The following is a 72,089-nucleotide window of genomic DNA, read 5'->3' on the forward strand; positions in this document are numbered from 1 at the left end:
TTTAAGGTGTGTAAAGTGTTGATTTGATACACATATATAGCAAAATGATTACCACAGTGGCATTAGTTAATAATTCCATAACCTCACATAAAACTGGTATGTCATTATTGTTTAAATTGCATTTTCCTCATCACCGATGAATATTTATTTATTTATTTATTTATTTATTTATCTGTGTTTATGGATTTTTATATATATATGGATTTAAAATCTCAGTCTTGACCTGAATTGATGCTATAAGAGGAAGAGAAAGTTAAAATTTACTATAGAATGAATCCACAAAGTTAGTATACCACCATTTATCCTCATAACATTTAAGTTTCTCAATTTGATAGATGGTAAGTTTTATTAAGTCAAACTCTTACAGCCAGGATTTATCACAGCAGTAGTATTTCAGAGCTCAGCTTGGGGCAGAGAACCTGTATTTAAGGCAGAGGATTATTTGGTTATGAAACAGCAAAATCATAATCAAATTTAAAGGCAATGGAGAGAAGGTAAAGGCATATAAGGAGATTAAGTTCTTTCCAGCAATTTGTTTGAATTTATATAAGTTTTTGATCCATCATACCTTCCAAATTTGAGTAACTCTTGGTGTGGTTATAAAGCAGAATTAAAACAAGAATGCAAAATACCAGTCTCAGGTGGTAACTGAGCACATCTGCACGAAGCCTTTGCTTTCCTGCTTACCATACAACTGACTGAAATGTGGACTGGAAAAAAGTGACCATTTTACAAATAGTCTATATTCTGTGTAGAGTCCCTTGGTTATAAAGAAATAGGGTACGATTTGAAATGGCATTTAAACTGCCCCTTAAATAATGGTTAATTTTTCTTTTAAATGAAGCTTTTGTTTTAAGAGAAAAAAGTTTTTGCTCCCATGAAATACAAAGAGGCTGGAGAGAATATAGGAAGTGCAGGGTGGTCCATATAAAATCATGGATCACTATAATACGAAATGGGACCCGTTTTTCATGTAACCAGCACAATAGTTGCAGATTTCCAAGACAGAGTATTTCTTCCATAACCTTGGTGGTGAGACTGTTGATTTCTTTTATTGATTCTGAATTTTAGAGAGCATTAGAGAGGCATCATGAAGAGAAAGAAGGGACAGAAGGATGGAAGGGAAGAAGGGAGGGAGGAAGGGAGGAAGGAATCAGTTGATTAGTCCTGGGATTTTTGGCAATGGAATGACCTGGTTCAGACTCTCCTACCATTAATTTTTTTTTTTTAGTAAGTCAATTAAACACCCTAAATTTTGTTTTCTTCATATAAAAAGGAGAGATAACAATACCTGTAGAGTTCCTATGAAAATGAAGTGAGGGACTTTATAAATTGAATAATTTATGCCTGCCACACATAGAAGCCCATTCCCTTCCAAATTTCCCATCTTTGGGAGTTTAAAAATACTTTTTCCACACCTATAGAATTAAAATGAACTATTTTTCATTGAATACAGTATTTTGTACAAATTCCGGTGCCATATCTAACTGGCCCAAAACACTAGTGTTCACTCAAGTCATTAATAAAACTTTCTTGCAGAAAGTTTAGAAACTTTCTACACAGTTAAACTTGGCAGCATTCCCCCAGTGTATTCCCAGAATTTTAATCTAATGAAGTCTCCCTAATGAAAACTCCCAAAGACAGTTTTCCTAATCCTATACATTTGGGAAATGCTGCACTCTATCCTGTTTCCTCTTTGAGAAGTCCTCCAGTCAAGGAAGTTGTTTAAATGTTTTTAAGCCTGTGTTTTCCTACTTTATTTGGCCATGGAAATTCTTTTTAGGTAGCTTCCATTTATAGTCCATGGAATACATTTTGTGACATGTTCAAGTCATTGATCCGATTTGCTCCACCAACCCTATCTGCAAATATAGTCATACTTCTTTTTATTTTCAAAAAAAATTTTGAAGCCTTGATCTGCCATTATTAGCAGGAACTCTCTTGTGTTGGGCCAACATCTCCATCACTCCCCATCCTATCCACAGTCTCTTGAAGTGTCTAAGAACTCTGATATTTACTGAGTCCTAAAGGAGGTTTTTCTTTTTCCAAATATAGAGCAGAGAGTGAACTGTAATCCTGATTTTCCTCTGCTGAAGGCTGGTTTTGCACAGACCAACAGAAGCTGATCCATACGCCTCTCTTTGCTAGCACCAGCACTGATCACTGGTGCCCTGACTGAAGCGCTAATGTTAGAATGCCATTTTATAATAATTTCTCAGTCACTGATTCACCAAGCACAACACAATTCAGTGCGTCTGACTCCAGATGCTTCCTAAGCACATAGGCTCTATGTCGAATCTGAATGTCCAGCTTAGACTCCCCTTGCCCTCTTAGTGAGTTCCTGCTTGGGCACTTGGTGTTCTTTTGGACAAGGAGACCATGGGCAGAATCAGCTTAGTCTCTTTAAACAGTGTTTCTAACCTCAAATTTGGGGAATAGGTGGTAGAGTCTTTGTAGCTTTCTTCCCTGAAGGCCTGTGGTCTCCCTATTCAAATTGATTGAACCCATCCCTAGGGCTCTGAATGACAAAGAATGTCAGTGAGAAGCAGACTCATTAAGTCTGACCAAGGTCATAGTATAACTTTACGTGGGACAACAGTTTCTTCTTACCCTATGTTTTCATAATTAAGAGGGGTCATTCAGCTGATTCTATAGAGATCTATTAAGTGTCAACCACATACCAGGAACTGTCCCAAGACTGGAATATGGCAATTCACACAAAAGATAATGTTTCTGTTCTCTTGGAGCTTATATTCTAAAGTAGAAAAAAAAAGACAACAAATAAATAATGTACATTAGTTAGTGATGAATCCTATGAAGGAAGGATAAGGGAATACAGACTGATGGCGGTAGGACATTATTTTGTATAGATTGGCCAAATTGGGCTTCTCAGCCAGAGTCCCATTTGAGCATAGAACTTGAGGAAGTGATGGAGCAGCCGTGGAAATATTTTGAGGGAGCTTCTCCTAGGCAGAGGAAAATAAATGCAGTGAGGGGAGGGTGCTTGGAATATCTGAGAAATAGCTAGAAGTCTAGTATTATTGGTCAGAATCAATAAAAGAATGATAGGGGATGAAGTCAGAGGATCTGGAGGGTGGGTCAGAGGAGATGATTTAGAGTCTTGTATTTAGAGTCTTTTTTTAGTGTAAAATAGGCCCCCCATGGGGCAGAGCTATGCAATCATTAAAAAAAAAGAGAGAAATCAGACACCACCCCCACCCCCACCCCCCCACCCCCACCCCCAGGGCAGCCTGGCTGTGATCTAAATTGCCCAGGGCCAGGACATGTGCCAAGGCTGCTGCTGCGGCGGCTGGGTCCATTTTCTCCTTCGATTGTGCTTTCTTTCCCGAGTCCTTAACGCTCTGGGATTGTAGCCATCAGAGGGGCTGGACGCAGTCCTCAGCGGCAAGGAGGCCCGGCTGGCAGTGCGGTTTGAGGGTGACCTCTCTCACACATGGAGACACCCCCAAACACGTGCTCCCCCACTGACCTTAGCCCTACCAGAAAACTCAGGGCTTCCCTGGTCCCTCATTTAGAGCCTTTGGTCTCATTCTGAGTGATATGGGAAGCCAATGGATGGTTGTCAACAAAGTTTTGACATGATTCAATTTATATTTTATAAAGATTATTGGATACTATATGGAGAATAGACTGCAAGAGTGGCATGGTTAGAAACAGACACATTTAGGAGGCCTTGGCAATAGAATAGGTGACAGATGACAATGATTTCAACTAGCGTGTTAGAAGTATTAAGAAGTAGTTGGTTAGGAATAAGTATCGAAGGTAGAGCTTATGGGATTTATTGATGGATTAAATGTGGGATATGCAAGGAAGGGAACTTATTATGACAATAAATTTTGTAGCATAAACAACCGAAATCATGAACATGCCATTTATTGAAATGAAGAAGGCTGGAGGAAGTCATAGGTTTTGAGGGTAGAAGAGGAATCAAGAGTTTGCATTTGGGCAGGCTAAATTTGAGATGCCTTTCAGATATCAGGGTGAACATATTAAATAGGTATTGTGTGTATGACTCTGGGGTTCAGGGGGGAGATTAGTGATAGTGATTAAAATTTGAGTAATTGTACATAGATGGTATTTAAAGCCATGGCATTGGATGAGATTACCTAGATGGTGAGTGTTAATAGAGAATAGATGCAAAGAGCCTTGAAGAACACCCTAGAACCTTCCAATGATTCAAGTTTCAAAATCTAAGTAGGTACCAGTGAGAAAGGAAGAGAATAACAGATAAATGGTATCCCAAGAGTCGTACAAAGAAAATGTTTCAAAACCATGTTGACCACTGACTTTGAAAACATGGAGATCATTGGTAATAGTGACAAAAGCAATTACAGCTTTAGAGGTGTATATCAAGAAATATTGGAAAGGGAGGAAGTGGAGACTACTTTTTCAAGAAGATTCATGTTAAAGGAAGCAGACAAATGAGAATAGAGCTGGAGGGAGCTATGGGGTCAAGGTATTTCTTTCAAGTTGATAGATATTAATGCATAATTGTATGTGGATGGGAAGGATTTAGTGTAAATGGATGATGTAGGGGAAAGAAGGGAAATTTGTACCTTAAACAGGTGAGAACCTCACATTAAGTAGATGAGAAAAGATGATACAATGCAAAAATGGTTGGGTTGGCATTAGATGGAATTTACACCCCCATTTAGGGTATGGGTGGAAGTCAGAGTACAAGAGTACAAAAAGATAGGGGGATGTATTATATTGAGGGATGCATTCATTTACTCATTCATTCATTTATTCATTTATTTATCTAACAAATATTTAATAGATGTTTATGCCTTAGGCACTTTTTCCAGGTTTTGGGGATGTAGTATTATAATAATCGTTACAAATTCTGCATTCTGTTTCTCTTGAGTGGGGGCATAATAAAGGAAATAAATACATAAATTACATAGTATGGTATATTGTACAAATGACATGGATAAATTCTAACTTAAAAACCTTTTTGATTGAATGTGTGAATAAATTAATTTGTAGGCATATGTTTGGTTATGACCATTATTGTAATCTGTTTTTGAGATAATCATGTTAATAGGGAAAAAATTATAGTACGCTTGTGGCAACCAAGGCAGTGCCGAGGCAATATTCAATCCATGGATAACATACCTACAAATGGCCTCCTTCGTCCTGTATTTCCTTGTATCACAGGACACTATTGGAGTCTCCAAGAGAATCTGAAGTTTTATATTTTTTTAGTTCAGAAGTGAAATAAAGGAAGAATCTGTGACTAGTAGGAATGGTTTAGGAGAACTGAGGACAGACTTTCAAAATAGCAGGTATGAGGTTTTTGACCTGTTTGTTGTTTTGATTTTTATTTTACTTTTTTTTTTTTTTTTTTTTTTTTGCGGTACGCGGGCCTCTCACCGTCGTGGCCTCTCCCGCTGCGGAGCACAGGCTCCGGACGCGCAGGCCCAGCGGCCATGGCTCACGGGCCCAGCCGCTCCGCGGCATGTGGGATCCTCCCGGACCGGGGCACGAACCCGCGTCCCCTGCATCGGCAGGCGGACTCCCAACCACTGCGCCACCAGGGAAGCCCTATTTTACTTTTTAATATGCCCGAATCTAATAAAGATTTGTTTGGATTAAAAATGAAAATAGGGCTTCCCTGGTGGCGCAGTGGTTGGGAGTCCGCCTGCCGATGCAGGGGACGCGGGTTCGTGCCCCGGTCCGGGAGGATCCCACATGCCGCGGAGCGGCTGGGCCCGTGAGCCATGGCCGCTGAGCCTGCGCGTCCGGAGCCTGTGCTCCGCAATGGGAGAGGCCACGACGGTGAGAGGCCCGCGTACCGCTAAAAAAAAAATAAAATAAAATAAAAATAAAAAAATAAAAAAAATGAAAATAACTCATGTGTACATTAGTGAGGTCAGAACACCCAGTGAAAATTAGGCAAATCGAGAATCCTGCATATTGGAACAGAAATATCTTTATGTCAGGAGCCATAAATCCTGGAATCTGTATCCAGTTCTGCTGTTATCTATCTATGTAACATTGCACAAATCCCTTCAATTCATTGAGCTTTACTTTCCCTATCTAAACAACGTAAGTAAAGGTGTCTGCCTTGTTTAACTCAAAAGGCCGTTAACTTCTTTTAACCACAAAGATCAGTATATTATGCACATTTAAAAATATATGAGGAAATTGAGTCTTAGGTCAAACAACTTGTCTAAGATCACATAGCTCATACGTTAAGACAAATATTGAACCCAGCCTTCTCTGATTCTAAAACCTAAGCTATTAACATTTTCTGCGGTATCCAGCCAGCACAGACAGTCAACTGAAATCAAGAGGCTTTGAAAATGCTTGGTAAATAGCTTTATTCTCATGTCTGCTTTAGCATTCACTGTTGGTTGGTTTCAGAAGAGGGGTAAAAAAAAATCTCTTCAAACAATTTAACCAGGCGGCCAATATTTCCTTCTCCTCTGGAAGCTGCCTTGCCTTGCTTTGAATTGCTTCATTCGCCTGCTTTGCAGGCCACATGTAACGGGGGACTAACATCCAGTGGTTGATTACTAATTTCCTGTAAGTTAAACGGGAAAGCTGAGTAATAAGTATTTTTTCTTTTCTGATTATACAAACATGTATGGGTTTATGCTGGGTATAAGTTAGGGCATAGCAGTGCACTTAAAGTTTGCAAATATGCATTTACAAATTAGCTTGCTGCCAAAGTTGCTTGTATTTGTAACACATCTAATGCTCTTCTCCTCAGCAGCAATGTTACAGATGAACTTGAAAGACAGCAGTGGTATTTTTATGCAGATGTGCCATGAAATGTCTTTGCTAAATAAGCAATTCCTTCCGTAGCAAGGTTTATTTGCAGTGATATAATTTAGAAGTGTCCCCGATGACAACCTTTTGAGCCATATTAGTTAAATGATAGAACATCTACAGTGTTAAATCTACAGCAATATATTATAATGGGAAAAATGCCTGAGCAGCAGGGAGCCTTTAATACAGAACTCCATAGGCCACTTAAATAGTGTAATCTGGCTTTCAAGTGGAGCATTCTAAAGAATCTCTATGAACCTTGCTTTGGGGTTTCAGAGGATTGGAATGATGTTGAGGACAAAGCTCTGTTCTGGATCTACCTGTCATTGAAACGCTCATGCTGCTCTTCTACAAAGCCAGGTGGGATCATTTTTCTAGGAAACATCAATTACTTCTGCTTTTGCTCAGAAATGGCACAGTTATTTTTAGATATATTTTCCACTGGTCTACAAAGTATTACAATTGCCATGAAATATTGGGTAGTATCATAATGGTGTAAGGATCCCTGAGCAAATATGCCTCCCCATGATATTATCTTACTTATCTTTGAAAAACAGCAGGATTATATGTTTTATAACTCCCTGTGCAACTAGCAAGGCATCAATATGGATGGCAAATGAATGAGTTAGAACTTTACAGATTTCCAATGTACTTAATTCAAAGATATTTTCTTCTCTGAGGGTCAGTTTGTGGAATTTATGATTTGAAATAGACTTATTTGAATAAAATGAACCAGGTTCTTCTAGGGGCTAATCAAATTCTGGATAGTAAATGAGCTACCTTCAGAAGTTGCATTAACACAGCAGTAGCTTAATAAATTATACTCTGCTGATTTGACTTCCACTGGTACTTAATTTACAAGTGGAGATGATTCTGGTGTATGGAGAATCTAGCTTATCATGAACTAGTTACTTGTTCTGATGCACAGCATATATCCAGCCAAGAGATTTGAAATCTAGTTTTGTAAAAAATATAAACAGAGTTTTGTGAGGGTAAACTCTTGACTGAGGAATTAATACCTAGAATCATGACATCTTTTCTTTCTTGGAATTTCTTCAGTTTACCTTCCATGATAATGTCTATGATATACAGAAAATGAATTGTTGTGTCATTATAGCCTCTTTTTTAAAAAAAATTTATTTTTATTTATTTATTTTTGGCCACGTTGGGTCTTCGTTGCTGCGTGTGGGCTTTCTCTGGTTGCGGCCAGCGGGGGCTACTCTTTGTTGCGGGGCGCAGGTTTCTTATTGCAGTGGCTTCTCTTGTTGCGGAGCACAGGCTGTAGACGTGTGGGCTTCAGTTGTTGTGGCACACGGGCTCAGTAGTTGTGGCTCATGGGCTTAGTTGCTCCGCGGCATGTGGGATCTTCCCGGGCCAGGGCTCGAACCCATGTCCCCTGCACTGGCAGGCAGATTCTTAACCACTGCACCACTGGGGAAGTCCCATGTCATTATAGCCTCTTAAGGAAAAGTTTCCCCAGTTTCTCCCTCAGCCGTCTTCCATATACTGGGTACAGTTTAAGACTATATACTATAATAAGGAGTAAAACATTTTGGTCTTTTATTTAAATAAGAGCTATATTATAAATTACAGTCTTTGAAAGTTCATCAATTCATCCATCTATACATTCAGTCTCCACCAATCTATTAATCAATTTATTGTTTTATTCATTAAATCAATAAAGAACTCTCACTTTAATATTTTTGTAGTCTCCTAGGCTTTGAAAATATTCAAACCAAAAGAGACATAGACCATAAAAACTACTAAATCTCATCTTCAACAGACATATTTGCTAATAGTAACTTGCCTCAGTCATCTAGACTTGGCCAGCTGTCCCTGCTGAATGCCTAGCTAAGGTGGGTTACTATTCTTCCCTAAAGATTCCTGTTGGCAAGCTCATGTAGGTACTCTACATTTGTATGGTGGCTGAGTGCACTGTTCCTAACCTTTGGATAAACAGAGGATTTTGGTTTCCAAGGCTGTCAGTGTTTCGTCTGTTAAGTACACACATATCCTCTCTTTCTGAAAACTGTAGAATTTATGTTTAGAATTCAACACCAACAAACAAGGACAGAGTTCTCATGTCAAACTGACAATATCGCTAACATACTTTGGCAGAGAGATGGTGACATTTAAGTCACTTTTTATTAGTCTTTTTAATAGGGCCTTCTAACCTCTATCCCTAAATCACTCTGACTCTCTTGGTGTCTCCATTTTTAATAGGAAAAGACATTGCAAGAAATGTAAAATTAATTCTAATTCTCCAACTTAAGTTTTGAATTGCATTTAATTAAGTGTATGGATGCAATTTACTGTATCAATTCACTTACATACTTCAGTTCACTGAGTGGGGGATTTTAAAGTCCTTTTAGTTTTATTTAAGTGCACCAGGATACATGAGTCAAAAGTCTGAATCCAAGATTCTAAAGATGGTACTAGGAGAAAGCAAATGTTGATTATCAATTGCTCTTTAATTTCAGGAGACAGTTTTCCTGTCAGCTGATGTGAAGCAGCTCATGTTCACTAATGGGTCTGGTTTAGACCCTTCAAGAGATGTTTATTATCATTGTCTGGGCTTAGGAAATGATTTGAGACAGTTGATTTCAAAGCTCCATCAAGTTCTCATGCTGCTGAGTAACGTCTGATCATTTGATGTGGTCCTTTCAGGCAAAGGACAAATGAAGTGAAAAAAGAGATTTTATTTCATCTACCCATATGATGTGTGAACTTCAACTTGCTATCATACTGAATTGTGTTCCTTCAGTATGAAGGAACTGGACAAAAGCTTTTAAATTCAGGTGACCTGAGTGGGGATATGCCTTAATTTGCAAATTGGTTGAACAGATAGTGAATGAGAATCATGGAAGTGTTTTGGATATTTTATATGTTTTTAATTAAGGGGAATTCTTCATAGATGTAGATGTTACAAGCCAGCTGGTATAGTGTAGAATGGTAGATTTCTGTATTCGGCCTGGAACTTCATGTGTCAGTTTGTGCAAAACTCCAGGATATCCACCAGAAATGTTTAGCAATTCACTGCTTCTGGAGGCCAAATAATTTTCCAGAGGATTAATACCTCAAACATCTTGAATTGATGACTTGGACTTTTTAGAGATGAAGATCTTATTTCTTTTAGCTGTTGATTTTCAAAGGCACGTTCTTTCTGGCTCTGGATAATTTTTCAATAACAAGGAAGACTTACATATATGGAAGTCTATAGAAGACTTACACATAATCTTTAAAAAGTTGGGCCATTTAGAAACATGATCATTTGCATTTTTTCTTTTTTGAATGCGTAACCCCTAAATTATTGTTCTTCACAGAGAAGGGCTTTGGGATTTATGATTTTTTTCTTTTCCTTCAAAACTGAAACACACTCTTGTTTTTAGCATATAGCTTCTAAGGTAATGAAGAACACACCAGTACATTAAAGCAAATGTGTGTCAAACCCCAGGGAAAACAGATGTCATGCATGCAGTATTTCCTTGAGACATCTGAAATCCAGCATAATTGTTCTTCAGTCTGTTTTCTAAGTAAATGAAACAATGGGGAGTATACGTAAATCCTTCTATATTAGAATTTAAGAAATATTTCAACTGGAGAAGTTCAAAGTTTGCATTTGATAAATCAAGATACCAAGAGTTTAAAATTAGGAAACCCACAATTGTAAATGTGTATATTCCCACTGGTTATTCCACAACTCTACATTTCCCCACTGATTTTCATAATCTATGATGAAGTATAAGCCTGAAGCTCATTTGTAAGTCAAGTCCATCATTTTGTGAACATTTTAAACAGTATGCTCAAATGTGAAAGATCATAAACTTAATGCAGCTTTTCTAATCTTAAGTAAAATTTATTAGTTGTTATCATAAATTAAGAAAGCTTGGCAGTCAGCAATAAATCTGGACCTCTGAAAGGTCCAAATATAAGAAAATCATTCATAGTATATTTACAAAAGTATGTTAGCATGTGTGCTTATGTGTCAGTCCTTCTGTGTGTGTGTAGAACTTAGCATGTGTTGGATAGAAAAAAATATAAATGACCACGTGGACATAGATTCACAACTTCTCTAGCCTCATTTAAATTTAGATATCGAAAACCTTTAACTTGTAGGCTCATTTCTGTCCAGGTTTGAGCAGAGAGTCTTAGTTAAGACTGAAAGAGAAATATGAGCTGACTCTCTGCCATTGGGGGAACTTGGCACTAGTCTTACTGTCCAGAGTCAGTCCCATGCACTACCTACCAAGCTGCAGTCACATCTCTTGATCTGGTTGTGCTGTTTCCATGACTGTGCTTACTTTCCCAGGTGTCACTCAGTTCTGTTTGCTGGAATAAGGTCCTGCCACAAACCCCAGGCCAATTGGCTGTAGGCTTACCTCTTGGATAGCTCTTACCATTCCTTTTCCTGTCTCTCCTGTTGAGCATAAGCTATGGCATGCTTCCCATGCATGCCCTCCTGTATATAAACACCAGTCCCGAATACATCTGAGATCGTGATGCTCTCCTAGGCACAACATTTTGGTTCCTCAAGGGCTTAAAGCTAAATGAATCTTCATAAGCTTGGCTCAACACAGTTCCCGTTTACATAACTTTTCATGTGAACCCATCATTGAGCTCCCAGCATGCCTTGTGGCAAGGCTACACAGGTGTGACAAAACCCACATTAAATAGGAAAGCTTACAAACTTTTGGCTTCCAAAGCAAAATTATTACTAGGGTTATTGGAATCAATATTCCTCTATCAAGCCTTTGTTTTGTATATAAAGTTTCGTTGAGGCATACTACTCAGAAAGCCTTTTAGTAATGAACATTTGCTCTCCACGCTTTGGGCCCTGAAAAGATCAGATAATGGGCGAGAAGCAGGTGTTTTTCTAGCAGCAGGAAAAAAAGCAAATAGTAAGTATTTCATGATGCAACGTCTCTAATTAAAACAGCAGAGATTTTAACAAGGTTTAGCTCTTTTTCTCTCTCAAGGTAAGTCAGGTGTTATCTAGTCTAAAATGCCTAGACCTGCATGTCTTCTACATGTCTCTTGTCTGGCCAGATACCAACTAGATAACTAATTATTTTTCATTATCAACCTGCTTACATAGTACCAGATTGACTTACATTTTAAGTTGCTAATAATGCTTAATACTTATAACTGGTTCATTTTTGTTTTGCATATATATATATGAAAGGATGAATCATCTGATGCTGTAAAATTATTTCCTTTTAATATAAGATGCTAGTAATCGGCACATTTATTTAAATGGAGACACATCCCTTTCACTGTAGACGTTTATGATATTTTATATGTAAAAATGAAAATCCAGTAAAAATGAAAAGCATATCCTATGGTATTATAAGTGAAAGATACTTTTTGAAACCCATTTATATGGTTCTTTACCAGAAAAAAAAAGGGAAATAAAAGTTTGAGGGATAATACTTTTATTTCAGTAAAACTGATCACTTTTTTTCTGGAAATAAAGCTGTAAAATAATTCTTCTAATTTAGGGTCATGTATTTGACACCTCTGAAAGAGTCTACTGGACAGTATTCAATTAACTTGGGTCCTCAAACTTGCTGTCTGATGAACGTTGAGAACAAGTAATTTAATACTTTTTTTTTTCCCTGCAGAGGTTTTAGAAATTTATCACTAATGCTGGAGAGTGGGAATATATGCTCTTCGAAAGCGATGTCTTCTTTTTAAGTGTGGACAAAATTGGCTCAGGTAACGTAAGAGCCCAAAGAGCAATACCCTAGAATTCAAAACTTGACCTGTGCTTGAAAAGACATAAGATTATGCTTCTTTTTACAAGAGTTCAGTGCTGGAATTTCGTTGTAACCTTGTGTATGTTCTCCCTGTCACTGACAGATGTTGAGGATCTGACTTACTGCAGAGAGATGCAATTTATGGATTCTCTTGGTATTCTGATGGTTTTCAATTCTTATTATTTGTGAATTTTATCTTCCTTTAACTTGTCTGTAATCTCTGTTACTCTCTGTATCGTCCTGTTGCCAGTGTAGGGTAGAGAACATCATGTGTGAGTTGGCATTATGATTCTCCACACTGATGGTGTAAGTGATATTCATATTCTAGGAGAATCGGATCAGAAAACGTGAATTCATTTGATCAAAGCAATAGACGTACTTTCTCCTAAGTGTCCATCCCCTCCTTACTCCCCTTTCCCACACCAGAAGTTGAATGGCCTTAAGCAAAGTGGCGAGGAAGGTGGGAAGAGTGCCTTCCCAGTATCCAGTTATTTCTCTCTTTTATGTGACCTCTAGTTCTACTCAGTTTTCAACAGTTCTTTACACAGAAGTATATTTTACTTTATTTAAAAATTTTTAAAACTGTCAACATTGCTTATCTTCATTCTTTCCTGAAGGACACCCTAGACAAATAGGACAATGGAACCCCCCTTTAATTTTCTTCTGAGGTTGCTATATTTGTATACAGTGACCTTGGAGGATGGCCCAGCTTGACTGAGGAAAGCTTTCTAAGAGGATTTTGTATGGAGGGGGGCTGGCATAAAGAGTGGGGAGGGCAAAAGCAACACCGAACTCCCTATTTTCCCTTTTCTCCATTCTTGCTCCCCCTTGATGATCTTTCCTGCCTGCAGAGCAGCCAGACACCCATCCCTACAGATGTGTTCATGTTTGGGATTGGGCTTGGAGGAGGATGGGAGGTATGAAATGAGAGAAGGTGAGTGAAAGGAGGACTTTTTAATATGCAGATTGCTTGAACGCCGTCATGCTAGCCTTTTTTACTGGCCTCTACCAAATTTTCTGGTCAGCAAGTATATCGAGGAAAGCAGTTTAACGAATTAATCTGCAGAACTTTTTTTTTTTTTTGGTCACTGCCTCTAGATCAAGCCACACTCTAGCCTAGAAGCAAGAACGTGGAGATACTTCTGATGAGGCCTGGAGATACCCTGGTGGGCTTTCTCTAGTTGCGGCGAGTGGGGGGCCACACTTCATTCCGGTGCGTGGGCTTCTCATTGCAGTGGCTTCTCTTGTTGTGGGGCACGGGCTCTAGGCACGCGGGCTTCAGTAGTTGCGGCATGTGGGCTCAGCAGTTGTGGCTTGCGGGCTCCAGAGTACAGGCTCAGCAGTTGTGGCGCACGGGCTTAGTTGCTCCACGGCCTGTAGGATCTTCCCAGACCAGGTCTCGAACCTGTGTCTCCCGCATTGGCAGGTGGATTCCTAACCGCTGCGCCACCAGGGAAGCCCCCCAGTGGTCTCTTAACTCAGGCTGAATCTACGTGAAGCCAGTGAATTAGCTATACAATGTGGTTGCCTTTCTTTCGTATTTGTTATTTAAACATAGTGCAAAAACCATCCTGGGTAACATATATTTTAGTATATGTGAAGAGCATATAGATATTTCAATCCATGCTCTAAAGAGACTCACTCTTAAAGTATTGCTGTCCTCTAAAATGAGGCCAAAAGGTACCCCAATAACAAGTTGCAGAGCACATATTCCTCTCATACTTATTCAGTTAGATTCTTGTTGGGGGGTCATTTAAGGCAACCACAAAATTAGGCAAAGAAGAAAGAGGACTGAGGACAGAACAAGTGTTAGGAATTTTACGGTGACTTCAAAAGCCAGAAATCTTGGATGTTTGATTTTTAATTTGTTGAACATTTTATCACTTGGATTTAATGTGCCAATGCTTTGTATTATTTTCATTTACGAGTTTAGTGTGATTTCATAGTATAATTCTCTCAATACATCTATTATAAGTTCTCATTCCTAATACAGAATTATGTCTTTGTCATTAGTGTGGCTGTACACTTGGAGAGGGTCTCCTGATTCACTCACTATGTAGGAAAGGCTTTGTTTTCAGTCTATTGGCTGCTTACAGGAACTGTCCAGGCTCATTGATATCCTAGCAAAACACACCCTGTTGGTTCTTATTGCTTAAATATTCCCACTTCTAAAATTACCACTACACCACTGGGGGGTGAATGAATACACGATTACAATTTCAATTTGACAGTTTTAAAGGAAATGGCATAGGGATTTAATTAGACCCTCTCCATGTGCTTCATTGATTCTCAGATGGGTTTTCATTCTAGCATAAGCAGATGTGGGTTCTAATGTAGAACTTAGATTCTCTCGTACCTTATGGGTTATTCAAACCAGTAAAACAGCCAACAGTTAGTTGCCTGAATATGCAAAATCCAAAAGCAAACTGGTTTGGGAATGTTGAGAGGTAGTTTTCTTTCACTTCCTTTCCTTTATGAAACAGGAAGATTGAAGTTATCAGGAAAATAATGATTTTTGTGGCTCCTGATCTTTATGCTATATAATGAAGAAGGAAATTAGGCTACGGTGAAATATTTTCACTTGGGCAATAACAGAAACTTCTTGACATTATTAGAAAAGAGATATTATAATTATTTCTTTTTTTTGAGCTAAACAAAATGCCCAACTGGAGAAAGATAAGAAAACCATTGTTAAATTAGTTACTGGAGATTTTAAGAGGGAAACTTATTATAACCCTTTGAAGATTTTCTTTGAAATGTATTTTTTCTTAAAATGAGTATAATATGCATTCTCAGTTTAGAAATCCCAATGTTTCTCCCAACAGATGCATTGTTAAAGTTTCTAAAAATTCAGTTTGGATAGAAATTTACGGTAGCAAGAAAATAATTGAAGTCGACCACAGATGTCTGAGAGGGCATGCCACCACCCATTGGCATGGCTGTATAGTAGAGAGTGCCATTATAGACTCCATGGTGTATCAGTTGAGAAATACATGTCAGTAACTGTCTAGTTTCCTATGTCATCAGGCACGTCATACCAGGACCCTCATAGAGGCAGGGCTGTGACTCCTTTGTGTAGTCTTGAACCTATTTTCACCGAGCCTTCCAGTCCTCATCCTTCCAGCCTCTGACCTTATGTTTGGTCTTCCTTATGTGGACCCCATTATCATTTTGTCTGCCTTTTCAAATCACTCCTCTTGCCTCAACTTTTCTTCTCCATTTCCTTTGGCCTCACTGTGTTAGGTAACCCTGGGTCCTGTCAAGCTCTAGGCTACTACCAACCATGTATAATTCCTCACCCATGGTACCCCAGAGAGTTTGTCCATTAGTTTTATTCCCTGAGGGGAACCTAGTGAGAAAGTGGTGTCATTTATTTTCATATAGAAAGTGTCATGTCATATTGTGCTGAGGTGGAAGACACAGAGAGGAGAGAGAAAATTATCAGGCAGAAATGATATATACCTACTAGAAAGTTGTATATGTAGATACATGTTATATTTATTTAAATGTTTACAGCAGTTAATGCTTAAACTTTTCTCTCTGTTTTTATTTTTTATTCATTTACTTTTTTAAGTCTCTATTGAATTTGTTACAATATTGCTTCTGTTTTATGTCTTGGTTTTTTGGCCGCAAGCCATGTGGGATCTTAGCTCCCCGACCAGAGGTCGAACCAGCACCCCCTGCATTGGAAGGTGAAGTCTTAACCACTGGACTGCCAGGGAAGTCCCTTCTCTCTCTTTTTTAATTTCACTGGCATGCATGCAGTAATTGAGTTTTATAGAAAAAGTTTAAAATTATAATACTTATAGTAAGATCTCCAAATTTTAACTATTGGCTTCTTAATCTATCCATTAGAGCTTATGGTGTGCTTTCTGAACTATTAAAGAAATTTTGTCTCTTTGTATTCTGTTTTCTAAAAAGTTGGACAACAATTAACAATTAAAAATGAAACTCTTGATTATAACTTGCAATCTGTGTTACATTTATTACCTTTAGATTAAATATATACATGTAAGGATGGGATAAAGTATATATGAATGAATATATGAAATGAATATGTGAAACATTTCATTTGTTATCTGCAAGTCCTGTTTTTCTTTTTCTTTTTTTTACGAGTATTGGTTTTTAATCACATCAAAAATGTTGACATGCAGGTCAGAGTTGTTTCCCGGTGTTTCCCGGTAGAAAGTGGAAAGCCATGTGTTAAAAGCCACAGAACTGGCTGCTCCTGCCAGGTGTCTCTGAAAAGGGGCTGCTGCATGACAACTCGTTTAAGTTAAAACAACCCTTCATGTATCAAAGAAATGTGTCAAAATAACCTCAAACAATTAAAATATAATATATATTTATAATTCCAGGCCCTCAGAAGCAATCATGGTAGTTAAGAACAAAATTTTGAGTCATTATTCTAGAGGCCAACTCAACACATCTCTAGTGAGATGAAATTCGGAAACTGGCATTACAGCCCTGAGTTAACTGCAGAATCTCTTCCACGCACTGGACTGACGGGTGAGCATCCTCCGTGTGGCCGGCGGGGCCAGGCGAGCGTCCTGGGAGGCGGCAGCTGGGCGTCCTGGCTCCTTCCGCGGGCCTGGCCCTGCCGACCCCGACTCCTCTCCCCACCTCCCCCGCCCCCCAGCCCACCCGGCTGTCCGCCCGGCCTGCGCCCTGCAAGGCCAGCGGCTGGACGCCTGACCGGCACTGGAAAATAAATCAACGCGATTCTGTTTGAATGTAAGTTTCTTCAAGAGCCTGATATCTCAGTTACAAATAATTGAAGCTCCTTTTTAAAAAGAAAATAACTCCCTTGTAATCAACTACTCTATGTGAGGAAAGAAGGCGCCGTCACAGCAACTCGTGGCCATCCAGGGCCCGCGGAGGGCGGCCGCGTCTAGCTGGCGAACGTCTTGCCCACGTCCTCCTTCCCCTTGTATGTCTTCTTGCTGTGCACGAACGGGATGTACTGGTACTTGATCATGTGCTTTATTTGCCTCTTCATCGTGATACAGAAGAGCATGATGAAGTACATCACCAGGACACCGGGACATTGAATGCCTCAAAGAAGGTGCAGTCCATGGCCACCAGGATGCCCTTGGTCACCACGTGCCAGGATTTAGACTCTGGGAGCCTTCGAATGGAGGACTGGAACTCCTCATTCTATTTGGTTGGTAACGAGGGGCCATCGTCTGAATCTTCCATTAAGGAAGGATCCACTTTTGGAGAAAGGAAAGCTATAAGGAGATTTAGATGGTGGATTCCCAAGGCATAGGTCACGATGTACCAACCTGGCAGCAGGTAAACTCAGATCATGTAGATGAAGCTCAGGCCCAGCGTCACCACCCATCACACAATCGTGTATGGGGTAGACTTGTCCAGCCAGGCCTGATAGACCTGTCCGAGACTTGTGAAAAATCTGTACACCACGGAAGGTTTCCCATGGATGGAATCTCCCACACTGTCACCTTCGGACCTGCTGGCAGTCCACTGCCGCCAAGCGTGGTCTCCCGAGGGCCGTAGGAAGGAGGATGCGGGTGGCGGCCACGTGGGCGCTTCGCTCGGTCCGGGAAGAGGCAGCCGAGTACCTGGAAGTCCTGTTTTTCTTTTTTTTTAAAATAAATTTATTTATTTTATTTATTTATTTTTGACTGTGCTGGGTCTTCGTTGCTGGGCGCGGGCTTTCTGTAGTTGTGGCGAGCGGGGGCTACTCTCCGTTGCGGTGCATGGGCTTCTCACTGCGGTGGCCTCTCCTGTTGCAGAGCATGGACTCTAGGCACGCGGGCTTCAGTAGTGGCACGCGGGCTCAGTAGTTGTGGCTCGCGGACTTTAGAGTGCAGGCCCAGTAGTTGTGGCGCACGGGCTTAGTTGCTCTGTGGCATGTGGGATCTTCCCGGACCAGGGCTCGAACCCGTGTCCCCCACATTGGCAGGCAGATTCTTAACCACTGTGCCACCAAGGAAGCCCCTGTTTTTCTTAATCCTTGATCTGTCTTATATATTGAGTAGTTCTAAGGTAGAAATTGCTGACATTATGTGTTCTACTGTTTTAAACTTTTTTTCCTAGAAAATATTTTATTAAAAAATATATGTTATGTCCTATTGTGAGGTTTTGAAACTTATGCATTCATGTGTAGGTATGTTCTACCTTTGTTTGATGGCATCTACTTGAAGTAGGTAGAAGGTATGATTCTATTTATATAGCAGTGGTCTTTGCAACTAATGTTACACATAAGGAGGCATTGGGATATGTCATTGGGATAAGCCACTCTGACTTGTCACTTGTAAGGTGTGCCCTTCAAGTATCACAGTTTAGGGAAAATAAAGGAAGGAAGTAACAAAGGCCCAACAGTACAGTAGCACATTCATATTATAAAGCAATGATAACAATCACAGCTACAGAATATTTTACAATATAAAAGGCTTTTTTTTCTTTGCATCCATCAAGTGAGGTGGGTCACACAACTATTCATCATCATCAGTGTAAGTGAGAAGTTGAGGTACAAATATAGTGATTTGTCCAAGACCATTTGATCAGTAGTTAAATTCTGCAGAGCCTTGAACCTGGCTTTGACTCTTAGATGATGGACCATAGGTAATCTAAGAAGATGCAGAAAATGACATTAGAATGATCCAGAAGGCCTTCAGACCTTTGGATCCTTGAATGACTCACTTGAATTAACTTACAAGAATGTGCCAGTCCTCCTCCTTTTCCCTCCCCTGTGAGCTTCTGTATTCTGGTCCTACCTCTCCCTCCCCTCCTCTGCCACCTCATATAGACAGAACGACGAACGGGGAGGAACTTGATGAAGTCTCCAGGAAGAGGGCTTGACTCCATGGCTAGGCCTCCCTGCGAACGCTTCGTAGAACCTAAAAGCCTTAGCCAAATCTAGAGAATGAACCCAAAGATATTGCAAATGAAATCTCTAAGACCTGCATTCTGACTCTAGGTTTGCCTGCCCTGATCTCTACTGGGCAACCACTGACCCGGACATTTTAAACCAACTTTTGTGACTATCCACCTCTGGCATTTGATGCTCTCTGAACTAACTGTTTGGAAACTGAGGGAAGGAACCACCCCTGGACTTCATGGAATATTCTGCCTGTGGTATTTGGGCAGAAACAGGGTTGATAATTTTCCTGCATCATGAAAAGTCCTCTCTGAAATAATCATAGAACTATTTTATCCTGAGTTTGTAACTGCTAAGCTCTGAAAAGGCCAACATGGAATTTTAGGGCACCTTTATCTTCTTCTGCCAAATTTCTCACCCTGCTGGAAGATGCCTGAAATTCCAATTTATTTCTTCAGTTTAAGATTTTGTTTCCCGTTCACATGCAAACAGAAAGATAGCAAGTTCAAATGCTATTCATCACAACTTAGTCTTAATAGGTCTCTTCTCCCTCCCTCCCTCCCTCCTTCCTTCCTTCTTTCCTTCCTTCCTCCTTTATTTTCATGTAACTCACATTTATTGTACACATACTGTGTTCTAGATACAGTGCTGAATTAGCAATGTTTAAAGAAAAGTGCTAAAATCCTGACACTTCTGGGCTTGAATCCTTGCTTGCCACTTACAAAACTGTAGAGCCACGGAGAAGTAACTCAATCCTCAGGCACCTTTCACTTTCACATCTTAAAATGGCAATGTTAATACTAATGCCTACCAAATACAGTTGCTAAGAAGATATAAGATAGCTTGTGAAACCTTTCCTAAAAAGTATATTTTGATAGCAAGAGAGGGGAGAACCCATGAGGGAGGACACTGACCACTGAGAGGGACAAGGATAGAGAATTAGCCAGGCCTGAGGACCAGTATCACCAATTTCATCATTTGCTTGAGAAATCTCTCATAGAAAGCTGTCTTTGGTTATTTCACCTTTGCATCTTTCCATTTCCTGGGCATAATTCATGGTAAAGCTGTGTGGTGTCATGAAAAAGCAGTGAACAAGGAAATTTGTGTTCCAGTCCTGACCCTGCACCCATCAGCATGTGATAGGCCATGTTACTTTCCCAGATGTTATCTTCCTCCTCTATAAATTGAGGGAATAAAATGAAATGTATTGCACAGAGCTCTTCCAATTCTCAAAATGATGCATGATTCTAACTTATTAAAGACTTCCTCGACCACTTAAAATACTGTTTGAATGCAGGCATTCCCAGGTCCACTACAAAAATCCTATAGACGTTATATCTCTGCATAGTGGCCAGAGAAGTACAGAGAACCACTTGAAATATTGTGGTAGAACTGAGCTGTGCTTTCTCAAAACTTCTCTGAGACCTGGGCTCAATTTGTAGGTTCTGGCAAAGCCTCCCAGAACCACAGTATTCTATCATGTTTATGGAAGGAGATACTCTTCTCCACTGAAAAAAAACATTACACTGGCAAAAAGAAGTACTGGGTTCTACCCATGGTTTTGGCACTAATTAATTAGGCAACCTTGGGCAAAGCAAATGACTCTGGACTTCATTTTTCTTGTTTGTGAAATGAGTTAAGTGTTCTAGATAATCTTTAAGTCTCCTTGTATTGACAAAATGCTCAATTACAGTCTCAGAACTACTTGATTGACTCATGAGTTAAGAAAAAATTTCAGATTGGAAGGCTCCCCTTAATGTGTCAAAACAGGTCAAACTACAACTTTTCAATGAAAAAAAATTTCTTTTGCTAACACCACTCTTAAATGTAATCATTTATCTTTCATGAAAACAATAATTGTCATTTTGTAGGTAGGGTGTTAAGGTCTCTAGTGTGCTTTGAATTACTTGGAAACCACACACACACACACACACACACACACACACACACACACACAGGGCACTTATAAATAACAAGTAAATTCTCTCCCCCACAAGGATACTAAATTTAGGCTGGAGAAGCATTCCACATGCTTTTAAACATAGATCTAGTGTCTAATAGCAAAGATCCCTACCACAGTACAGAATTTTTCCTTTTCTGTTTTTCTTCATTTACTGCGGTTTTACATATCAGGGCAAATATTGGTCCTCTCGTAAGGTTTTACTCTTCTTATTCTTGATCTTGTACCTATTTGTTGGAATACCTATTTTCTTGAGTTTAAAGAACCACTGATCATTAGATTCACCATTGATTAAATAATAAGTTTCCAAAAAAAGGAAAAAAAATCACAATATTAAAAGTGTACCTTGATTAAAAGTTGCTTCCTGATTTTGAAAACCATAGTTGTGAAAAATGGGTATCTTGAATCAAGGAAATATGATCAGTCATTCAAGTAAGGAGTAGGCATATTTGAACTATTATCCAGAAGTCCCTGACTTTTCTGGGAAGCCTTTTCTAGTGGATTTTCCCTTTGAACTCTGGATATCCTGGATACTAACAGGCAACACTTCATCATATGCAATGTCTTGACATTTGTATCCCAAGCTTCTGTGATAAGTTCTTCTGATTAAATACAGTTGTATGATCCTACCCTCTGAAAACTACTGGTGGATATATTGAAACAATTGCTCAGTTTCTCATGTTACAGATCCCTAGATCTTGTGCATTGTGCAAACAAATTTCTTTTCTCCCACAAGAAGTAAAAGCAGAGCTCCTAGAAACAGAGCTGTGTTGCAAAATTATTGAGAGGCAAAAAATAAATTAAGAAGAGTCATGATTTTGCCAATTCACTGGCAGAAACTTATTGATACCCTGTTGGAGAAAAATAAATGCTAATGGTTATAAGTATAAAATTAAACTTTGCAATCTATGTTATCTTGGGTAAAAGGACCAGACAGTGAAACCAAAGATACATTCTGCCATTAGGACCATATTGCAGATTTGAATTCACTGAAAAGTGCAAAATTGGCTTAATCTTATACTTGGTGGTGATTGTTCAAGTTGCTCACCAATAGCTCTATTTTTTAGCTAAAGCCAATAGCTAAATTGTCCCATGGATTCATGATACAAAAGGGAAGCTTTGTTATTCTGTTTTATTTAAATGATATGAAAATTACGCTTACAAGCTACCTAGATATGTGAAAAAAATTTCTGTAAAGAATTCTAGGTGTCAGTTTAACCTTCATGGGTTTCTAAAATGAATTATCAGCTATGTAACAAGATTGAATTTTATACTTGTGGAAGGAGAGGCATATCTCTGGGTAGTATTTATACAACATCTCCTGATTCCTCACCTCTACTTTGTTTCAAGTATCCAAACATGGATATGGGTACTCTCCTTACCTCTTTTTGCAGCCTCTGTTCATTTCCTTGCCCCTGGGCCTCAAACTTTCCCTTGAGATTCAGCTACAAAGCGTTACCCTTTGACAGGGTCCCAGAGGTGAAGTCTGTTGCTCTCTGTTCAAGATGATTCAACTCCACGGATATTCACTGGATTATTATTATGGCTGGGGTGTTTTCGTAGATGACTTTTCTTTTTCCTAACTTCTTTAAATCTGACTACTCTGGCTCCTATTTTGCTAGGGACTCATTAGAAGGCCACAATTTATCTTTCAGAACTTATCTTATGTGATAATGACTTTACACATTACCCCTGCTAGATAACGTCTGCCTTTAAATGGTGGTTGCCAATGCCTTTAAAGTTAAGTCTTGAAGTCTTAGTCACCGGGATTAAGCAAGGCCAGTTGAAGGTGCTCAGTGCTTCTCAAATTATACCATGTAGAAATTTCTCTGTTTACTCAATAGGAATGAAGAGGTAGATCAGGAGCTAAAGCTGGCTTTGCTTTTATTTTTAAATATAATAAAAATCAATAAGAATGTGCTTTTAAAATGAGCTTTTTTTCCTATTAATAATGCTAGCTTTTCTCTAGTCTTTTGAAATTATTATTTTTACCAAATGACCACAATAAACTTATCACAAATTTTTCAAAAATCACCCTTGGCACATCAAAAAGTGTCTGGAAATGTTGCTTATCACGTCAGACTTCCAAATTAGGCTTACATTTGTATAACCATATTAATCTTCTCAAGCTGGAAACAATATATACAGACATATTTTTCTATAAGTATTTACCAACATGCTGTGTTGAAAATCAGATAGGGTGAAATATTGGCATTTGGTTGAATTGATCTAGTTAATATATGTACTATAAAAAGTATGTCAATCCACTTACAGGCGTTTAGTTGACACAACAAATTTTAAAATTGAGAATGAGAGATTCATCGATAAGAATTGGAGAAGTATAAAATACTTCTCTTTTAAACAACGTTGTCATTTAACTGATTGAATATTTGTTTAAGGGGGAGAGTTTGAGGAATTCTCTTCCATGCATGAAGTAAGCTGATTGTTTCAACTGCTACTCTTAAAAAAGACTAGCTAGATAATCCAACAGTTCTTTTCTAAATCATGAATTATTATATAGATTTGTAAAGTCTAAAATAATACAGCTGCTCTCAAAAATCCCAATGTCTTGCTGTTTAGTGTTCAAACAACAAATGAGACAACCAGAGATGATTTGTTTTTATTTATTTTCAAAAAGTACCTGGGGAAATCACTGACTTTGTTTATAGGATTGTTTACCTGTTTTTAAAATTAAATCTGAATTCCTATAGATGGATTTCTTCTCTGAACATAAATATTGCTTATAGCTTGCCCTTAAAAATGATATAAAGGGGCTTCCCTGGTGGCGCAGTGGTTGAGAATCTGCCTGCTAATGCAGGGGACACGGGTTCGAGCCTTGGTATGGGAAGATCCCACATGCCACGGAGCAACTAGGCCCGTGAGCCACAACTACTGAGCCTGCGCATCTGGAGCCTGTGCTCTGCAACAAGAGGCTGCCATAGTGAGAGGCGCCTGCGCACCGCGATGAAGAGTGGCCCCCGCTTGCCACAACTAGAGAAAGCCCTCGCACAGAAACGAAGATGCAACACAGCAAAAATAAATAAATTAAATTAATAAACTCCTACCCCCAACATCTTCTTAAAAAAAAAAAAGGAAAAAAAATGATATAAAATATTTTTATAGGCAAAGAAGCAAGTAAGCTGAAAGGAAACCCCAGAAAACTTACCAAAGCATTTTCCTTTCATTGTGAGAACTGAGTTTACCTTACAATTGCCTCAGTAAATCCTTGAAGATTTTCATAAATCAACATGATTATGAGTTGTCTTGCCGAGAATAATAACACTTTTTAGTACCCTTATTTTTTTAAGTCCCTTTACGTTTTGTGAGAAATCTTAACTTCTTGGTAAAAGATATTTTCATTAGAATAAAAATGGGACTTTCAGATGCCTGTCATTTTCTAAAATGCTTTGAAGTTTGAATTTTTTATGTATATCAAGAGAGTAACTCTCTCTGAATAGAGTGTACTAATGATAAATTTAGGATTTCAAGAATCAACCTACATTACAGTTACAAAAACTATACCTGCTATTGACATCACAGTCAGCTTTTGTGCAAATTTCATTTGTGACAACTATTTATTATGCTTATCAAATGGCAGGAAAAAGCTCCAACACTGAAATTTTAAAACTAGAGACAGGCACTGAATATAGATGGGCATTGGACCAATCAGATAATGTGATAAGATAGTGCCAAGAGGTCAAAGCAGTTGTAGAAAATGAAAGGAAGTTAAAGTATTCATGGTTATTCAGCAGCTCTTTTTTTTTTTTCTTTTCAGCAGCTCATTTTTTAAGAGTGCTATATTTCTGTTGGAAGCTTGAGAAAAGGGCAGGGTAGGCAGAATTCCAAGATGGCCACCGAGATCCCCCTCCCCGATTTGCATTAATCCCCTACAATTTGAGTAGGAAGGAGACTTGGGAAAAAGATGTATGTTACTCTGATGAGTATGTTACATTATAGGGCAGAAGGGATGATGCAGATGTAGTTAAGGTCACTAATCATTTCACTTTGACCTAATCAAGAGGGAGATAGATAATCCTGGATGAACCTGACCTACTCAGGTGAGCTTCTAAAAGAGGTAAGAGAGATTTGAAGCATTAGATTCTCCTGCTAAGCTTGAAGAAGTAAGCTTTCTATGTGGTGAGAGGGTCTGTGGAGGAGGCTACAGGGCCAGGATGCGAGGGTAGCCTCTAGAAGCTGAGGATAGTCTCTAACAGCCAGCAAGAAAATAGGGTTTTTGGTCATACAACCACAAGAAAACAAATTGTACCATCAGTGAGTTTAGAATAGGACTCTAGAGTCACAGATGTGATTATAGCGCCTGCCAACACCTCGAGTTTTGCCAGGTGACACCTAAGCACATGACCCAGCCAACTCCAGTTCAACCTCCTGAGTTAGGAGAACAGTGAGGTAATGAATTTGTATTGTTTTAGGCTACTAAATTTGTGGTAATCTTTCATGTAACACTAGAAAACGAATATAGTTAAGAATGAAGCTTTTAAGCTTCACTTAAAAATTTAGAAGAGCTCTCAGCATGGCAGTGGTGGGCCAGAGTTGAGAATCTCACTGAGATGGGACGTGAGCCTTCCAGTTGGCCAATCCTGTCTCTCCTGAAGTCCACCTGAAACTGAGATGGAGTATCATCTGCAATCATTGCTCTACTGTTATTCTCACAGAATGTTACAAATGTTATTCTTTTTTCTTAATTTTTTAAAATTTCTTATGTCCCCCTTGGGTTCTTGCATTCCATGTCTGTTGCCTTTTTTTTTTTTTTAACATCTTTATTGGAGTATAATTGCTTTACAATGGTGTGTTAGTTTCTGCTTTATAACAAAGTGAATCAGTTATACATATACATATGTTCCCATATCTCTTCCCTCTTGCGTCTCCCTCCCGCCCACCCTCCCTATCCCACCCCTCTAGGTGGTCACATTTTTTTTTCTGAACTCACTTCTCTATCAAAGTGGAAAATGAAAGATGGAGCTCCGAGGGCTCCTTGTTTCTCAAGCCCTATCTGCTCTCTTCATTTTTGAACTTCTTGGCATTTGCGATTGTGACCCCTGGAGATTAAAGCAATAATTGATTGAAAGCACCTTGTATAACCCAGACCAGATGCTTAGCAAATGTTAGTTTCCTTCCATCCAGGCTTTCTGGTAATTGTTTTGAAATGTTTGGACACAGAATAAAGTGATTGTAATACTCCTGGTGATTGTAAGTGGACTACCACAACAAAATGTTGGAATCAAGCAGGAAAGACTAAGATTAGATTTTGAGTAAGGTCGAGAATATAAAGAGGGAAGACAGTATGATAACCATGTAGGTGACCCCAATTTTTCCTTTCCATCTCTACTGAAATCAATGAAATTTCTCCCCAGAGCCAGGAAGGGGAGAATATCATCCCCTGTTGCAGTGTTCGCTTTCAGTTGCCTATATATTCCTGGCCTCTGGGTGAGGTTAACTGTGCAAAGGAAAGTCACACTTTCAGAACAGTTAGATATTTTTTCTTGCTAAACTACACTGAAGACACTAATTCCGTTTTTTCCCTGGCTATAGATAGGTGAATTAGCAAGAAACCACCCCTGCATTGTCTTCTAGTCTTCAAATGAAGCCTAATTAAAGAAATATATAGTTTTTATTGAGCTGCAAGAAAAAGGGACATGGGGCACAATTAAGTTTGCATCAATAATTAAAGCCATAAAATTATTAATGTAGCAAATATTACACATTAGTAAGAAATATATTTTGTCACCAACTGCTGCATAAAATCCCTCTTTCATAATCTATAATCCAAAAAGAGAAATAGAGAAGGAATATACAAAAAACATTAGGCTTCAGTGTCAAGTTTATTGCTGCTGCAAGTAAGATGTTTGCCATATTTCAACACTACCATTTCTAAGATTCAATTGTTCTGAATCGATTTTTTTTAAGTGAGAAAAAGATATAATGGTGAAAATAATAGCTTGTATGTAACATGAAGTTTTATTAGGGTAATGGAAATATTTATCAATCTTCCCAATATTTTCCTCTGATACGGACTAAAAGTTCAATATGCAGAGAGGGAAGGGTCTTCTTCTTGCCTTTGCTCCGTGTCTCTTGTCTCTCTGAACTTGAATCATTCTGCTCCCACCCTCTTTGTAGAGAGAGGGTTGGTGTCAAAGCCAGCTTTCTGATGCATGGATCACCTATTGAGAAAACTCTTTTTTTTAGTCATTAAATGTCCACTGGAGAGCGTTAAGGAATGAGTTTGTATCTCCTCCCCACCCCCAGGCATCCCATCCTGTACTTCTTCTAGGAAAGCCCTATCATCTGCTTCCACAATCAGCTGTTTCCCTGCATGTATCCCATAGACTTACATATCATAGGTGCCAATACCTATTTAAGGAGTAAATGAATGAGGTAGCACAGAGTTGTTTTGTTCAAATCAAGATTAAGATTGCATGTTTTATAAGCATCTCAATCAAGTTCCATTAGTAAATATAATTTTCAAAAAGTTAGTTAATACCTACTATGAACAAGTTGTTGGTGATACAAGGTGAAGGAGGTTAAGTTTTCTCTCTTATAATCCAAGAGGGAAAAGATAACGTGTAAGTAGACTGTACAGACTGCCACTAACAAAATGAAATGGGGGTTTCAAAAGTGGAAAATGAATATGTAGTTAATTTGAAGACCGAGGAAAGCTTCATGGAGAAAGTGACCATTAGGATGTGTGGTAATGAATGGAAGAGATTTAAAAAGGGGGAAAAATTCTGGGTAGCCGAGTGTTTAGATGTGCAAAGAAAGAGCATGAGCAAACAGAGGGAAAGTTCAGCACATGGTTGGGGATAGCTTGTGTTTCAACTTGGCTGAAGCAATTCCCAAGCAAGACTTGAGAAATGAGGCTTTCAGAGGTGGATTAGAGATCTGTTGAGGTGGCCTTTGAGTGATAGCCCTGGGAGGTTAATGATCAAGCTCTGTGTATCATCACTCTGTACAGAATGTTCTGTGTTTTCACAGTTGGCACTATGTTCATTTAGTTTTGTGCCCTATTTAAGTGAATTGCAGTCTCATTGGTGACTAGTTCTTCTTGACTGGGTTCTCTGGCTCTGATTTCTTTTGTGTCTTTCATGGTTCTTTGCTTATGGTAAACAATAAATACCAATGCAGTATCCACTGATTTTTTTTTACTTGATTACTGACTTGTTTGGCTGATCAACTCCAAGGTATTGATGTTTTGTAAACCATCTTGATTTTCTCAAGAGCATTGGGGAGTAGGTATGCCCATTTTACATTGGATCAAAACAAGGTGCAGAGGTAAAGATATTTGCCTACTTTCTTCCAATGAGACCAGAACCCACATATGCTTGTTTCAAATCCTGGGCTCTTTCCTTTGTACCACATTGTTGTAATTTCTAGAACATGGAAGCTTTAACGCTTTATAAGATGTTAAAGGAAGGAAAAAAGATGCATTTCTGGGATAAGAGAGAAGTCAAAGAGTAGTCTTCTTCCTACACTGATCCAAATTTTACTTGGAGCCAAGTGCTCAGTGGGACCCAGTTAATCTTTCTCACAAATTTTAATTTTGCCTACAATTTTTTATGTCTCATTTCATCCAGGATTTGCAGGCAAAAATATATTAGAAGTCTTTTTATTCAAGCAATACTGGGCCATCATAATAACAGCTATTATTTACCAAGCACTTACTGTATGCTAGTCACTGTATAGCTGCTTTACACATATTACTTTTATTCCTATTGGAATTCTGTGAGCCCATTTTACAGAGGAGTGATTGAACTAACTTCCAAATCTAGCTCTGCCTTCAGATTCTGAGATCTTTCCTCCTGTCTCTAAAACTACTGGTTTCTAACCAGGAATATGCTTAGTGGGTCTATTCTGCTATTTCTTTCTGAATACATGATTCAGGTCAAGCTCTAGCCCTAGACAAGAAGTCTTCTCCAAAAGTAGTTCCATTTGTTGCCTGATTCTAGTCTAACTACTTAGAAGCTATTAAGAGACAACAATGTAAGGTATGTTTTTTTTTTTTTATCTTGAAGGGACTTATACTTCAGTTAAATCAATCAAATACAAAAACAGAGGGACGACAAGTCAATGGTACATATACATCACAAACTATGCATTCTAGAAGGCTGGTAGAGGGAGAAAGGAGATGAAGGTAGAGTTCAGCCCTGAAAATTGGGTAAAATGTGAATAGAAAGAAGAAATGTATTCTTGGTGGGGGTGATAGAAAGCACCATGAGAAAAGGTGCTGGCTTTTGAATGTGTTTGTTTATTAAAATGCTTCCCATTCATCTCTGAATTCTCTCTTGGTTCTTCCTAATGACCTATCACAAAACTATTTTTGAGCCACTTCACATGGCCATGATATGGCAAACTGTATAGTCAGAGTAAGACTTAGAACCATTTAAATGCACTTTAACATCAGAAATCAAGCAAAGCACGAATAAGCCTAAAGGTAAAAGCGATAGGTACGGGCAATGCAAGGAAAGACTTTCTCCAGATAGTCATTATAACCTAAAATGCTAACCTCCATCTGGTTTGGACTACTAATTTAATATGTGGGTGGAGGTGTGAAATTTAAAATCTTTTGAAGAGAGTAGGGCAGTATTTAACCTCAAGAAAGTGTGATTTCTGTTGCATAATTTGAAAAAAAATGTGGTAACAAATGTGGTAACACCACAAACACATACATCACCTCTGATTCGAATGTTGCTTGATGATGTTAACATGGATTTTTTTTCTGCCCTGATACAGATATCTAATGCTAAATCACCTGCGATAAATCTGCTATGAAAGTGTTGAATTGCTTCAAAAATTTTCGCTTCTATCAGGTGGTTTTCTCTAAGGCAGTGGAGCATCCAGAGACATTAGACTCACCAATCCTGGAAAACCCCACCCTGCCCCCTTTTCTTAGCTGCTTGTATGTTGTGCCTCTGAATCCTTTCTACTAATTTGTATTACATTATTTACTTCAGCATTTAAAACAATGCCAGCAGGGTTAGGATTTCAACTTATTGTTCATTCAGGGTTGAGAACCATTGATTTAGAGTCTTCATATTCAAAAAGATGGATGTAGCGGGTTTTAGTCATAATATAAATATCATAATGGAAAAGCTCATCAAGTTGAACCAGGCTCAACCCTTTTAGGGAGAATGAGAGATGTCCCCAGTGGGATACCAATTCTGTGCTAAAAGGTAGAAGGCTTTCAGGAACTTGCCTAAGGACTTTTAAGAAATTAGAACTTGAGTCTTCTGTCTCCAAATCCTGTGTCCTTTCTACTAGGTTATTTAATATCTGTAATTGTGTATGATTTGCTCAAATATCACAGCCTTGGGAGAGGTTTTCTTTGACTGTTCAATCGAAAATAATCTTTCTCTAGCAAATTACCCTGTTTCATATTATTTTTTCATAATAATACACTATTTGAAATCATAGAAAGTAGTTCCATGGGAGCAGGGACCTTCGCCATCTTGTTCACTGCCACATCTCCAGCATCTAGAACAGTGATTTGTATACAGTTGTTGAATGAATGAATCAGTGAGAATTTTGCATTCCTACAAATATGTCAATTTCATCATGTGCCCTATGTCTAGATAGAGGTGGAACAAGGACACTTTTAATAGGATAGGAGGTTTCTCAGAGCAGCAGCTGCATTTGAGGCAGAAAATCAATTTCTACCCTGGATGACATTTTCAAAAGAGGTGTATCTGGTAGCATGGAATCTTCTATCTGACAGGGCTTATGTCAAAATACTAGGATGTCTAGATGAGTGGCCCACATTCTGTAGAGAGGGTGTGCCATTCAAAGATGCCCTGAACTGTGCATGCAGTTTAGCCCTTGTTCTAACAGACTTTCTGGCTGCACAAATAAGAGAGTGGCAGCGACTTTGTGAGTATACTTACGTTCAGCAAGAAAGTTTGCATGCAAATGCAAATATGCACAGACATTTTATAAGCTTTGTGGGGAACAAATATGGGATGCAGATTCCCCAAGTTAGCTAGTATTTGTAATATTTTTCGTAATAGGGCGGAGGGTACCTGTCTGGTATGTTCTCAAATATTTAAAACACAGCCATTGTTTAAGACTTGAAATTCACAATAAGATGGAGACAATATCAGGAAAAATGTAGACTATTTATCACAATTTATGCAAAGCATGTTAAGTAAATGAACCCAACCAGTTGTCATGTACACACCACTGTGCTAAGGAATGCTTTTCCTCCTGGTATTTGTTAGTGAGGAAAATCATTACCAAAGCGATTCAGCTAATTCATTCCCATGTTTGGAATTAAGCATTTTTAACAGTTATCTACTTCCCATTGTCTGCCTGGGACAAGCCTTGTCTTGTCAGTAAAGTACTTAGCTCTCTGCTGCCAGAATTGAGATAGGGTCATCAGAATCCTCTTGTAAACTCAGGAAGATAAAGACAGGGAAGCTGGCTCCTGCCCAGGAGTCAGGTTGGTGAGGGGTTGGAGGGGCTGGGGGTCATGGAGGAGGGAGTGGGGAGAACAAAAGGGCAGATTTGGTTTTAGTTGTAGGCGGAATGAGGCAACTGCTTACTTTGTGCCATTCAGCATCCTAGGAAGTATTTGTATTTCTTTCATTCTGCTGCTTCCTCTCCCACTTCTCCCATGCAAACACATACATACACACACACACACACACACACACACACAAACTCCTTCTTTAATAAGGAGACATGGCTTTTATTTTATAACTAGAGAAGAGACAATACTGCAGGTAGAAGAAAATTATTGATTAATGTTCTCATGCATTTGGAAATAACTTTTAATAGGTCTTTTCCTGAGCTGGAAAAAGAAGGTGACTATAAATTTGGGGCTACCTGGTTTTATCTTAGAAGAATTAAATACACTTTCAAAATTTCATTTAATGTAAAACTTAGATGAGACTTTGGTAGGAGGAAGATCTTGGGCTCTTAAAATTAGGTAAGCAATAGGAAACCTTCCTAAGTGGAAAGCCAGCTTTTTTGCAGACAAGTGTGTCCACTTCAGAATTTTCCTTGGGGCTGGATTTTTTTTAAAAATGGGAACTCAGGATTAAAAAGGGTATGGGTTTTTATCCTCAACTCCCAAGAAAGTTTACAGTTTAACAACATTTTAAAAACTAAAACTGATAAAAATAAGCTAAAGTAATGAGAAGGCCATCAATAAGTTGACTATTGCAATTATAAATTAATAGAGGTGGCTCCTTTTGACCTGCCCCAGATGTCATGTCAATTGATTAAATCTTCTGAGACAACGAAATGGAAAAAGACAACTTTATTATAATGCTTCAGGCAGGGAATATTTTTATTTTGCTATTAGGAGCACATCCACATGTCAGTGACCAATTCCATTTGGAAAAAAGACACTTTGGGGGATATGTACGATTAGAAAAAATCTCCAAGGTGAATCTTAGGTCTGAACTAACCACCTCTATTATTTTTAGTTGACATTAGGAATCATAAAAGATAGGATTTTAGGCTTTATTTTGACTCAGGGCAGAAGAATTGTTGGTTCCATCTCTCCTAGGTATCATGGGCTGTCAAGGCCCTGCTGGGCTGGTAAACTCAGCACACATTGCCAGGAGCATGGCCTACATTGGGGTCTCTGCACGGCCTGCACTGGGGTCCCTGCACATCTGTGACAGGGACTACATTGGAAAAGGTGTCAAGGAACTAACAGATTTTCAGCTGCATTCTCCTACTAGCCATTCTGAGTGTGCTGAGGATGCTATCTTTTTGTGGGTGATTTGGCAGCTATGGGTTTGACTTCTGAGACATCTGTTTGAGCCTCAGCTTCTCTGTAGTGATAGGGCGAATCTGAGAGGAAAAAAGATCATTTCCCCTTTTCTCTACTAGAAAAAATGTCTTGCTGTAAAAAATAATAGAACCTATCTTTATAACTTCTCAATAGGAGATGAGAAACCCTGGTTGAAAGAGAGACATATTTGATATTTGGGAATAGTTGATAAACTAAGATTGACCATGTGCCTGTAATTTGATCAGCTATACAAAAACTGGTTGTCTGGCAGGCAGAACTAAATCCCTAATCATTTGAAAAATGGTCTGTTGAGTGGACCCATAGACACATAATCTCACATCTCCTAGCCTCTTAGGTCAGGAAGCTGTTATTTATGGGGGCCTAAACACCTTTGCAACGGGCCCTTCAAGAAACAGGCAGCAGTTTCTTTGTGTCCCCAGAGACCTTGATTAATGTAATATTTAGCACATCTGTTTCAGGTCAAACAATCCTATTTCTCTGACCTTCTCCCCTGGATTTCTATTCTAGTCATTTCTTATTTTTACTGTTTTCGCTATCACCTTTTTTTTATTGTAACGTGTCCCTTTTAAAATGCGGAACGTCTAAACAGAGCATAATGTTTAAAAATACTTATAATGCTGGTCATAAGAAAGGAGTATAGAAAGTCATGACTTTTGACTCTTCAACTTTTTAAAATACACACTTATTCACTGTCAATTTTAGTGACCAAATTTATTGCTGATTCATACAACTTGAATGATTTATTCTCACTTACATTAACAGGCTCTGGAAACCAAGAATATCATTCAGTTACAAATACAATATGTCCCAGGCATTGTGTTCAACTCCAGAGTGAGAAAATGGTGGTCCTCACTGTCCTGGAGCTCATGGTCAATGAGGGGATGGAATGCTAATTAGGCAGTAGTGTTTGTTACAATCCAGCAGTATTTGTTTTTGTGGTAAGAGGAAGAATAGGATGGTAAGAAGGCATATAAAAGGGATACCAGTAGTCAGGGGAGCCTTCCTGGAGGAAGTGTTATCTAATTTGAGGACTTCAGGAAACCCTTGGTAGATCAATGGATAAATGAAATGTAGCTGATCTGATGGCAGTATATATACAGTCACCCAGTTCTGTCCACCCAGTGTGCTGTATTTTGCTATAACTTTAAAACAGAAACAGCAGTAAGACACCAAGTGGGAAGAGGCAATATGATTTCCTGGGTCTCATCTACTTTAAATTCTGTTCTTTAAGAAATTACATTTGGATATTAGCTTTTTTATCTTATTTGTAGTTTTGAAAAGTATTACTCTTTCAAAACTCATTACAATAGCTGCATTGTTCTTTTAGGGATAAATCAGTTTCTTTTCAACAAATACTTAGGATGGTTAATAAACAATTTGCTATTTTTTTATTCTCATTTGTGCTAGTGTGAAGAATCCTTAGGAGATCTTTGAAAAATTATTTTTATCTAGAGATAACAATGCAGAAGAGTAAATTGTTTGGCAAAGAATATGAAGCATGTGGGCAGAGATACAAGAATTTACTGCATTTATAAGTCTCATTATGACTCTATAAAATGCAGCATCGTTTGTCAGTAAATCAAAGCTTATAAAAGTAGCAATTGTGAATGCAGTTGGTTGTAGTATCAAGAGAATGAGGATTAGGAGTGTAACTGAGATTCCTTTTATGATAAATTATCTAGCTCCTGGCTACCATGTATGAGCTCTATTAACTGCCTATAAATTGTTCATCATAAAATCTAGTTCATTCTTGTTAATTAGGCCAAGGCTTTTATGAAGATTTTTCCTCTTCTCTCTGAAAGTCTAGGCTGACAGGAGAGTAGCTACACCAGAATACTGAGGAAGAAAGGGACCCTCTGCTAAGTATAATGCTGTGTTCTTTAAAAACTAATAATTAAAAGAGAAATTCCTGAATTAAAATTACTTTGGCTTCTTACTAGTGAAAATGGAATCATTCTTTGTAGTCACAGAAGGTTAAATACAGCCAAAATAATTGCATCTTCCAACTTTCAATTCTCTCAATCAATAATGCAAGAAAGGAAGGGTATATGTATAACAAAGACTGGATATACCCATTACAAATGATTAATACCAAGCAAGTTCCAGAAAAACAAATAGACATAACAAATGTTTCTGGCATATCATTCCACGTCATTTTATTATGCATTTTTTCCCCATGAAACTGAACTTTTATGCAAAATTATCTTGGAGGAAATCTTGTATTTGTTACTCATCTCCAATTTTTTTTCTGTTGTATTTTGCTTTTCATGGTGCTCACATAAGTGATCAACTGGCAGTGAATGTTATGTTTATATTATCTCATATTTTGCATCGCTAACTGGGTCCCTTGATACCATTTAAGGTGCATCCCTAATCAGTTCTCGCGTTTCACACTTCCCTTGCAATCTCTGGATTTTATGAAGAGTAGACACGCCGTGCCCCAGTTCTGGACGCCAAAGTGGTTGTGACTTCAGGAAGTCCCAATAGTCAGAGCCACAGGCTGAGTCAAGCCGTGTGATTGCTCCCCTGAGATGCAGTTAGCAAGCCTCTCTGACAGAGGCCAGAGGCAAGGAACAGTCAAAGACTAGAAAAGTCAAGTCTGTTTGCACACTCTCCTGTGCTTAACACCCATTATGGTGCAATTAAGAATGGTCAGAAGCACTATTATATTTGGAAACCCCAAATAACAGCCTAACTTGGGGGGAAATAGGAAAATCAGTTCAAAGCAAGGAAAAGTAGTTCTTAAATTTTTTTTTAATGGGATTTTTGCTTAAGCTACTTCTCATTTAACTTTGTAAATGCTAGTTAGCTAACAGTGAAAGAAATTGTAGGACTGTTAGGTAAACTGTATTTCATTTCTAAGATCTTATGGACACTTAAGGTTTGTCTCATGCCTTTGCACTTCACAGGACCCTACTTTCTATTTTTCCTGGTCCAGCTTCTGGGTAATGTTTCTGGCTCCACAAGACTACAGTGCAGATAAGAGCTCATCTAAATTCATTCTAAATTAGATGGCTAGGAAGACAATGTAGTTCCTTGCACTGAGTAATAGTAGGGGCTCTGCAGGGGGCTTACCTGTATGGACTGTGGTTTGAATAAGTTAACTTTAACACTACGGCTATAGTAATGCCCTAGAGGTCTTACCAATGAATACCTTGGGGGCAATAAATTGCAACAGGCTTAAACATAATTATAGAGAGACTTCTTAAGCTTTGACTCGTTCAGTTTTAATTGAAAGAAATTATTTTTCCCTTGAAAGACTAAAAAGAAAAGCCTTTAGAACGTGATATTTATTTCGACAAATTGTTGTAAAGAATCTCTTATTTAAAAACAAACAAAAACCTGTTCACTTTTTATTATCATCATCACCATCATTATTTTTATTATAATCAAATATTGAATTATAATGCATGGACAGTGGTCCCAGTTTTCCCCAAATAATTGGGCTCTTTTCTGAACCTCTTTTCAAACTTTGGATAGGTAAATAGAAATGAATAAATATCAGATTTGGGTGTAGAAATCTTACTCTTATGGACTGAATGTTTGTGTCCCCCCACCAACCCCGCAAATTCATATGTTGAAGTCCTAACCCACAATGTGATGATAGTAGGAGGTATTATTAGGGGTTTTTGGGAGGTGATTTGGTTGAGATGAAGTCATGAGGGTAGAGCCCCTGTGTTGGGATTAGTGTCCTTATAACAGGAGGAAGAGACATTAGAGCTTCCTCTCTCCACCATGTGAGGATACAGCAAGATGGTCGACTTCTGCAAGCCAGGGAGAAGACCTTTGCCAAGAGTTAAATCTGTGGACACCTTGATCTTAGACTTCCTAACCTCCAGAACTGTGAAAAATAAATGCCTTTGTTTAACCCACCCAGTCGATGGTATTTTTTTGTTATAGCAGCCTGAGCTGACTAATACTCTTAGCTTATGGCAAAATTTCTCCCAACCACAAGGAGCAATATGTAGCAATGGTGAAAGCATGCAAAGAAGTGCCTGGGCAGATAGGGGAAGAAGAATCATGGTGAAGGCATGAATAGATTTTAGGAAATCATCCCCCAAATAGCCCATACCACTTAGGCTTTTTTTTTTTTTTTTTTTTTGGATGAGAACTTGTCAGATGGTTTCACCTAAATGCAAGGGGGCTGGGAAATGGAGTTTCTGGCAGAATAGGCACTTTCCAGTAACAACTCTACACTATGGAGAGGAGCACATGTCTTCGGCGGACAGCTGATGGTCTGCGACACCACATTTTGTATGTTACTTTAAGCTTAGAAGATGCTTTTTACAGCTATTTGCTCTTTGAATTTTAAGGCCACTTTAGTTACAAGCAAAGTTTTTTAATGCCTGCACATTCGATCAGTTCAGTTGACTGGCCAATTAACTGAGTGAAGTCAATCCACTTCATTGTCTGACTGAATTTCCAATTGTTTGGCTGAATGGAATGGTTACTTTGGCATAGTTTGTGCAGTAGTCCTATATAGATGTAATCACACTGCAGCTGGTGTAAAATTTGTCTTTGTCACTACATTTATTTTTCTAGACACTGTCACCTTCCCTAACTTCCTTTCCTAAGTTCTTTTTAGAATGCTCCATTGTCCCAGCTTATTCAGAAGAGTGCTTCTTTCAGAGCTTAGCTGAGAGTATACAGACCAAGTTTGTCTCAGTATTTTCAACACAGTCTAGTTTATATGTTTTATTTTTGCTGTCAATACCCGATGGGGTCAATCCTACAGACCTCTTGTTTTTGAAAAAAAAAACTCTCTTGTAGTACTGTGTTGATGGTCAGACTATTAGTTATATTGAAAAGATATCTTAAAAACCAGAGCACGTTACTGCAGATTTTTAAGGGAAATTTTTTATTTTATCTCTACTTTACTTCTTAGGCTTTCAATCTGTATTTTTCTATCTTTGATTTTAGGGTGTTATCTCAGGCTTACATTAATGCCTAGCAATATGCTTTTATAAAGCCAGCCTCAACGTGGCAAAAGTCTCTACAGTTGGAGAAATTTGGAGTCAAACACTTAACATTGATTATACACTTATATTTAAAATGCAGGAATTCAATAAAATGATCCATTGACAAATCGTGAGTGCCTTTTCTAAGCCCTATGAAGGCTGCACATAGAAATGAGTGATTGCCTCCAAGGAACTTACTCTCTGGGACTTAATCACAGCACCTGGTACAGAAGAATTTGGTGGAGAGGACGGGGCTTGCGGAAAAAAATGTTAACTCGTAACCAAAGATAGCCCACAATAAAAGCCTAATGAGTATTGTGAGAGATCAGTTCTCTGGATGATCAGCAGAGAGAGGGAATCATCATGGTCTAGAGCAACTGGGAAGAGAACACAGCGTGAGCCTTTAGGCTGGATGTAAAGCGAGGATGTTGTTCAGATAAACTGAGAAGTGAGGCAGCCGTCTCAAAAAGGGATACGTGTAAACGAAATTGCAGCCCCTGGAATCCATACAATGTTTTTAAGTAACAGCGAATAGATTTTTCTACAGGGAACTGAGGGTTAGTGAATGAAAATAGCAGCTTAAATGTTGGAAAGATAGGTTGCTATCAGATTGTGGAGAGCTCTAAATGTCAGTTTGATAAGTGTGGCCTTTATTTTATATTCAGTTGGGAACCATTGGAGATTTGGGGATGATCTATTTATTGACAGCAACCTGGAGCCTAAATGTGTCCCTAGCTTCAGATTTATCTCCCAAGCCCGGATTTCGAAAGTTATTACAATTTAAAGCACAGTGATGTTGGTCACTCCCTGGACTCCACCTCCTGTTTCACCTCCAACACACAGAGTGAAGAAGAAATAAGCTGCCACAGGGACATTGCTTTCTCTACTTTATCAAGACAAAGTGATGTACATTCATTCACTTCTTCTTTTGAGGCATCTGTCTAAGAAGAAGCTGTGTCCTATTACAAAATGGAGTCCGAGGGGTGTGAGGAGTATACATATATCTCTCCTTTGAACTTTGGAGGAGATTGTTTACTGTTAACATAAAAATAAGACTCCTCACAAGTTATTAGCTTTTAAACAAAATGACCTACACGTTGTGAGGTACTCTGCCTCTTGGACAAATATAGAAAGAATTGATTGTGGCATAGCCCTTGACTACAGAGCATCAATGAATAACCACCTGCATAGCTTTTTATACTTCTGAGTTTTGTATGTAATGGTTTGCAGTTGCGACCATGTGGCAAATGCAACAAGTTGACCATACTAGTACCGAGTTTATCTACACCATCTGCTGTCGTATTGACATCTGCTTCCTTCAACATAGCACCCTCCTTTTTCTTAGATATGTTCTGTTATTTCTTCTTTTCCTTCTTTATTTCAAGTCATATTCACTGATATCTGTACCATTTCGTGATATCAAAAAAGGAAGCTTTCAGTGAGGGAGTAGTGGAAGGTGGAGACAGACAAGTGGTCAAAGGGCTCAGTAGGAAAAAAGTCGTAATTCCTGGGCCCTGAAAACTGTGTAAAAAGGTGAGAAAGTATCCAGAGGAAGCATGAGAGAGAAGTGAGGGTTTAATTTGGGATTAACAAAAGCACCAGAAATAGCTGCGAGGAGACAGGAGAATGAGGACCATGGGTGTACGGGGTGATGGCAGAGCATCTCACAGAGATTAAGGTGGAAATAATCTGTTCATTGGAAAAAATACTTCAAATTTTTGACAACACATTCCAACAGCAGTAACTCCAAGTAGCCTTCTGAAATCAGGGATCAACAGGTGAAGGCTTCCTTTAACTTTATTCTTAAAATACAGTCAAGATTAACTTGTACAAGCCACTTTTTTTTTGTTGTTTTGGTGTTTTAGTTTATTTCCAACACACCGTTCCACTTCATTTTTTCACTTATCCTCACAAGGTAGCTGTGAGTTAGCTTAGCATCATCAGGCAAATCTCCTGGCTCCCAACTCTTAGCTAATTCTGTTAGAAAATACTGACTTTAATTGTGTATAGAAGGTGAAATTTTTTTCTATTAAACAGTCACCAGATTTTTAGAACGAAAGCTAAATTTCAGGAAGCGCTTGGAATTCCAAAGAATAGAAAGGTATAGAAAAGAGCAAATGTGTATTCAGTCTGAATCAACAGGATTCACCTGGGCATTATTTGAGTTTTTGGCCCCTGAAGCCATGGGTCAATGGTACAAAAATAGACACTCACCTCTGACAAAGAAAAGCATGGATGCTGGCATGGGAGGACATAGCTCCTTTTCTTTCAATCCCAGATCAAATTTAAACCTGCGATTTTGGAGCTTACTCATCAGAGGAGAAATATCATGAGCTATTTGCTCTCTCTGCTGTAACACAGCTCTGGCAAGCCTGGAAGTTATGTTGAGATCGTCAAATCTATAGTCAAGGACCATCTTTGTGAATCATGAAACCATATGCCACTGGTTGTCTGAATCGAAGGAAAAAAAAAAAAAACCCAACAACAAAAACAAAAAGCCCAACTCTACACCAAGGAAATCAGTGATGTGATCAGTGCCAGGGCCCTTTGACCATCTTACACCTTCTCAAACTATACATTAAAAAAAAAAAAAAATCTTTGCTATTGCCTGAACCATGTAAAATACCAGAACTCCTGTAGTGTTAACAAGGAATAAAGATCTTGCACCAGATGGTGCCTCTTGTCTCCATCTATCTCTAGCCCAAACAATCTGCCAGAGTTTTGAAGAAAAATGCAATGTGATCATGTTGCAAAGTATATGAAGAAACAGTATGAAAAGTAATCTGGCTCAAGCAATGGAACCCAGAAGGAAGGGGATTATTATGACTCTTTGAGCCTAGGAATCAGGGTACTGCTAGCTCTGCATTTTAGTCCATAATACAAATGGTATGCCCAGGCACAGCTGGAGGGCGAGCATTGCACCTGAGATATCTCTGTACCTCTGCAACATATTCATATCAGTCAATATGGTTGAAATTTCAGGAATTCATCTAGATATTTTGTTTCTATAAAACAGAATAAACTGTTGGATGACTTAAAAAAAACTAACAAGCTAGGAAGGGAGAGTTCACAGGAGAACTTATTATTTAATGTTTATTTCTGTATTTGCCCTGCAGTTCTGAATTTGGCCATCTTGGTGATGAGATCTTGGGTACAGTTTGTGCATCTCCTTTGCAGAACATTCTTAAAAATGTTTAAAATAAGCTTGGATAGTTTGTTGTTGTTGTTGTTGTTATTTCTCTGCTTCTCCATGTGACTTTTGTGGCCACAGTATTTTCAGGTATCTTCCTGCCCTCTCATACTTTGATCGTGGTATTGTTACCTCTTTGCCATAAGATCTTTGATCTTTTATTATCTTTAGATTTTATCTAACACCTATAGAATTCTAAGGTGTTTTATGATCAGAGATTACTTAATGGGAAAGAAAATAGCTTTTCAGGTCTTTTCTAGATACAACTCATTTGAACAGATAACTTTGTTTTTTTAAAAAATAAATTTGTTTATTTTATTTATTTATTTTTGGCTGCATTGAGTCTTCGTTGCTGCACGTGAGTTTTCTCTAATTGCGGTGAGTGGGGGCTGCTCTTCCTTGCGGTTCACAGGTTTCTCACTGCAGTGGCTTCTCTTGTTGTGGAGCATGGGCTCTAGGCACGCAGGCTTCAGTAGTTGTGGCTTGCGGGCTCTAGAGCGCAGGCTCAGTAGTTGTGGCACATGGGCTTAGTTGCTCTGCAGCATGTGGCATCTTCCCAGTCCAGGGCTCGAACCTGTGTCCCCTGCATTGGCAGGCGGATTCTTAACCACTACACCACCAGGGAAGCCCTGAACAGATAACTTAGTTTTATATTTACTTTTGGTGCTTGGACTGGAAGTATACAAATGGCAAGCCTAGAAAATGATGGTGATTTGATAGAAAGTAGCTCATTGTTGCTACTCAGAGTGTGGTCTAAAGACTGATTTAGATGAGCAAACTGGTAAAGGTCTATGATGAGACATACAGAAATTGAGAGTCATCATTTAGAAACTTCCATAGCAATTTGACATAGCTGTGACATCCAAGCATGTGATCACTTTTCCAGAAATTCATTTTATTTTAGCTTACCAAAATTTCAGTCCATTATGGATTGGAGGAAATAAGAACTGTGTTCACTACCACAGATAGTTTAAGAATCACCACTTGTTTATTTATTTTTTTAAATTTAAGTATACTTGATTTACAATGTTGTGTAAGTTTCTGGTGTACAGCAAAGTGATTCAGTATCTATCTATCTATTCTTTCTCATATTCTTTTCCATTATGGTTTACTACAGGGTATTGAATATAGTTCCCTATGCTATACAGTAGGTTCTAGTTGTTTATCTATTTTATATATAGTAATTTGTATCTGCTAATCCCAAACTCCTAATATATCCCTCCCCCACCCCCTTTTCCCCTTTGGTAACCGTAGTTTGTTTTCTATGTCTGTGAGAAGTACCACTTTAGAGTCCGTAATTCCATCATTTTATGTAAGATGGATCAAAATAGAGACAATGGATCCACCCACGACAAGGAGGTTAGAGCAGTCATCTAGTTATGTGTTAACCATTACTCAGGAGCTTTAATGGTAGTTGTGGAAGGAAAGGAATACATCCATCTTGGAAATACTATCCAGGAGAAGGAACAGGATGAAGTCCTGAACTGAACCATGTGACAAGGAGGCTCATGCTGCCCCAATATTAGCCTGGATGGTGTTGCTCCCAATAGATATGGAAAAGCTTCATTGGCAGTAGAGCCTTGAAAACACCAGGAATTCTGACTTTTTAGTTTTAAGTTAGTGATGGCAAAACATCTATTTAGAAATTTATAGTGAGCCGTGAAAGACTGTGGACCACAGCTGAAGAGTTCAATGTTAGAAACTTAGAACAGATGGGAAATTCTTCCTGATAGTTTTACTAAGAGAGGTTCCCCGCTTCACATTTTCTGATGTTTGAAATAACATTATTTACAACTTTCCTTCTTTTTCCTTACAAGGTAGATGCAATACATGGGAGTGGATGAAGAACACGTGCTCAGACCACTCCTACCTTTGCAGGATGTGTTGGCATATTCCAAGCACTGAAAAATGCCATAGCTGATAGCCCATAATAAAAGTAGCAAAGCCCACTTAATGATGATGTATCTCAATGATGTTCTAAGGAAACTATTTTTTGGTATCTCAGATTTGAATTTTGTCAAAGAAATAATATTAGAAATAAGTAATGGTTAACTCTCTCCAGGTTATTTCCATAAAACCTGTTCTTTTTTTCTTTAACCTTTGAATAGAGTTGAAATAATGTTATTAGTGCTAACAACAGTATTACTATGATTTCTGATTTCTAATTGTACTATTATTAATGATGTTAGTTTATTTAAAACTTTTTATAAGTTTATAGGGTTTTTATAGACTGTAATAATGATCCATATGGACAACCATTTATATTGTTTCTTCTGTGGAAATTCTATTTCAGAGTTGTGGCTAGAGGAATGAGTGGCACTGCATCTGATTCACAGTACACACACACACACCCAGACACACACACACACACACACACACACACACACACACACCCAGACACACATAACTACCAGATAGTCTCTTTTGACTTTTTGGTGCTGGTAGTGAAGGAAATGTCAGGACTCATTTAAAGATTCATCCCTCTAGGTCTAGGAAATATAGGAGTTCACCCAAAATGTAATGTGGATTGTTTGTTTTTAAGGTGTATATTATAGCTATATTGGCTTCACATTTGGAAAGAAGTTCATGTCATTTTATGTTCTTTTATCAAATACCTAACCCACTCCCATTTCAGCTCTGCTACCCAAGGAAGAGGCACAATTCCACTTGCTACTGGGCTTCTAGGGGAATGAAGAGTAGAATGATATCTCTCCCTAAGCTTTGGGAGGCTTGCTGAGTGTGAACCCGACACTGAACAAATGGCAGAGGCCAAGACAGTGTCAGCTAAATAATCTCCCTTTCAGGTTATTAACGCATAGAAAATGTATAGGCAAAGTTATAATTTCTGTTTTTTCTGTTTTTCTTTCTTGACCATCTTTCTAAAACTTGCCATTGCCTCTCCTTTTCATGTGTGTGTGTTCTCCCCTCTGTGTGGGCATCTTTGATGAGCAAGGAGGGCCTGCTTACACATTGCACATCATTCGGGCTGTCGTCTCGTGTGCCGGGTATTTCAATGCGATTGCATCTCTATTCATCTCCTGACAGAAGTGGCAATGGTGCAGACAGGGGTATTTGTTATTGAAACAAACAAAGCCTGTGGTGTTAGAGATTTGTATGCAAAACCTTCACAACAAAACTAAGTAGCTATTTACTTTAAATATGCCAATTAACTGTTACTAATGTACAGTGCATTTCTAGGTTAAGGATGATTGATAGTAACACGCAGTGAAATGTTCTTCATCTACAGTCAGGAAATGTAAATGTACAAAATGGAAAGAACCAGCAGGCTGACAGCACTAGTTACATGTTTCAAAACAACACTTTCAAATTGTTCCCTTATTGTTCTTTCATCCTTTCTCGGTTCTGCACTTCCACAGCCTGGTAGCCAACAGTGTACTAAGAAAGTTTCGGAAAAAAAAATGTTTTCGTATGAAGTAAACATCACGGGCCTAATCTCATTTGTTTTACTCAGGCAGAACTCTTAGGAACCACAGTGGGAGTTTTGCTTGACTGAAGAGAATAGTCTTGTCTCTTTTAAATGTCTGACATTGAATCTGTTGCTATTACCAAACTAATTAAAAGGAGAGATGACTTCCCCTTTAGTTGCTATGTCCTGTCTCAGCAGACAGTCACATCTTCATTTGCTCTAGACCAGCACCACTCAAAAGTAATACAATGAAAGGCACAAATGCTAGCCACATATATATTTTTAAATGTTCGAGGGGCCAAATTTTAAAAAGTAAAAAGAAACAGGTGACATTAATTTTAATAACATTTTATTGAATGCAATCTATCTAGATTATCATTTTAACATGAAATCTATATAAAATAAGGTATTTTGCATATTTTCCTTCACACTAAGTCTTTGAAATTTGGTATATTTTATGCTTATTCAGAAGAATTGGCTTATGCCATTTCAGAAGAACCACATCTCAAGTTTCTGGTAGCTTTCCATGGTCAGTGTCTACTATAGGGAACAGCACAGTTCTAAATGTCACCATTTGAAGATCAGTGTAGTGTCCTTTATTAAAATGTTTACTTTGGACAGTCAGGAAAAGCTGGATATGCATCCTGAATCAACACAATGATGCAATTACTGTTCAATTCTGCCAATTACTGTTAAAGCCCATTGTTTTGTCATGGAAAGATTAGTGAAATTCATAAATTCAGTCAGCTGACTGAAGATCTACCTGGCTGTTAAAATGCTAAAATGTTTGTGCCATAGATACTGTGTATATATTCTTTTAGTAAAATTTCAAAAGAAAAAAGGGGATTACTTTAAAAATGAAAATATATCAACTTTAAAAATGAAAATATAATATCAAAGACCTTTTGATGTACATCATTTAAATGTCAGTTGAACACTTTTTTTTTTTTTTTTTTGCGGTACGCGGGCCTCTCACTGTTATGGCCTCTCCCGTTGTGGAGCACAGGCTCCGGACGCACAGGCTCAGCGGCCGTGGCTCATGGGCCCAGCCACTCCGTGGCATGTGGGATCTTCCCGGACCGGGGAACGAACCCGTGTCCTGTCCCCTGCATCGGCAGGCAGACTCTCAACTACTGCGCCACCAGGGAAGCCCTCAGTTGAACACTTTTATGATACACTTTATGTTCCTCATAACAATGAAAGTTGGGTGTGTATTGTTAGAAAAACAATCAGTAAGTGCAGATGTTTTCAAGTGAACCCTCCAAGAAAGAAAAATTAGATCGACTTAATTCCAGTTAGTTATTTATTAATACCAGCTATAAACTAAAAGACGTAATGCAAACATGATTAGGCAGAAATTGAACATCAAGCAAGAGACGAGATAATAAATGAGGAGCTATTTTGAGGGAATAATAGATTTTTCCAAAATCAGACAAATTGTATTAATTTCGTGTCTCCTGTGTGCTACACACTGGTAAATGCTGTGGAGGTAAATGACAACAACAATAACAACAATAGCAACAGAGTTATGTCATACTTATTCAAAAGTACTGAAATATTCTTTAAGTATGTAATTTTTGAAAAATCATGGAGAATTGTGGAAAGGCACCCATTTCTGCCCCTCCCCTGCTCTGCTCAGGCTTCCCTGCTCGCTGCATTTCCCAGATTTCCATGTCAGCTGACTCCCCAGTGGGTTCAGCCAGTGGGAAACCCCAACGGGAGAGTAAAGGGCTGGAGGAAGGGGAAAGCCAGGTTATTTTCTCTGTGCCTCAGCTGATATCTCTGCAAATGTCCTGTGGCTTCTCTGTATCTGCAACTCCTGCTCTACCTTCCTGTCCCAGTTCCATCTTCCTCTGGGTGACCCTAAGTCCTGGCCCTGGTCTCATAGGCTCCTCCCTTTCCTCCTCTAGCCTAGAAGTCCCAGTGACTTCCTGCTATTTCTAATCTCTGGGTTGCCTCCCCAGTCCCTGTTCAGTGAGCCTTTCTGCTTCTTTGTAACCAGTTCCCTGTGTTAAATCTATCCCCTTTCTCCATTTCAAATACTTAGAGTCTACCCCTGCCTCCACCCCATACCCACCAGTTGAATTGTGACAGAATGAAATAGAGATTCTGGAAACAAAATGAGCCAATTTCCAAAAGATTTACTAAGCATATTGCTCTGTGCACCCAAAAGTAGACAGTGATCATGAAGAGCCACCACGAGTTTCTTAAGAGCAATCATGACCAATTCACTTTGCTTATTTAATTGGTGGTTGAAAAAATACTGGCATTGGTACATGAGCAAGGCCTTTGAAGTGATCTCTCATGATGTCCTTGTGGTTAATAGACACATGTGTGCTGGATGATACAGATTTATTCAGATTTATAAGTTGTACTGGAAAATACCTAGAGGGAAGCATGGCTGCCTTTCAATATTTGAAGAGGGATTAGATTAGATCTTTGAAACACTAGAGGCTAGAGCCAGGATCAGTGTTTGAAGTTCAGGGAATCTGATTTTGGCTCAGTAAAGGGAAGTGCATTCTAAGAATCAGAGTTCTTCAGAAATGGAATAGCCTGTCGATGTGGAAGACAGTTTCTGCCCCTGATTATAGCCACAGATTTTAGTGGTGTGGAAGTCGGGGAAGGGATTCTTGCATTGAACTTGAAACAGAGTATTCCTAGAGTCTCTTTCAACTGTGAAAGCTTAAGAAATTATGGTATGGTCATCTATGCTTGATACTAACATGGCACCAAATGTAATTTTGTCACTTGATGAGACTACAGAAGGAGCCCCAAAACTTGCACTGCCTCTGGCTGATCATTGTTAATGTAAGTGATCACTGTCCTGGTAAAGAAACAATTAATCAAATTCCTGGTTTATAAAAGCATAAAAATATTAGTTTTTAGTTCAAAGAGAAAATGTTTTTCTCTAATTCTGAGAAAGTCAGCATATTAAAAAGGGCACCAATTATCAGCAAATACTGTATAAGTATGATCATGACGACATATATTTAGAGTATAAAGATATACAAACAAGAAATTTTAAAGGTTTTAGTAAGGAATGGCATCAGTCTTGTGTGGGTTAATAGGACAGAACTTTATAAGTAAGTTTTTGTATAAGATGAGATTTTTAGCAGATGTTATTATCACCTGTTTGGACAGAAAACAGTTGAACCTCAACTGTAATCAATTAATCAGTCATTCAAAAAGCCTTCATCAAGCACATGCTATATGTTTAGTATCAGAGATAGCCATAAGCAAAACTGTTAATCAGGAGAAGTTGTATTCTTGTCTCTTTTTCTCTGCACTTGTCCACTACATGATGTCATCCATTTGAAAGATTTCCAGGGACCTCCAGTTCTCTACCCTCTACTTTTCAGGAATGGATCTGAAAATATTTTGCAGTAAGACACAAAATATGTTCTAAGTAACACTACTTGTTGAATAGAGGTATGAATGAGTGAAAGCATGAGTATACTTCTATTAAGAGAATTTCATTCACTTGTTCTGATGAATATCTTTTTGGGTACCTATTATAAACAAAGCACTAAATGAATAACACATTGTCCCCACTTTCAAAAATCTCCGGGATCGTGATGATAGATCCATGCACACAGAGCTAATTGTAATACAACATGATAAGTGCTGTGCTACAGGTATTTACACAATGCTATCGTAACACAGAGGAGCACGTGATTGATCTATTAATTCAGCTGCAGTGGTGGTTGGGTGAAAGGAAGGAGCTGATGGGGGAAAAGCTTCAGATAAGGAATGTCCTTGAAATTGAGACTAAAGGAAAAAATATTTCTTCCCAAAGAAAGGAGTAAGGGGAAGGATCCTGTAAGCAGCAGAAAGAGTTTGCATGGAGCCTTAAAGGTGTTTGCTTTTTGACAGCTACAGGTTTCCACTGGCATTAACCAGGGACTGAAGCACCACTGTGGGAATTTAGGGAGACATTGTCTCTAACAGGCTTTTCACGGGAAGTTGCTTACTCTCCTGTGGGGGGCCAGCCTGGTCCATTACTCTGCTATATACTTGTATATTAACAGGGCTTAATAATTACTCCTAATGAGTAATGCACATTGAGTTTTTAGGTTTCAAAAAGAAGTATTCAGTTGAAGCCTTCTGCATTAATTCCTCCTATCAAAAGTAATCTCTGCTGGCTCATTTTTTTCAGCAAGGGGTTCACTTTGTAGAAGTAAACTCAACTACAGCATGACATACAATAATATTAATGTACTACTCACAAGATTTTTTTAAAACATGTATTTATAACTTTAGTGGTCTCCTAGCACTCCAGTCTCTTAGCACCTGCCAACTTTTATGGCAGCTCACAAAGCAGTGGTACCTCCCACCTCTCTAGATTTTCCTTTCCTCTCGTGGGGCAGGAAATATTGAAAGGAAAAACTTTTAGGCCAAAAGAAACAAGGCCAACAGACTGGATAGTCAGGCCCATGTGATTTGCTACCCAAAATCTACTTGAAGGATCAACTGCAGACTTCAATAGCTATAGCCTGAAGAATTTCTCTAATAAACTAGAAACAATCAGTGGAAGCAAACACTTAGGAAAAGATCAGTTTCAGCTACGAAGATGTTATAGTCAGAATCTTCCTAGGATTATTACGTTTGCAAATAATGTACACAAAGTTTTAACTTAGCTTTCAATTTTACTAGTGTCGAAATCTTGTTCTACTTTGGATTTACTGATTTTTCCATTCCAGAGTCAATGCCATTTTTAAAGCATGGTTTAAAAACCAATAATTTAATCCACATTCTGCTAAAACTTTTAGTATAAGTTTCTTACTCATATGTATTTTTTTCTTGCTTAAAAAAATCTGATTTTAATTGTCAAACTCATTTAAAAAAATCAATTCAATGAAAAAATGCTATGATTTTCCACTGTTTTTTTTTCTTTCTTAAACCCAGGGAAAAACATGGATGAACAACAGAAAAAGTGCCCTGTATAGAGTATTCTTTAATGTCTCACTTTGGTGATGTATGAAATCAAAACCAAATTGTTTGAGCCAGCCAGAAGGCTTCATTTGAATTATCCAGAGTGCTTGTGTTTTGCAGTCATTTCTTGTGATGATTTTATTTTGTTCCTCTGGTATGCACCATCATATTAACACATGCTAAGTAAGGGGCAGTTTTTAAATATACATGCTTTGGTTGCTAAATCTGCTTCTACTTTCGTCTGGGCCAAAAATTATTCTGGAGTTTCCAGTAAGAATGGTTAAGACAGGATGAGTAGAAGGCGCAACTAAAGGGAGCTAAGTGAGATGAATAGGTGTCTGTTTGATAAATGAAGCCTTTGTGTGTGTGTGTGTGTGTGTGTGTGTGTCTGGTTTTGCTCTTTTGGGAAGAATGTGATATTTTCTCATTTGAATGTCTTTATGATGCAAAAATATTTAGACAATTTAATGAAACCCATCAAAGAACTTGAGTCAGTTATCTGTATATTGAGTGTATACATTACAATTTGGTTAAATGGACTGGCTTCTAGAACTAACTGAAATCATCTCTAATATGATCACTACCAGTAAATGATCAGAAGAAACTGAATGGTTCAAGGTTACTCCAAGGAAAGTTTTTAAGGAGAAATTTCTTTCCAACATTGCGACTATATTACTTAACACCCTTTTGGTTATAATAACAGAGATCCATGTCAGACTAGCTTAATTGAAACATAAGAATGTATTGTAAGGATACTTCACAGAGCACAAGGGCAGAAGGGGCTCATGAGGGACTCACACTCCTTGAAATACCCTTCTTCATTCAAAATTTTCTAGCTAGAGGCCAAGTGTTAAATTTTCTGTTGTGTAATATAGTCTCTCTCTCTGTCTCTCTCTCTCTCTCATCTCAAGGCCTTGTTCTCCAGTTCTAGGCACACCTCTGCTTCAGTCTTCCCTCTCTGCTTCTCTACACCCTCTACTGTTCACAGCTCCCCAATTTACATGTCCTCTGTTTAGCAAAGTAGTCCTCGGTCCAGATTTGCAGGAAAGAAAATCAATCAGAGCAACTTTGACTTAGGAAAGGTGTTGACTCCTAGCGGGACAGGACCAGCTAGGGTCTCATATACGAATACGGTTGCCAGGTTTTGATCTCCATGGGAAGAAGGGAGTGTTGGCTTGATTGAAAAGGAGATATAATAAGGTAGCAGGCACTTTGGAAATAACCCATTTACAAATGTAATGAATTCAGTTCACTTAAAGACACATACAGATATAGCCTATAGTTCTTCTACAACTTCAGTATTCTCACTGCAACTTTACTATGTAAGACATTTAAAAATATTTGGCCGTATAGTTTAGGAAATTTAGTACAGAGAGGCAATGTGTATTGGGGAGAGAACAAAGACTTAAGGGAATGACAGATTTGAGTTCCATTTTTGGTTCCTACATTTAGCATGTTAGGTGGCTATAGATAATTATTCACTTTCACAGTTTGCACACCTATAAATTGGGGATAATGATACCTACCCCACAGGAGTTCTGATAATTAACAACACTATATGTACAATGACTAAACCAGTGTATAATTCATGCTAATAGTCAATAAATGAAGCTATTATTACTATCTTTGTATTTAGTGTGATTTGGAATCACATAATCAGCTGCATAATTTCAAGTGAAGTACAGATATGTTGTTGGTTCAAGAGGGACTACTTTGAGGCAGCTGCTGAAGAACCTGAGAATAGAGAAACGAATATTTTTTCTTAAAGTTAAATTATAAAAGCAACTCAAAATGAAACAGAGAGGTATGCAAAGTCAATTTAAACCAGTCTTCCCCAAACTGCCCTTATTTCTCCTTTCACAAGTTGGTGATATCTGCACAATACCTAAAGTATTATTTAATGTTTTTCATTAAATTAACTTTATATCAACTCACCATTTAAAATTATTTAACCTCATCTTTGTAATACTATTTTTGAAATTAGGATTGGTATACTGGTTATACATTTTTTTCTAATAACCATATCATAAATATATAATTATTCATATAAAAAAGTGCTCATCTTTTTACCACATAATATGAACTTGTGGAAACACTGACTTTACAAGACAAAATAACTCCAAGGCTATAAAACTGACCTAAACCTGAATGAAGACTTTACCATATTTAAAGAAATAAATATCTCAACCAAAAAAAAAATGGAGTTGGTCGGCCATAGAACAGAGCACAAGGGAGTCAGTTACTCAGTGACTGTTAGCAGCAGATTCATGGCTCTCTGGGTGCAGGATGCCCTGTCAGGCCCATGTGATCAGCCCAACCCTTTGATGGGCCTTTTCCTCTTGTGGAGACAGACAAATCAGGCTGTGATTTAGTTTATTCATTTGTAAAGTAGGGATATAATATAGTACTAAACATATTGACATGAGAAAGCATTAAAATAATGTCCACAATAAAAGTTCTTTTCTTTTTTTTTTAATTAAAACAAAATCTCCTTACTCTTACTCTGATCCATTTTAGGTAGTCAGCCTGACTTGTCAGGCTACCTGAATTATTTTTCTCTTGGAAAATTGAATAAATAGGCAAGGAGGCCTTACGTGTCCACCTTAATAAGCTTTGTTAGACAGCAAACAACAGTTTAATTAATCAACTCTGATAGTTGATTAACCTTCAAATCCTAGGGACGACCCTGGTCCAAGGTAAATTCTACATTGATGTGGACTCCTGTTGGCTAATTAACTTTCTCTAAGTATCAGGGTGCAAATGCTTCCGAATCTTGTGCTGTATAGTACATTAAACAACTATTTACTGAAATCCAGCTATAAATATGACATTACCGATAAGGAAAGTACAATAAAGAGATTCTTGGGTCTCAAAGATTTTATCATCTAACTAGGGAATTCACAAGTACACGTGTGAATAACTTTTTATATGTATGAGTACTTTTGCATATACTATTTCACAATAATCCTATGTTACAGTTGAAAAAACTTGAGTCCAGAGATTAAATGACCGGCTGAAAGTCTACAGTGAATGGTGAATAGTGGAACTAAGACTATAGTTGGAGTCCAGGATTCTTTACACTGTGGATTCAAACCACAGGATTTTCTCTAACATTGCAGATACCCAGGCCTCTCGCATAGATGTTCCACATTCCAGGCAGGGGCTCAGGAATCTGCATTTAAAAGAAACGCCAGATGGACTTCCCTGGTGGCGCAGTGGTTAAGAATCTGCCTGCCAATGCAGGGGACACGGGTTTAAACCCCGGTCCGGGAAGATCCCACATGCAACGGAGCACCTAAGCCCACGAGCCACAGTTACTGAGCCTGAGTGCCCGCGCACCTAGAGCCTGTGCTCCGCAACAAGAGAAGCCACCACAATAAGAAGCCCGCACACTGCAACAAAGAATAGCGCCCCCCACCCCGCCACTGCAACTAGAGAAAGCCTGTGCGCAGCAAAGAAGACACAATGCAGCCAAAAATAAATAAATTTATATATAAAAAAAACGCCAGGTGATTCTGTTGCAGATCATCTGCTTTGATAAGCATTGCATTCGATTATTAAATGTTGCCACGAAATAACGTGAGGGCAGTTTCAAAATTACACACCAACATGTTTGAAATGCTAGGGTACTGAAATATGTCAGAATTCAGGGAGTGTGGATGCAGCTGGGGAAGGGGTGAGATCTTTTTTGCAGGCTGTTGCTGGCTGGGCACACAGAGGGAACATTTAGGTTATCTAGGGTTCCTGCAATGACTTAGACAATGTCTGCTCATCACTGCGTTTAGCTCACACAAGAAATCCCAGGAGCATTTGTCCTGGAATTTGTCTTATTCCTTTAAAAAAATAAATAAATAAAAACTGGACTCAAAATGTCTTAAATTAGGAAAGAATTCAGCATCAAATGTTTCTTTTTGTCCTTATATAGAGTTTTCTGAAAGCTCTGTCTAAAATATCATGTTCTTTCTATGTCATATTCATTGTGAACACAGGCAACAGGATTCTGCCCTTGGATGGCTTTCAGGGGAAGAGACAGAACAAAACAACAAAACACTTTATGTTTCTTTTCAACGGCACAGATTTTTATCATGTTAGGGTCAGGGTTGAGTTCAAAATGTTGCTCATTTGGGAGTGAGGAATTTCTGTTTCTTAGATGGTATGAAAAATCATAGGGTCAACGAAGTATAGAAAAACACTCACGGCTACTTTGCAATGGTTGTGAATTGAAAATTGTACAGATTGCATTATGTTTGAGTGGACATTTAAGCATGAATACTTATCTTTAATTCATCTCTAAACCCCAAAGTAGAGGCCAGTGACTCTGGCAGGCAGGCATTTGTTCAGAAGCCTGGCTTTCAACATAGCCATCACTGTGTACTAGAGCCAGCATGGGATTTCCCCTCAGGGATATGGAAAGTGGCAGGAAGTGACCTTTCAATCAGGCCATTGTCTAAGGAAATGTTCCAACCATCTTTCCCTCAGCCTAGTTGGAGTCACATAATCAACACATTTGTGCAGGAAGGCGGGAGCCCCAGTCAGGGCCCATTCTTCTCCAAACAGCATCTCTTCATTTGTTATTCCCTCTTGCTTAGCATTTGCCCAAGCTTGGGGAAATCTCTGTGATTCAGCACTTCTGTGAATGGTTATTCCTGTCCCCCAAGTCATACTTTTATTCCCCCGACTGGCAGCATATATAAGACTATTACTGGCTTGGTACAAGGCAGGGATATTTGCTATATAGGGTCTATGCCATCTCTTGCTGTATTCCTTAATTTTAATAAACATGTGTTTTTTCTTCTAGGAAGGGTATATGGTTCTGGAGGCTCTATGTCATTCCTATACTTTTGAAATTATTTTTAATTCAGAGCCTCATATAGAGTGGTCCCTCAGTAAAATAACAAATAAATACATTTTTCAGTGTCAGTGATTATAAACAGTATTCCTTCTTTCCCTCTGCCCTATCCTCCAGGAGGCTTTTAGAGACTTGTCCTTAAAATGAGATCTGGCTTTACTTCTGCCATAACTGCCATGATGTACCTTGTACAAGTGTACACAAGATGGAGAGACAAAAGTGAGTGACTAAGGCAGGGCCAGAGCTGCTGGTCAAAATTATGAAGAAGGCAAGATTATGTTTAGTGTCTTCCAACACCTCTGCCCAAGGTCATTGACTCCCTCTAGGTGGCCTCTGCTTCACCAGGAAAAAGCTTTTACCATATTTACCAAAATACTCACTGATGTTAGAAATACACCTCATCCAAATTTTTCCTTAGCTATTATTTGTCAGAATTCACCTATACTGTATTTCAAATACCCTAGTACTTTGCTGTCTGCTAGGTGACAGTGCTTGGTAATGGATAAATGAAACAAACAAATCTTTACTATTGGAAGAACTAGACAAAATGATACCCTTCTCAATCAAAATGACTTAACTCTGCTCCACATCATACGTCATCAGGGAAATGCAAATTAAAACAACAATGAGAAACCACTACATGCCTATTACAATGGCCAAAATCCAGAATACTGACCACAAATGCTGGAGAGGATGTGAAACAATAGGAACTTGCATTCATTACTGGTTGGAATGCAAAATGGTAGTCACTTTGGAAGATAAGTTGTCAGTTTCTTGCATAACTAAACATACTCTTACCATATGAACCAGCAATTGGGCTCCTTCATAATTTACCCCAAAGAGTTAAAAACTTATGTCCACACAAAAAACTGCACATGGATGTTTATAGCAGCTTTATTCATAACTGCCAAAACTTGGAAGCAACCAAGGTGTCCTTTAGTAAATGGATAAATAAATTTTTGTACATCTAGACAATGGATATTATTCAGCACCAAAAAAGAAATGAGCTATCAAGCTCATTCTAATGGAGAAAAATTAAGTGCATATTACTAAGTGAAAGAAGCCGACCTGAAAATCTATGTACTGTATGACTCAAACTATGTGACATTCTGGAAAAGGTGAAACTGTGGAGACAGTGAAAAGATCAATGGTTGCCAGGGGCTAGTGGGGAGGGAATAGGCAGAGCACAGAAGATTTTTAGGGCAGTGAAACTACACTGTATGATACTATAATGGTGGATACATGTCATTAAACATTTGCGCAAACGCATAGAATGTGTAGCTCCAAGAGTGAACCCTAATGTGCGCTGTGGACTTTGGGTGGCTGTGATGTGTCACTGTAGGTTCATCAATTGTAACAAATGTGCCACTGTGGTAGGGGAATGTTGATAATGGGGAGGCTTAGGCCTGTGTTGGGGTCAAGAGGTGTGGGAAATCTCTGTACCTTCTGCTCCATATTACTGGGAACCCAAAACTGCTCTAAAAAATAAAGTCTATTAAAAAATGCCCTCCCGGGCTTCCCTGGTGGCGCAGTGGTTGAGAGTCTGCCTGCCGATGCAGGGAACACGGGTTCGTGCCCCGGTCCGGGAAGATCCCACATGCCTCGGAGCGACTGGGCCCGTGAGCCATGGCCGCTGAGCCTGCGCGTCCGGAGCCTGTGCTCCACAACGGGAGAGGCCACAACAGTGAAAGGCCCGTGTACCACAGGAAAGAAGGAAAAAAAAAAAAAAAACCCCTCCCTCAGTTTAAAGGCTCTTTAGAAGTCAGGCTAGGTATATCGATTTGTTCTTACAGTCTCTTAAATGTATTCCTTCTTTTATGTTTTCATGGTTGCTGTCCTGGTTTTGGGAGAAGTTTCCAAAGTGGTTTTCTTGCCTCTTCTCTCAGCAGCCTGTCCTATGATCTGTTGCCAAATTAATCTCTTTAAAACATCTCTTTTATCATGTCACTCTTTGGCTAAAATCGCCCTCCTTGACCTCGATTGTTTACATTGCGTGGATGGCAGACATAAAGCATGTAGGCTACCTCCTTCTCCTTCCTCATGGCAGACATTAATAATCAGCCTTGCTTTGTTTCCCTAAGAACCAGTGGCCTCAGAATCCTCAACACAGAGTCCTAATGAACCACTGTCAATTGCTGGGAGACAGTTCTCCAGATGAAACTTTGTTGTTACACAGGGACCAAAACAGCAAATTCAAAGTGAAAGCCCACACCCTGTGAACCCAACGTAAGCTGATCCTGCTCTGTCTTCCATTAGGTGTAGGTATGAAATATTCCTGCTCTGCTCTGGCAGAATTCAGAACCTAACTGTCTGCTGAATGTGCTCTAGTCTGTCCAGACTCTGGATCCACTGTTTCTGAAACTTCCCCGCTAATTATATTCACCTTACTTCTTTTATTTGGTCCCAATAGGCCCATGTTTCAAGGTTCAGCTTTAATTCTCCTCACTATGTTTCCTACCTCTTCCTAGCTTTCACAGTGCTGATTGACAGCATGTCATGAAAAGTAGGCATCTACTGCATGAGGAAGGTCAGTATAAGAGAAGTTTAAAGAATACATGTACAGGGCTTCCCTGGTGGCACAGTGGTTGAGAGTCTGCCTGCCGATGCAGGGGACACGGGTTCGTGCCCTGGTCCGGGAAGATCCCACATGCCGCGGAGCGGCTGGGCCCGTGAGCCATGGCCGCTGAGCTTGCGCATCTGGAGCCTGTGCTCCGCAACGGGAGAGGCCACAACAGTGAGAGGCCCATGTACCGCAAAAAAAACAAAAAAAGTATTTAAAAGAATACATGTACAAATATGTACATATATACATATATATGTGTATATATATACACACACATACATATATGCATACCTTTCCATGTTCCTCATACTACAGAATAAAATGTTCCTGCAAATAGGGTGGTACAGTAGGATAATTATTCTCAAACGGCAATTGGGGACTGATGTAACCTTCAGTTAAAACAATGTTGCATGTTTTTGTTTTGTTGTTAACATTTATTAAGAATTTATTTTCCACCCGGCACTGTGCTAAGGGTTTACACACAGGATCTCGTTTAATCTCTACAACTACCCTGTGAAGTAGAGACAATCCTACCTTCAGTTTGCAGGTGGGAAAAAAGGAGGCACAAAGAGCTTATACAATGTGCCCAAGGACACCCAGGTGGTACACAGCAGAACTGAGATTTCTACCTGGCTGTCTGCTGCTGACTTTGGGGCCTTTATTCCTCATCACCACAAGTATAGCCTTCTGCATGGAAATGCTTTTTTTTCCCCCAAGACTGATTTGGTGACTGCTTTTAGACTTTCAGTAAGTAACATGAAATTGAAGGAAAGTGATAAATGTCAGGATGCTTCCTAAGAAGAACTGCGATTGTTTGTTTGTCATAAGTGAGCAGATGATGCTCAGTGATTGGATCGGTATTTTATCAGTAGAAGTGTAAAGTAATGGCAACAGACTGAAGGGGTCCAGTATAGAAAGGAAGAGAGAGTCTTGGAGGCTCCAGTGTGGTAGACCTGAGGAAAATAAGGGGAAGGGGCTCAAAGCCTTCTAGAATATGCTATCAGAGAGAAAAAAAAGGAAGAAAGATAGAGTGTATAGCCTGTTTTGAGTGAGAACATGCTAAAGAGAGCCCACAATGAGAAAATGGGTGATGTGATGTGAAGTGACCTCAGGTAGCTTACCTAAACAGAGTGTAGTTTATACGCCGTGTCTCTTACACTAATAAAACTGCTATTCCCTAAACTGTGTTTGCTAAATGGCAATGACTAAGAAGTCAGAGAGAGTTGGGGGAAAATTGGAAGCCATGAGTACTTTCTTTGTGGGAGAGAGCCTTTCAGTTTTAATTTTTAGGCGTTTGCACTTATGAGAGAAACTTGAGATGAACCAGCAGTTGTCAAATGAGTGAGAGCTGGGTTGAACTTCCAAGTTTTGTCTCATACCATAAGCCCTCAAAAGTCCTCCTATATAGGATTGGTCCTGGAAACAGATCTTGCTGGGGAGGAAAAGGTGAGGGCATGCCTCTTCTTCTCTGTGCCCTGTAGTTTTAATTGAGCCTCAAGTGAATTTCCTTAGAAGTCAATGGCGGCTCCCTGTCCCAGAAGGGACAGGGGAAGTGTGTGAAACAAGATGAGAGGTGGGACCATTATTCCCAGAACTCTTCTGAGTTCTTTTTAGATCCTGGTCAAGGATAGAGCTGTTTGTTGTAATAAAATATCCAGTAGCAGGAAGTTGAAATGGAGGTTATACTAAAAAAAAAAACACCCCAAAACAACAACAAAAATGCTAATTTTAGCTCCATTCAAAACCCAGGGGAAAAAATCAATGTTTACAAAATTAAGATTAATGGGCTGCCAAAATTCAGCTCATTAGTTAGCAACTCTACAAAGTAGTGATGAAGTTTGTGCTGGTTGGACTTACAGGGAATTAAAACTATATAATTGGGAATGCCTGTCCCCTTGTATTTAGCTTAATGATTACGAACTTTTCCACTGAAAGAGCTAGTAGGCAAGGAGTGAGTCTAAAAATCCCTACCTAAGAATTTACCCACTTCACTTGACATAGAGGGTGGTCTTGTCGGAATATATTGAGTGCTGAAGATCATGGTTTTTATAGCTTAAAAGCTTTTTACAGATATTGATCCAGACACTAGAGTGTTCCTCCTTGTGTAGATAAAATACTCCCAGAAACTTGAAGGAAGTGCCCCTGGAAAAGGCAGACAAACACTGAGACTTTTCTTTTTGACAAGTATGGAGCTCTTTTCCTCCCACTAGGAAGTAATGCATTGAGATTAGGGCTGTGGAAGTTCTCAGGGTGGATTTGGACTGGTCTGGTGTGCTTGTATAAAGGTCTTGCCTTATTCCACATCTCTGTGCAGGAGGTGGGCATATGGCAGGCCGGCCTGGGGGGATAATTGGAGAACAGAATGAGAGGACAGAGCGTGTTTATAATGCTCAGCTGAGATAACACATGCAGAAATCCCTAGCTCAGTGTCTGGCAGAAAATAAGGACTAAAATGTTCATTTGGTGTTTCTATTGTTGTAGTCATATTTATTCATTTTAGTTCAACTTTTAGAGCTGTTTTCTTGCTTTACCAGGAAATCTCAATTTAACCTTCTGACTGGTGATCAATGTATCAGAAAAATGATATTTTGTTTCATGTAGGTCTTATAACCAGCATTGGCCTGCAGAGCTCTCTGGATTTTAGAAAAGAGTGGTAAACATGTATCTTTAAAAATTCCCCTTACTGTTGTATGATATGTAAATCTGGGTTTCCTTGAGGCTGATTCCTCTACCTTATATCTGCACAGAAGCTAGCAGTTGGCCTTCAAAAGGGCAGATGGGAGCACACATCATAGAACCTTTACAGATGGAAGGCTTAAGATTCTAGGGAGCGAAGTGCGAGTTCTGGCAATTCTCTTCCCTTTCTTTGCCTATCTTCTGTCTGCCCTTGCCTCTGAGGATGCTAAATTCAGGATGTGAAAGAAAGATTATTCCCTACATGTACCCCCTCTGTGTATGTTTGCACATGTTTGGGGAGCAGAGGGAGTGATGCTGGTTTCATGAAATTCCTGTGTCTTAAGCAGAGATTGGAGGATTTAAATGAGAGAAAGTGAAGAATACATAAATGGAAGAATAAATAAGAACTAGAGCTAAAAATAATTTTGGGTTGTTAATCATTATAAAGCTGATTAATTGAAAAGAAGTTAAAAGAGCAGATAAGATCCTGAGTGGCTACATCATCACAGAATATTTGAGACCACAGTTTCTAGTCACTAGATGTTACCAGAAGAGTTAATTAGCCCAAACTGTGGCTGCTGGTTGCTTTAGCTGTCTTCGACTTGAAGTTTTTCTAAAATAAGTTTTAAAGCTAATTAGAAAGCACCTGGGATTCATGGCTAAAGCCAATAGAGTTTCCCCCAGGGGATTACTTTTTTATATATCAAAATTTTAAAAAAGGAAAAGTGTCAGAGGAAAAACATAATCTTTAGATCCAGAGAAAAAAAAAAAACAGCATAACCATTTCAACTCAGCAGACCACAGGCCAAACAAGCTTTGGCTAGAATTGAATGCTGTGTGCTTCTGTTCAGAGAAGAGGATGCTTCCCAGATGTGTCTGGGGGGCTACCTGCCTCACTCTTATTTATCATCAGCTCCAACACAGGATGTGGTGTCGCTGGCTGGTAATCTGGAAATGGCCTATTTATTTTTACAGATCTGTAGAAGAGATTCAATAGCTGTAAAGGATGGAAAGGTGTAAAGCAGCTTGGAACTCACAACAAAGGAAACCAGGAGGGAAAAAATTAGATAAAACAACTTATGATCATGGGATCTTCTCCTTGTGTCTGTTGGACAAAGGTGCCAAATGGATTTTCTAGTTTCAAAGAAAAGTCAGTTCTTCCCTCTCTGTAGCCCGTGGTCTTGGAACATCCAGAGGCCATTTTTTTTTTTTTAAGTTTAAAAAACCTTAGTATTCTTTCAGATCCTAGGACTGATTCCTTTGTGAGTTTCACAAAGAAAAGAAACTCCCCCCAAAGCTGCATAGGCTCGTGGTTCTCTGTTTCTCCCAGGCTTTTCCAGATGATGTCCCTCAGATTAAAGCCCCATAACAGGCCGGAGAAAGAGGATTCTCCAATGCACAGCAGGGATAATGTCACTGCTCAGTTCCTGATTCCCCTGAAAAGTCATCCCAAGTGTAAAAACCTTCTGTTCTCTCTCCACAGAAGAGATGTGCCTTAGGTGAGCTTAGGTCCTCCCCGAAACCTCCTGTCTGCTCTCTGAAAGATGCGAAAGCTGATTTCCAGCTGAATTCTCTTGAGGACTGAAACTTGCTTGCTGCAAATCAGTGCTTTCTAATAAAGTCAGGGGCTGAGGAAATTTGGGAGAAATATTTTATATTTTTCCCATCATCAGGAAACAAATTAATAAGCCCCAGTGCCCAATACCCGGAGGAGTATCAGATGTAGGCATAGAACGCTGGGAATCTGAGCTCTTGAATGATAGCTGGAGTCAGAACTTGGGCCTCTTTGCTTCCAGTTTTATGATCTTCCCACCAATGAGTGCCACGTGGCCTCCCGTGTCGCCGCACGGTAGTCAGGAAGCAACATCCCGGGAGTGAGGGACAGTGCTGTACTGTGGAAAAGCTTTGCCTTGTGTGAGCACAGTCGGCTTGTATATAGTTGACCTTCCCCAGGGGGGAGGTGGGGGGGAGGCAGAGTGTATTTATCAGCTCTGTCTTTTTCTCCCCTGCCTTCCCCACCCCAGAACGACGCATGTGGTTGCTCCGCAGCTCGGCTTGGGGAATGCTTGGGTTGCGGGGACCACCCAGGCTGCGCGGCCTGTGACCGCTGCAGAGTCACTGCAGCGGCGGCAGCGGCAGTGGCGGCAGCAAGGAGAAGGGTCTGGCTTTGAAGTTCAGGGATGGGAGAACCAGGGCTATTTTGGGTTTGGCCCGAGGTAACTCACACAGTGTGTAACCCCTCCCCCAGTATTTGCATACAGGAGACCTCATACTCCATTGACTGCATTAAAAAAGAAATTAAAAAAGCACTAATCACAAACAATAATCGGCAGTGTGGGTGTGCAGCAATCCTAATTTTTTCTTGCTGCTGATGGAGGTGCTGGTGGCAGAGGGAGGGGTGTTAGTAATTGATTGCATGTTTGTGGACATTAGACCTCTGTACTAACTGAAGGTGAGCAGTTTATTTCCCAGACTCCCCAGGAAATGCTGGCCAGTCTTCACATGATGCAGCAATGTGAAGCTTTCCAAATTTCCAGAAGTGGCAATACTAATTTGTCAGGAAATTTGCCTCAAAGTAGAGCAGAACAACAGCCTGTGAACCTGCAGCAATTTGAATGTAATGGATGGAATCAAGGTCCCACCTTTTGGGAACTCTGTGACCTTGGCAAAGTCTTAACCTCCCGGCCTCAAGTCCCTTATCTGTTAAATGGGGCTAATGCTACCTACCTCAGCATCTTGTGAGGGTTAAGCAACACACTGTGGTAAGGCTCCATGCACAGTGCCTGGCTCACAGGACTAATCGGGAAATGCTGATTCTTATTACTTGTTAGGTAGGTGGCTTCATTATTATATTAAGCCTTTTGTGAGAGTGGGCTCTTAATGTGTGGAAGTCATTGAAAGTCCAGCCAAGCTTAAGACCAACCAAAGGGATATGGTTTGGCTCCACTATCTACACTCTGAGCCAAGCCGTCAAAAAGGATTGAACACATTTTAGGAGAAAAAATATATTAAGTGATGAGGTGGGTGTGACTGAGACCATAAAGAATCAATGCCACAATATTATTATTGGTTTGGCTCTTCCTCATTTATAAACATTGAGCCTGGTTTGAGTGGTTCAATTTCAGCCTCATGGACAGGTTCTTCATTTTACTTTTAAAATCTTGAGCATATTAGGGAAAAGATATACATGTTTTATGCTCTATTTTTGTCACTCTGCACTATGCTCATACATACTCTGTATATCTTTGTCCTGTATTTTATGAATCATCTCCAGGTTTTTGATCTAATAAGCATTGTGTTTTTCAAATCAAATACAGCTTGAAATTGAATTAGATGACAAATAATGAAGTGGCTTTATCACCAAGTCTCGGGAACTCAGAGAATGGAAGCTTTGCTCTGTTCTTCTTTCTTTTCTCTGGATCTGCTCACTGAAGTTAGTGGTGGCCACAAGCAAAGCTGTCCTCTGCACTCATCTGGGTTCTTTGAGAAAGCACAATATTCTGAGGAAAGAAATCCCAAAACATTCCTTAGGGAAGAAGCATTGTGATTGTGTTATTCTAGGCTGTCTTCTTTGGGTCAATAGTTAGGAAGAAGAGAAGTAACAATGATCCTGACCTTGTAGGAAACTGAGGCAGTGTCTCTGACCAATGAAGCAATCTGACAAGGTGGAGTGAAGACCCAGTATCACACTGAGAAATTTGAAAAAAATTTTTGAATGTTTCTCTAGAATATTTATTTTTTCTTTTTAATGCCTATAGTTTTTCTAGTTTTCTCTAGTTTTTAGTGCTTATCTGTTGCTATCCAGAGAGTTTATACCTTATATCTGTGAATAGATTTTTGTGGGGGCAGTCTCTTTTTATATGTGTGTTTGTTTAGTGCCTATGGTCTGTGCCTGATATTTACTGAACTCTGTAATAAATTACTGGATAAGAGAATTTTTTTATTGATTACAGACAAATGCTCTCTGGATTATTGAGGGAGTTTGCCTAGACCCCTCGGTCCTTGAATTCTAAACACACTACAACACCTCAGGTGTTCACAATTCTATATTTTAGTCTCCTCTACTCATGCGTCTCAACACGCTTTAAAATTACTTTTTTTTTAACAGGCAAAAAGCTTGTCTAACCATCCTTCTCCTTTCATAAGATTCACACCTTTCTTCAACTCTTTTGTTTTTATTTTTAGAGGTGATTTAATGTATCATATAACTTGTAAGTATCAGGCCAAATCATCTGTCTTGTTTCAGTTTAGAAAAATGTTAGCACCAATCTCCCTTGCTGCCAAAGCATAGATTTCATGCTGTTCCATAGTTGTTCCTACCAAGGGGAGAATATGCGCTCAACTGCCAACACTCCACTGGGACTCTTGATAAAGGAATTTTATTATGCCCACTTCCAACTGGATGCAGTGAAACTCTTGCCATGAGCATGGCAGTGGCTACGGCTCATGCTCCAGAGTTGCTGAGTGGTCAGCTCACGACTTCTTTCTTAATACTTGCTGGGTCAGACTTTCTTGTGGGTTTGTGTGTGGGAGGCAAGGCAGACACCGTGTGTCAAGGAGAGGCCCTCTGCCTCTTGTGTAGGGAAATTACTGCCACATGAAGGTAGGGCAGGAAGCCAGGGGCTGTCCCTGGAGCCTTCACCGTCAGATAACTTGCCCCCTCTCCTGTGTGCAAGTATGCTTGTGCTAGAGCAAGAGAATTGTGTTCCTGGAACACACGCTCCCGACTGCCCATTATATATTCACAAGTTCAAAGTCAGGCATCTTTGGATGTGGCATTAAGTCATGTATTGTAGCCAGATTGCCTGAAGGAACCCAATCAGCGAAAAGACTGCTTAACTTACCTGTGTATTAAAGGTTACCAGTTTAAGTTAGGAGTGAATGTTCCATCAAATCTACTCATCCTTTCATGGGCATACAGAATCATTTTAGTAGGAATTTTAATTAATACTACTAATTCAGTGTGAATTGCATGTTCCTGTCAAAACTGAAAAGAACCCAGTGCTACTCTTAGTGTCCTTCAAGGGATGGTAAAAGTGCAAATTCATGACAGAAATACCCCATACATGTGGTGAAGACTGACCAGATCAAAGGTCTTTGATTCCAGTTTCAAAGGGCTAGCCATGTTAAATAGAGGCTTAATACCTGAAAGTAGATTAAATACATAGATAATTATACATAATAATTATAGCTGAGGGTTACATTTTACAGAATAGCTAGTTAATAAGCTCAGCAGTTTAATTGGATCAAACTTGCCAATTATTTATATGTGAAAATAATTGCCCTCCTGGTTGGAAAATCAAAACTTTTAGTTTGGAATTTATTTCTTCAGCAAAGAAATCAGACAATTCTCACTGTCCTTGTGACCTGTGCTTCCATCCTTAGGTGATTTGATTTTAAAAAGATAGAGTACTAATAATCAGACAGACTCTGCTTCACTAGAAGAATCTTGAAATTAAGAGGGAGCTGTGTAGAGGATTTCTGCTGCTAGTAGAGAATAATTTCCTCTGCCTTTGCATTATTCATTTCATGTAAATTTTGATAAAGTTCATCACTGTGATTATTATTTCATTTACCACATTTTAGGTGTTTATAGCACAATTTCCACAGTAGGATCTTTTTTTCTTTTCCATATTAACATAAATGTATGTATTCCTGATGGAAAAATGAGCGTTTTAAGAAGTAGGTAATTGACACACATCACCCTAGCTCACTGCCTTCAGAACTTATTGCCATATGAGCATCCTCCCCCATGATGTCTAGAAGTGGGCTTTTTAGGCCACAATATTTATGTACCATATAATTATGCACCTGCAGCAATTAACACCTACTACATACACCAGGCAGTATACAGATGATTTTCTATTCTCACAACTACCCTTTGAGATGGGAATAATAATCCTCAGTTTTATGACTGAGATTCTTAGGTTCATTGCCTTCCTCCAATGTACACAGCTAGTATAATGGAAGAGTCAAGATTCTCAATCAGGGAATCTCTGATTGTAGAACCCATGTTCTTTTTACAGTCACATTCACTGCAGGGAATTCATCCTCCTTGAAAGAAATCCTGGGCTTAGAAAAGACCAAAACAAGGATATGCCTAGTTGGTATGTGTTGGGCTGTACCCTACAGACCTGCAAGCCCTGTGCTTGCCCAGCCTTGAGAGCAAAGAAGGAGCCCGGAGACAGTGACAGAGAGGTCAGTGGTTTACTGGATAGGGTATCTTACACATCTGAAACAATGGGTCCTGGAGCAACACCCCCACCGTGTACGGCAGACAGCAGGCAGGACATGATAATAACCTTCACCACTCAAGAAAAGAGGGGACTACCATTTATAGTGGGAATTGACATCAGGTTGGCTCATCAGTTACCAGGAAACCAGCAGCTGGGGCACAGCCCATCAGATTAATGACCATCACGAGGGCAGATGTTTCCCTTTAATAAACTAGCAGGTGGAAGCGTTCTGGCCTAAGCATTAGAACAAGCACTAGGTGGGGGCAGGTTGTAGGTGAAGCAGGTGCTGGTCGACAAGGGGATGACAAAGAGCAAGAGGACAGCCATCTTGAATGGCCTGACCATATTGCCTGACTCTCACATTATCCTGAAACTGCCCCATGAGCCCCTTTGGACCTCCCACAAGTGGTTTGGTTTTGTAGATTCATACAACTTCAGTACTGGAAAGAGGCTTAAAGGTCAGTACCCAAATTTCCAAGGGGCCATCTAGCCTGTGCCTGGATGCTCCCTAAATTCTGTTGAGGCAGTGAGTCTTCCTTTCTGGGACAGGGCAACTCATAGAAACTTCTATATATTCAGCCAGACTCTATCCCATGATGCTTCCATACAGAATAAGCCTAATTCACCTTCTGCATAGCAGAGATATTTAAAGGGGATTTCAAATTCTCTCTGTTTTTTTCTAAGCAGTCCCAGTGTTTTTAACTGAGCTCTATAGGATATGGTTGCATTTCCCCTATGAAGCTATATTCTCTTCCCTGAATGCTGTGCAGTCTTACAAGGTAGCATTAAGATCTAAGCACAACACATCCAGGACTGATTCAACAGTACAGACTAGAGTGGGACTGCCACCTAGGCATTTTAAAGACTGTATGTCTAAGATTATATTTGGCAGCCACATGAAGCCTTGTGATTTAATTCTAGCTGAGGCCCCTTCACACTCTCCCTTCACCTCAACAAATGCTGGTCTCAGTTTCCAGCAAAACTTGAGAATTCTGAAATCTTGTCACAGTTTCAGGAAAGAACCCTCAGGGAAGAGAGTCAAAGTGCACATCTTTGTTTCCAGGAAAACAGGCAAGGAGATGGGGCAATTTTTAGCATAGCAGGTGTTTGTCCTTCCTCTGGCACTCCACACTTGTGCCTGAGTCTTAGCAGGGATAAGGTGTAGAGTGACTGGTCAGAAGTAAATGAATAGAAATCGTATTTCCCAAATGTCTGTGAGATATTAAGAGACAGAAGGCAGTGCTTCTTCTAACAGACTCAGATTCTAATGAGAGGGTCGGTGATTTTGCTCATCTGTTAGCTCTTGCAGTACCCTGGAACATCATTCACCATGGCCAGGATGAATTTGCTGTACACACGAGTGATCCTTCTCACCTGCCATGACCCTAGGTATGTGAGAATCTACAAGGGAGACGAAAGAATTACGTCTTCCTGGTTCATACTCAGAAGGTGGGGAATATATTGTGTCCTTTGGAACATATGTGTGGGCATTATTCGCATGACAGTGGATTTATGATTCCTTTTGTGAAAATGTAAGATGATATAGAATAATTTTCAAAAGTGTAAACTGAATACACAAATAGTACATTATGCTTCATTTCAATTAGCAGAGTAGGTATAAAATTTGTATGGAAATATAATCAGATATTTATTTGTTGCATTCATTTTAGATACTCATAATAGACAGCTGTAGGGTATTCAGTACTCTTTGGATCACATCTGAATTCGTGACCTAGTTGCAAAACCCCTCGTTCTATGTTCATCAAGCATATCATTGTATTTAAATTTCTAGTACATTCAAAGGTAAAACAAATCATAATTTTATTTTTAAAAGATTGTTTTAATCTTTAATAACAGGATGCATCTTTCAACATTTTGAGAATAAATGGAAGAAAAAGGCTTAAAAGGAAGTACCTTAAGGGCTTCCCTGGTGGCGCAGTGGTTGAGAGTCCGCCTGCCGATGCAGGGGACACGGGTTCTTGCCCCGGTCCGGGAAGATCCCACATGCCGCGGAGCGGCTGGGCCTGTGAGCTATGGCTGCTGGGCCTGCGCGTCCGGAGCCTGTGCTCCACAACGGGAGAGGCCACAACAGTGAGAGACCCGTGTACCGGAAAGTACCTTAAAACATCTGAATTTTCACACCTATTTTAAAAATATGTATATTATATATATAAACTTTATCTCTTCCAAGCTGCATTTAGAGATGAGATAGGAAGGCATGTAAGCATCTGTTTTGCACTGACAAATTTCAACAGGCATTTTATGTGGGGGTAAAATAATTGGGCCCATTAAAAAATTTGTATGTTTCTATCCTGAAAAAAGCCTGCAATGTTTCCATATCTGGACTTGCCCAAAATGCCCACATTTCCCACCTCCTCAACATAAATCAAACTCATACATTCTGTGCACAGGCACCCATACACAGAAAGATCCTGAAAGAGAAAATTCTTGAAACGTGTAGAACAAAGAGGAGTCTCCTTTAAATGCAAGGCTGTAATTTATTAAGTGTCTTTAGAATTCATATAAGGGGCTTCTCTCCTTTTGTTCTTCTCTTGTAGGTCTCTAAGTCCACTGATGACAGGAAAATCTTCAGTGGTTCCAGAGACAAACTGCTGGAAATCCTGCACATTTATTTTCTAGAAGGAAGTGAGCTGATGAGGAGAGTGATCTCTTCTGAGAGATCCTCCCTTTAGAAATCTGTAAAGGACTCCAAATTAAGCCATATCCATTTCTGGGGCCCTAAAATGGCTCACAAAAGGTAACGTCAGTTGCTCAATGTTAGGTGATTTCAAAAGCCTTAATAAGGGGAGAGCAAATGTGGGGAGAAGGATAGTGAATAAATTGTGAGAACCTACCAAGTAACGAGACATCCCTTTAATTCCAAGCATCATGTGTTATTTCACTTTGTATTTCAATTAAAAAAAAAAAAAGAAAAATGTCTTTTTAAAAAAGATATATTTTTGCTATTAATATTCAGTACTTAATATCTGAGTACAGATCCATCATTCATTAGGTCTAGGGTAGATCACAACCTAATTTACAAATTCAGAATCATAAGTCAGATCAACTCAATTGCTCAAGGCCATGTATTTGTAAGATAGAGTATGCACTGAAAATTTCCTGTCCTTGAACTGGTGTACTGGGCAATACTGCTTTTCTATAAGAATTTGATCATATCTTAGATTTAACACAGTTTTGCTTATGAGTTGAAAAATGTTTAACCTACATCCACTCATGTAATATAAAGTATAAATTTAAGCAGTGATCTAGAAAATTCAGGGCAAAGTAGTTTAAATCATTTGGATCTTCCTAGAGGTTCTGTTTTTTTTTTTTTTTTAACCTGAAAAAATAGGTAATTACTCGATAGCCTTAGCTCTAAAATATATCTGACAGGTTATTTTTATTTGTCTGGTTTTCAGAAATCATATCCATGTTTTCTACTCTCTGTAGTCTTTAGCAAAATGAATCAAAGCCACTCTGTACCCAAAGCTAACACCAGTGCTGTCTTTTTTTTTTTTTTAACATCGCAAGGCTTTACCTCAAGTGCTATGCAGTAAATTTACAGGGAAAGGAAAATTTTATTAAATTATAACTGAGAGGAGATGATTTTTTTTACATAGCAAACAAAAAATTCCTTCATGAAAGGCTATAAAACCCATATTATTTACCAGAGAGACCGTTCCTGTCTCCCAGGTAAACACTTACAGTGTGTAGACTTGTGTAAATACATATTTAGGAGTGGCTAAATACGGCGAGGTATTTTTAAAGGCATATTTACAAAGCTGAATACATATATGGGCATTTTGGTATGTGTAAGCTGTGTCTGCTGCTCTGCTGTCTATTCAGAATCCTAGCAGGACACTGGTAGATACACCTCTGATATAGGGACCGAGTGTCAGAACATTCACCTTTAATCAAAATTACTAAGGACAGGTCCTTAAATCATTTGAAAAGGGTGAAATTTTTCAACTGATGGAGTTCAAGTCTTTCTCACCAGTTTGACTTGAGGAAAATTGTTTCAGAAACACAGGCATCATTCACGAAAGTAAATCTCCTTTCTGAACAGCTTTGTGCATAATCTAATCATCATTCACATTCAGCTCAGAATATTAGAAAATATTCAAAGATACCGTCCATTCGATGAATGGATCAACTAGAAAATTCTAGTTAAGGCAGAAAATGCCGTTAAGATATTTTAAAAAATACTTTAGAAACACATGGGAATGTTAGTGATAAAATCTTTTGCTAATTCAATGGCAGGAAGCTTCCTATGATAATGTAGTGAAACTCTGTCTAGAGGATTATGATGTCTATGTGCTGCTCGGCTTCTTGGGAATGTGTTCTCTAGGAGGAAAAGAATGAGATGGGAACAGAGAGGTTGTAGATGCATGAAAGAACACTAACTGTGCCTCCACTGTCTGCTGTCCCTCAGAGCGAATAAGGATCCCATTTGTGTAAAACCCCTTTTTAGGATGGAGAAGTTGAGAGTCTAAATAACTCCAGAGCTTGGGCTATCTCGGGGGCCTTTTGCTAAGAAGTCTAAACAATGCTTCTATTTCATTTCTAATGCAATATGCAGCTATTTCTAAATACTCTCACTATCCTGCAGTGGGATTATTGAAAATCTTATTATGGCAGACCATATGGGGGACAAAGACTATTTATTCAGGAAAATCATTTCTCCAATAAAATTTGCACTGAGCTGAGTTTTTTAACTTTACAAAAATATACATCATATGTACATACTTTTTCCCAAGGTACAAACACCACAGAATTTTATTAAACATTCTGGGTTCTAAAACTTTAAATATCATTTTAATGTAAAATATTATCCCAGTGGTATAAGGCCTCTGCAATGTAGAAGCTTTTAATATAAGTGCTGACACAATTTTAGCTTTAACTCTATTCATGTTACTTATATCAGAATTTTAGACATGGAAAACAAGCTTTCCCGGCTAAAGACAATCCTCATTTAAATTTGTTTTTAAAGATACGAGCAGGCACAAACACCTTTGCATTACAATTTTTATTAGTTTTATCCCATCTTTAATTTTATTCTGTGGCTAAGTATCTCATTTCCATGTCAACTTCCATTAGGAACACAAATTGCTGACACCACATCTACTGACAGAAATGCCACAACATAAATTATACCCAGAAAATGCCGCTTTGGGTTGGGGGGCATGGCAGAGGGAACTAAGCTAGATAAAAAGCCACTGTGCTCCTGCCCAGCCTGCAGTCCTGTCCCGCTGACCACTGATAAAATTTATCACAGGGCCCATACGGGAAGGCAGCTTAAAGAAGAGTCGTCTGTGGTAAAACGTGTAACAGCAAAACAGCTAATGGAGCATTATTACTTTATTGGAAAGCAATATCTCTAGATGCTTCACTTTTCTAGCTTTAGCAACAGTATGAATTGTTCCTCCATACGCAGAAGAGCTGATATGAAAAAGAGGTTGACAGAACTCTGAATGTTGGCAACAGGCACCTCCTAGACTCTCTACTTCACCACTCTCTGCTCAGGACGCGTAACTAGCAGAGGGGTGAATGAGTTCCAACAAAGTTAAAACCAATCTGAATCTTCCTTCTTAAAAAAATGATGAGCTATAATGTTAACGATCTCCTTGTAAAGACACAGTCTTGTAAATTCTATCTAATTATTGTTGTCATAATTCAGTTCTGGCATTAGTAGAAGGTAGAAATACCCAAATTCCACCAATAAAGGGAATCTTATTTACCAAGAAATTTAAAAGCTTTGTCATTGGATAGGACTTATTTTGTAGGGGCTGAAAGGAAAGCAGCTGGGTAAACTTGCACAAGCACTGGACAGCCACAGTCCACTGGATGGAATGGTAACAAATAAAAATGACCAGGTGGTGTGGTGTCTTAAATGCCAATGAAGACAGCATTTCAAACAAACGAAGGCGCTCAGTGTATATCACCTGCAGCTGGGAGAGCCAGAGTGATGTCATCAAGATGGCGATGAGGTCGTTCCTGACTTGGCGTCCTGGCACAGTAAGAGCTAACTATCCGTGAACAGGACATCGCTGAGAGAGTCCTAGAGCACGGGGGTGAGGCTGAAGAACCCGCTGCACCACAGACACCAAGACAGACTGCATTAGAAGGTAAG

At 39.0% G+C, this 72,089-nt stretch overlaps 1 pseudogene; it reads right to left on the reverse strand.

The window, feature by feature from the left end:
* Positions 1-17,401: 17,401 nt before the first annotated feature.
* Positions 17,402-40,502, reverse strand: LOC132486789 (protein RER1-like; annotated as a pseudogene).
* Positions 40,503-72,089: the final 31,587 nt, after the last annotated feature.

Source organism: Mesoplodon densirostris, chromosome 3 (genome assembly GCF_025265405.1).
Source record: "Mesoplodon densirostris isolate mMesDen1 chromosome 3, mMesDen1 primary haplotype, whole genome shotgun sequence".
Taxonomy (NCBI): domain Eukaryota; kingdom Metazoa; phylum Chordata; class Mammalia; order Artiodactyla; family Ziphiidae; genus Mesoplodon; species Mesoplodon densirostris.